Source organism: Schistocerca americana, chromosome 2, assembly GCF_021461395.2.
Source record: "Schistocerca americana isolate TAMUIC-IGC-003095 chromosome 2, iqSchAmer2.1, whole genome shotgun sequence".
NCBI classification, from domain to species: domain Eukaryota; kingdom Metazoa; phylum Arthropoda; class Insecta; order Orthoptera; family Acrididae; genus Schistocerca; species Schistocerca americana.
In genome coordinates, this window is record NC_060120.1 from 495,742,422 (window position 1) to 495,814,510 (window position 72,089).

Genomic DNA, 72,089 nt, shown 5'->3' on the forward strand with positions numbered 1-72,089 from the left:
CCACCAACGTCAAATCTGTGTGTCCCTTCGTTAGTAATGACAAAAAAACGAAAACCAGATTTAAAGCTAAAGTCAATACACAGGGGTCATTGATTAAAAGGAATTCCCAATGCGAACTGTCTGCACCTATCCATAATCGCCTTCAAATGAGGAAGCCAACTGACTTCGTGTGATAAAAACATTTTGTCTCCGTAGTTCTCTAACTGTGTCCACCACTCCTGCAAATTCTCCTGTAATGCGTCACACAGAACAGTTCTGTAAGTGTACAGTAACATAAAATGTAGTAGTTACTTGACCCAACATGCCTAAAACAGTGTCAACTGCAACTTGCTCTTGAAGAATCCATCGCATATTTTGATTTTATTCCGAGACTGTAGTACATGTAGACCACTCACAAGAGACGTCTCTCCACTCGAACAGAAATTTGTGTTTAAACATTTGTACACCGACCTATATCACAATTATAGCCACGACTGCGACGGCGTGTAATTTGTTTCTTTTGATTTAATCACAATAGTACTTAAGGTCACAAAGGACGGGGGGGGGGGGGGGCAGTCAATAGTTAACTTCAGCAAGTCGTTGATTAGTTGACGTTTTAGTGTACGTGTGTGTTGTGATACGTATACAGCAAAAATGAACGAAACCATTAATGTTTGGAACTTTTTAAATATTGTGTTAACCAAGTTAAGATGGCATTATCCAGCGGAAGGACGAGTATGACAGGATGATGGAACTTCCGCAATGTTTTTGGTGTATCTGGTTTTACAGAAACCTGAATATTCATTTGACTGCACAACTGACGTTACTTTGGATCGGATACTGAATAAAGGAAACGATAGCACAGGCGATAACGCGATTAACAGTGTTCAAGATTCTAGTGCTGGTGGCAGTGGCAGAAAAGGAGGAACTAATAGTACTAGTGACTATGATTTTTCACCAGAAAAAAATTCAGTACGTTAGTATTTTGACAAAATTTTCGGAATAACGTGTTCAACATATTTATGATAACTGTCGTACACTTCCCCGTAAAGTAGCAACCTACACCTCGTTACTGAAGAGATATCCATCCATAACAATCACAACCAACATTAAGTTACATTTGATGATTAAAAGGGGAAAAAAGACGTAATGATCATAATGCGAGGTAACAAGGCAGTCAAATAATTGGAGATAAAACAAAACATTTTATCCCAATCTGACATACCAAGCAGCGACGAAAAGTGTGTCCAAATGTGCACCTGAAATTTTGACAACGCAAAAAGCGAGAGAAATTGGGCAGACAAAATTTAAATGTTCTGCAACCTCCGTAGCAGTTCTCCATAAAGAACGCAGAATGTACCGTTGTATTGTATTCTATTTTTACTACTGGCTGATAATGAATTAGAGCTTTTGAATTGGAAATGACTCATAACTGTTAAGTCATCAATGGAAGTTAATGAATTGCTTTTACGGCCGGCTGCCGAACAGAAGCCATCAAACATATCTGAAATAAACTTTCTAGGAATGTTAATATTAAATGTTCTTAATTGTATTTTTCTCTCAGTGGGAAACTTTAACTCTTCTTTCGTCTTGAATAGAGCCGTCGTAGAAATTGCTAACTGCTGAACGTGTCGCTTTATTAAAGAAACTTATATTTCGAGGGACACTCTACCTCTTCTCTTGCCTTGAATAGAGCGGTCGTAGAAGCTGCCAGTTGTTGACCGTGTCCGTTTATGAAAGAAACTCATATTTCGCTGTTTGTCAAATAAATAGACACACAATATCTTACTTGACGTTATTTATCTGAACAGAGAATCCAGTGGTATTGACAAAACTGTTACAATAGGAGGGGCAATGAAATGTTCGCATCCTCTCTTCATTAGGACGAACCACAGCCTCTGCACTTTCTGCCGGCTTAAAACGAAGTTACAGTCACATCTCTCTCACCTAACAGCATTTCTCCTGCTGCTCATCGCTTCCTTTTTTTAACTTATTTGCGTATCTAGCACGTACTATTACATCTTCCCCCTACTGCGGGCTTCGGATTCATTTTCTTTTCTTTTTAATATCCACAAATCTAAACATTTTATGTTTCTTACCAGAGAGGCAAAGACATCTGCTTTCTTGGTCGAAGGGTTAGGAACCTTTATTTTTGCTGTTCAACTATTGGCATATTTGTCTATTATTCTTTAATATACTATACATACATAAGGCCAATATTACAAATTTTGTTTCATATCGTGTAGGCCTCTTTCACATTAAATTAAATATTTATCTTTTTTATTTACATTTATTACAATTGTGTGACTCTAATTCTCCATAAAAATTTTTTTCGTTTGTGTCCTTTGTGTTTCTGTTGTCTTTGAGTCATCGGTGTGAGCTGACTTCAGTGTTTGAAGTTCCTCACGGCCACTGTTTTCCGCACCATGTAGAGCATTACTCGTCCATGTGATGGAATGTGAATAGTTCGCAGTGTCCACTCAGAGTTACTACTTACACTGCCTATAGATTCCATAAGCCATGACGGACTTCATTCTATCATGAGGCTGAAGGACCCTCCTGGACCAGCTATGTCTGGATGGAATCTTCTTCGACATATAGGCGAGTGTTCACCTTTCCATTAGGACACACGTCCCACTGTTCCCCTTATTCAGCTATTCACTGTAGAGTCTTTAAACTTTCTGCATTGCGGATAATGAACCTTAGCGATTGCGAAGTTTAAACGTAGCAGAGCAAAATTATTTTTACCAGTGGGTCACAATTCCACGTATTTGAGGTACGTTGCAGAGCTTTGTAGCACTCTTTCACACGGATTTACACTTTCTAATACTGTGGTGTCGCGTCAGACTGGTTTTCACAGGTTTACAAAATATACCTGAACCTGAGTCTGCCGTACTAGAGGATCTTGTCCGGTATTGATGCTCAGACGGCGCTGGGTGCTCTCTCTGCCGTCCGCACCCTCCTGGCGCTGTCTGTAATGTGTTGTCTCTTCCCCGGTGCTCCCTCGGACTTTCCGCGCCCGACTTGGTCGCCATCTGTGGCAGCTGCCTGAGGCCCATCCTGTGTCATGCGTTTCGTTCGCGGTCCGCGCCCGCCTCGTGCTGCTCCTGAGGTCTTGGCCCTTCGCTGGTGTTCCCACGGACGTCCGCGCCCGCCTCGTTCACCATCTGCGGTTGTGGCTGCTGTCTGAGGCCCGTCTCGCATCGGGTGCTCCGTTCGCGGCCCGTGCCCGCCTGGCGCTGCTCCTGAGGTGTTGGCACTTTCCTGGTGCTCTGACGGTCGTCCGCGCTTGGCTCGTCCATCATCTGCGGTCGTGGCGGCTGTCAGAGGTCCGTCCTGTGTCGGGAGTTGCGTTCGCGGTACGCGCCTGCCTGGCGCTGCTCCTGCTGCGGTGTTACTACTTCTTGAGGAGTTTCTTGGTTCCTTTCGTTGGGCGCTGATAAGCTCCACAGCCGGACTCCACTCCGAGCAGAGCTGGTAACCGCTGTCTCGGTTTATTAGGTTGTCTGTGACCTTGATCTCGATGGCCTCCTTTATAACACTGTCCCAAAATCTTGGAGTCTGTGTCACAATTTTGGTGTTGTTGTGGTCCATTGAGTGACCGAGCTCAAGACAGCGCTCCGCTATGGCAGATTTGGTTGCCTGTCCGAGTCTGGTGTGCCTCTGGTGTTCTTTGTACCTGACGTCCACCGTCCTGGTTGTCTGACCAATGTATGATTTTACACACTGGCATGGGATGTTGTAAATGCCTGGTTTACGTAGACCCAGGTCGTCCTTCACACTCCCTAGCAATGTCCCAATTTTGGATGGTGGACAGAAGATACTCTTTATAATGTATTTTCAGACAATTCTGCTGATATTTGCAGAAATAAGTCCATCATATGGCAGGTATGCCATCTTCTTCGCCTTCTCTGGCTCCTCTTCTGTACCTTGTGGTTGGCTGGTAGCACGAAGTGCCCCTTGGATGTCTGTGGAGCAGTATCCATTTTTGCTGAACATCAGCAGTAGATGTTCTATCTCTGTGGCCATACTTTCCGTATCTGACAGAGCCCGAGCCCTGTGAACTAATGTTTTCAAGACTCCATTCTTCTGTGCCGGATGGTGGCAGCTACTGGCTTGGAGGTATAAGTCAGTGTGGGTGGGCTTACGATACACACTGTGCCCCACAGTGCCATTTGCCTTCCTCTTGACCTGAAGAAGGCAACGAGTTACGTGGCCGAAATATTGTGCCAGAGCGACACAAACATCCGGCAGTAGACCCGATTATTCCACATGTCAAGACCTCCCTGGGAAAGCCTGATGAGCTATACCTAAACCTGTTTACAAAGACATGAAACAAATAAGAGTCATAAAATCACTGGTACTAGAAAATCTTATCTACATTCTGATTCAACCTTCCTCGTAATATATTTTTGCTGAAACATTTATTTTTAGCTTTAAGAAAATTTTCGCATTTCTATTACTTTCAATGAGTGAAGAGTTTACTTCTCAAAATGTTCACATTGCCCGTAACAACCTGAAAACTGATATGGTCATGAGCACAATCAAGAGCAATTCGACCACTACGCGAGGAGAGGGAAAGAACAGGAATTTCTCGAAGCAACTTCTGCTTAAGATGAACATCGTGCATCATTTTATACGAGTGGCATTTCTACAAGCACATTGGAATACTGGTTTTAAATCCAAGTTCTGCTCGCAGCGCAATGTTTCTTATAATCCTATCTACAGTTCGAAATACTTTATTTATATATTTCACTCAGCTAATCACTGTTGACATCGTCTTTGTACGCTACGAATCCATATATATATATATATATATATATATATATATATATATATATATATATATATATATATATATATATATATATGCACAGATTCATGGTAACTCTGTGTTTGAATAGTGTTAAAGTGTTTCTACAAAACTAGTTTTGTATTACTCTTTGTACAACATGAACACAAGTGGTAATATACCCTCTGATGTGGTTTCCATAACCACGTATATTTCATTGGACATAGCACTCAAACGTTTACGTAATGGCTTAACATGCAGGATAGGTTAAGTTAGATCCAATGTACTCGTTGTTACTCTTCATCTGACAGAATTACGCCAGTGTTAACTGTTTCAACGTACTGAATACTTATCCTCCTTTACCTAAATTCGCCCCCAAATTACAGATATCTTATAAACTAATACGATGGGGGAACCTTTTTATTTGGTACCTTCCACCTCCTAGTCCACCCTTTCACCAAGCAGGACACGCTGCTTTGCATCATTCCCTACGAAATTCTCACCACTAAATAACTTTTTAATTCTGAAGAACTGCCCGTAGGTCAGTCAGCGTGTTCATTCACACATATGCACACGTAAAGTATAACTCTGTACGTTTGTAGCTAATAACGTTCCGTCTTCATACCTCTCAGAGTATACGTTCATCAATAATTCATACCCTATTATGCGCTCGTTGATAGTGATTTGCCTTCTGTACTGTGTTTGTGTAAATAACGCTTACTTGCCGTAATAACCCTTAACTTCCCCTGAGGCTTGTAGTTGCTAGCTACGCAAAGTTTTTGCCATTTTAATCGCATCATTTTTAGCTGCAACAGGCGGAAGTGCTTTGTTGGTGCTGCACATTTTAGGGATTTTGACAGAGGTAAACTCACGCTGCTGTGTTCTTCTTCGGCACCGCAGTGTTGAAATGTGTACAGAGTCGGCTAAGTGAAAAACCCGTGCAATGTGCTCGTTTATATACATAGAAAAGCAGACTTTGTAATTTTCCTTCGTGTGGGACAGCGTGTACAAGATTCGAAATCATAGATTCACATATCTTTCTGTTAGCGTCGCTGCTGCATAATCTTTCATTGATTGTATCAATACCCGTTTGTATTGTGATATATTGTGAAATTTTGAACATTCGCGAATACTGTTATTGTCAATTAATTACAGGCTTAAACTGACTTGGGTACTTTTAAAATTATTGAGAACATTATGCCTATGCTCGTTCAAAACACTCATTCCCTAATTTCATTGTGTAGAGAAAAAATCACTTTTTTTTTTTATTCTCACACGCTTATAACACCATATTTTCTTAAGCTACCGATATGAGTGTTTTAGATATTAATTTATTTCGTAGCATATCAGCACCTGTGGTTCACAGTTATGTCAAAGAATACAGCATCCCTAAATTTCATTGTATATCTATGCAAATGACTGTGTATTTCCTAGAATTTTCGGAAACTACCGTTGTCCTTTTAATAATCTGCGAGCAATTTGTAGTAAATCGGCGTTTGTGATTTGGTCACTGTACCAGATGTTCTAACTAGGGAACCCCCCCCCCCCCCCCATCGCACCCCCATCAGATTTAGTTATAAGTTGGCACAGTGGATAGGCCTTGAAATACTGAGCACACATCAATGGAGAAAACTATGTAACTATGAAAAAAAATAAGCAAAATGTACAAACTGAGTAGTCCATGTTGAACATAAGCAACATCAAGGATTATATGTGCTCAGGAGTGCCGTGGTGCTGCGGTTAGCGTGAGCAGCTGTGGAAGGAGAGGTCATTGGTTCAAGTCTTCACTCGAGGGTAAATTATACTTTCTTTATTTTCGCAAATGTATGATCTGTCGTTCGTTCATTGACGTCTCTGTTAACTGTAATTAGTATAGTGTCCGTATTTTGCGACCGCACCGCAAAACCGTGCGATTAGTAAACGAAAAGACGTGCCTCTCCACTGGGAACCAAAAACATTTGATCGCAAGGTCATAGGTCAACCGATTCCTCCACAGGAAAACACGTCTGATATATTCTATACGACACTGGTGACAGCATGTGCGTCACATGACAGGAATATGTTGTCGACCCACCTAACTTGTACACTTGGCGAATGGGTAAAAAGATTCTTCTACCTTGCCCAATTTAGGTTTTCTCGTGGATGTGATAATCACTCCCAAAAAGTGATGAAAACATAAGCGTTTGTCACATAAACTGCAACAAATGAATGCAACAGTTTCACAGTCGCACAGTTTTCTCTGTGCTCTGTCAAAACACGTTCTTAACGTTTGCAAATTTTTCCGTGCGTAGACCGTCAAATCCTGCATATGTCCAAGCAAATCTGAGCATGTCCTGGAATTCTGGAGAGCAAAGTTGATTATGTGTGAGTGCTTGAACTTTGATAATTGTCTGAAAATAAAAAAAAAATTAACTTTTCACTCGAGAGAAGACTTGAACCAAGGACTTCTCGTTCCGCAGTTGCTCACCCTAACCAGGGGACCACGGCGCTCCTCAGCTCATGTTAACTTTGATGTTGCCTACCTTGCCCTTGGACAACTCAGTTTGTATATTTTGCTTATTTTTTCATAGTTCCACACAACTTCTTCCTGTTTTCTCAATTGATGTGTGTTCAGTTTTTCAAGGCCTATCAACTGTGCCAACTTATAACTAAATCTGAGGGGGATGCGATATGGAGGTTCCCTTGTAAGTAACCTATTGTGTTAAATTTAGTTTTCTCTCAAAGAGGAGTTGCACCATATATTATCTGCATTTATCGTTAGTTAACTTTGTTTTCGAGTTTGCTAACAACTATAGTTAACCTCAAAACGTTTTAGAAAATTGAGAATTTTTACCACAGGTTTGTGTGCTACCTTATTTCTTACAGGGAAATAGAAACATTTTAGTTTAACAGATTAAAAGATAATAAGTAGGCATAACTGAAAGTTATTTCATCAGTGCGTTGCTCCAGCCAAAATGCAGCCCCACCGTGTATGCTGGTCTTGAACACGGAATGAGTTGGTTGACGTTCGTAAGCAGTAGGAAATCGTCCGGACTACTGTGAAACGATTGGCAGCTGCTGCCAGTCGGTGTGGTGGAAGAGCCCCCTAGAGTGATGTTCCTGTGTTACTGCTACCAGACTTACTTCAAACACTACCCTCCACTGTGCATTTTGTCTCCTCTGCAGATAGTACGGGGACTGTCACTACTCATTCACTTGACTGTGAGTACCATGTCAGCGGCAGATCTAGGTGTCCTGTACGTGGTGAACACGGACCTGGGTGGACTCACTGTGTTGTACTGATCCTCTGAACCACCACTGAAACTGAGCCACACTTGACCTGTTTAGGTGAAATCTATTTTATCTAGTGTCAAGAGGAAGCAAACGCAAAAGGGTAGGGCGCCCTGCGTATGTATTTCTGGGGGGCCTCATTCAACATGTTGAAGAGCCTATTCCAGCAGCCATTGGAGGAAGAAGGTGCAACCAACTGCAACCTGTGGTGCACGTCGGAAAAAATGGACGCCTGTAGTCTGAGCTCCGAGGTCACAACTGGGTCATTCCAGCAACTGGCAGAGAAGGCTGGGAAAAGCAACTTGCACATGGTGTTTCAGCGAAGCTCACAGTTTGCTGCATTGTTCCCAAAACTGATCGTGGCCCTTTGATTCCGAGTCCACTGGCAGGATTAAACCAGAGATTTCCAACATTCTGTGACAAGCTAGGCTGCAACTTTCTGGATTCGGGCCAAAGGATTGAGAACTGAATGGTCTCACTAAATAGACCAGGTGTGCACTACACATTAGAGGCTACTACTTAGATACCTGGCCGTGTGTCGAGTGCACACAAGCGACATTAAGATTAGGCGACTCTCCATCCAATTCTGGTAAAGATAGCTGTAGAAAACCCACAAGTATAGGCGGAAGATCGAAAGAAATGCGTCCCATAGGTGATAGCAGTGGTAAACTGCCGATTCATTCGCAAAAAGGTGCCAGAGTTTGAAACGTTCATGAAAAACTATTCATCTCGTACAGCTAGTTACAGAAAACTTGTGGAAACCTGAAACTAACGGCAGTGAGATTTTTGGGAAAAAAGGAAAGGATAGGTAAATGGGAAATGGAGGTGGTGCATATGTCACAGTAGACAAGCAAATCAAATTCACTGAGAGAGAAATTGTAACTGCAAGTGCCGGCCGTTGTGGTCGAGCGGCTCTAGGCGCTTCAGTCAAGAAACGAGCTGCTGCTACGCTGGCAGGTTCGAATCCTACCTCGGTCATGGATGTGTATCCTGTCGTTAGCTTAGTTACGTTTAAGTGGTTCTAGGTCTAGGGGACTGATGACCTCAGATGTTAAATCCCATAGTGCTCAGAGCCATTTGAACCATTTGAACGTGCATGTGAAATTGTTCGGACAAGACTAAGGATCAGGCGTGGCCATAAATGATAACTGGATCCTTCTGTCACCCACCTCCTTCCGTAATCGAAAACATTAGAGAAAACCTCATTTTACCAGGCACTGGAGAGATACGCACCCAGTAGAAAGGTTCACAAGGGAACGAAACCTGCATGGTATACAGTCACTATAAAAACTCCTAAAGAAACAGCGATTACTGTAAAATAGGTGTAGATCAAAACGTAGGTAGATAGATAGAGAGACGCTGAATGAAACACTTTTGGCCTTCAATGACTACTATCGAAAAATATTGTCACATGATCTTTCACAGGACTCAAAGAATTTCTGGTCTTGTGTAAAGGCTGTTAGTGGCACCCAAGTTAGTGTCCATTCCTTAGCGAATGCGACAGGAATGGAAACTGAGGGTAGCAAAGCAAAAGTTGAAATCCTGGACTCCGTTTTCTAGTGCTCCTCTACCAAGGAAAACACAGGAGAATAGTCCCTATTTAATCCTCGTACCACTGAAAAGATGAGTGAAGAAATTGTTAGTGTCAGTGGTGTGGTGAAACAGTTGAAATCGTTAAAACTGAATTTGTGGTTCAGTTAGTTCCTCTACTAACTATAATCTGTCGTAGATCCCTCGAACAAAAAGCCGTGTCCAGTTTTTGTATAAAAGCACAGATCACACCCGTCTATAAGATAGGTCATAGAAGTTATTCTCAAAACTTCCGTCCAGTGTTCTTGACATTGATTTGTTGTAGAATCTTAGAACATATTCGGAGGTCAGACATAATGAGGAATCTTGAACAGAATGACCTTAATGCCAACGAGCGTGGATTCTGGAAACATGGATCATGTGATACCCAACTCGCACTTTTCTCACATGACGTACTGAAAGCTTTGGATGTGGGCAGTCAGGTAGTCGTAGTATTCCTTCAATTCCAAACAGCATTTGACTCAGTACCACACCTACCCTTATAGTGAAAAGTATCATCATACTGGATGTCAAGTGAAATTTGTGACAAGTTTGAGGACTTTTTGGTAGGGAGGAGGCAGCAAGTTATCTTGGATGGAAAGTCATCGTGAGATGTAGAAGTAACTTCGGGTGTGCCCCATGGAAGTGTGTTGGGACCCTTGCTGTTCATATTGTATATTCATGACCTTGCAGGCAATATTAATAGTAACATCACGCTTTCAGAAAACGATGCAGTTATCTGTAATATAGTGTAACCTCCCCACAAAAAATAATATGAATAATATTCACATTTAGTGTAACCTCTCGACAGCAAAAGTTCCGTAACCTCCCAACAGTAAAAAATATAATTATTTATAGCATTCAGCGTAACCTACCACAGATAAATTCCGTAACCTACCAATAATACAATGTGACTAAACTCTCAATTAAATTGCGACACGCTTAAATAACCTTTCAATAACTGACTGTGAATTTTAACTGGTAAATTTTGGACGTTAGCAGCGCTACGTCGTGGCCCTCAAAGATCATTCTGAATAAAAAAAATGAAAATTCTTACCTCAATAAGGTCGCCGGATAACGCATATATATCTGCTCCTATAAGAAATTTTTCTGGCACAGCCGAGTGCAATGCTGGCCGATAGATGCGTCAAGTATAAGAGGAAACAACTGATTTTTCTTTTCAATCATCGGGATGACCAAGGATTGGAAAAATTAGTAAATTCCTTAAATTGAAATGAATGATTATCAAAAGTTACTTTTTATGAGAAAGATTATTACTAAGAGATTTTTTTTTAACATTTACATGGGACTTGATATAAGAATACTACATATGCCCGAGGCTGCTTTTACCTTATACTACAGCTCTGAGGCTCCGCCATCGCTCCACCACGACCGGCCAGGCAACACGATACACCAGACTGCTCGCTAGCAACCACTTACTCCTACTGCTACACAGTTCCTACTGCAGTCAACACTGCTCTTTGGTCTGAGATTACCTTATAGCTTGCATATCGCAGGCAGCGCGTGAGCAATCCATCAAATTACATCAGCTCGAGTGCACTAGTAACAAATTCCTTAATAATGGACCCCTTACATAACCCTCCTCTGGGGGGGGGGGGGGGGGGGCGCGGGCAAAAATTTGGCAGCGATGGTGAGTCAATTGGACTTGCCATGAGCAACAAATTTTTTTATAATCTATTTAGTTACTAATTCTACAGTCACAGAAGTATATACATTATTGATAAGTGCAGAACATATTAAGAAAAGACAGAATGTATACGCAATGAGTACAAAATATTAACAAATATCATGAATTAGACATATGAAGGAGTGAAATAAAGCGCACACCCACTTTAGAAGTCTTTAGCATATTTACATGAACTGAATACATTAATAAATGAAGTAAAGTGCACACACACTGTAAATATCTTTAGCATATTTAGGACAACTGATCATATTAACATATGAAATTAAGCCCACGCGCACTGTCTAAGTGTTTAGCCTTCTTTTACAAGAACTGAAAGCATTAACAAATGAAATAAAGTGCATATGCACTGTAAAAGTCTTTAGCATTTTACAAGAACTGGATACATTAAGAAAAGAAATAAAGTCCACACGCACTGTATATGTCTTTATCATTTTACAAGAATTTAAACGCACTGTATAAGTCTTTACCATTTTACAAGAATTAGGAAAGGAATGGGAAGGATTGCATCATGGTTGTAGCACAGTAGGTTGCACGTAGCTGCACTGAAAGGCCATATCTTTCTACAGAAGCATAACACCAAGTGAGACAATCAGAATTTCTCTTCCCTGAAGTATTTATCAATGTAGCCAAGACATTGAAATGTTGTATTAATATTCAATGTTATCATTTTGGTAGTACATTAGGTACACCAAACAGTAGGACCATAATAACATCTCCATCGTTCAAGGTGGTGGACAGCTTGATATGTAAACACCACAATCTCTTACAGCAACGTAGAATTAGTGCAAGAACCAAATATAGTGCTCCATGATCATGAGGATGGACAGGACAAACGGATATTGCAGTAGTTGCTGGTAACTAGGTCAGAAGGTGAAGGACACATTAAGTCTTATGCTAGTCGTCATTCAGAATTACACTAGTGTATCAACTGATCTGAATAATTATTGGCATTCATTGGCTATTTACACAGCATTTAAGTAGTATATATATGGAGTATTACAGAACATTATTCATAAGTCATCTCATTACAGTAACCATTGGCATTCATTGGCTAGTTACTAAACATGTAGCAAGTATTAGGTATTACTAAACACTATTCATAACTCATCTCATTGCAGTAATTATTGGCATTCATTTATGGAGTATAACAAAATATTATTAAAAAGTCATATCATAGCAGTAATTATTGGCACTCAATGGCCAGTTACAAAGTATTCATACAGTTTTACAAAACATTATTCAGTATTATTCACAAGTTATCATTTAAAACAAGAGTTATTGCTTGTAGCAACAAGCTGCTAGTGACTATATATGATATCATGTAAGTGACATAAGACATACTTAAAATGTAAGACAGTGTAACTATTAATCAAGGTCTGTAGTCCAATAATACGTAGATATAATGGATCCAATACAACAAACAAATATGTATTATATTTAGGACTAGAAATATATCTTAAACTGGTAGCATTATTCAGTTGTGTACTCGTAATAGTTGGGACTGGTCATTTTGTTTTTTTGTGCTAGCGTGCATTGCGTTGGGATCGATAGTTAATTGCTGGGGCATGAAAATATTTGCTTTTGACTTATTGCTGTAAATAAGGATTAATAACGTCATTCGTCATGATTCAGCTGTACCAAGGTTATCAAAGAAGTAGAGTAGATGTGATCACATTCATGAATGATACACAACTGGATAAAGAAGATGAAACTACTAGAACAGGTTTAATAACTAAACGCTGATAGCATATTAATATCATGAGAAGCTTCTCCTGGAAAAAATACAAAATGTATTATTGACCTGAAAGAAAAAAATTTATATTATGCTGAAAAGTAGTAAACTTCGAATTAACAGGTAATGAAACGTGTACTTAATATGTATGTACTCTAGCTGTCTTTCCCAAAAGATTCAATCATTATACTATGTGACATAAGACATACTGTCAAAAGGAACTGCAACAAATACTTAAATAACTACATAGCATCTCATAACTAATACAAAATATATAAACCTCATCATTATCATCATCTGCAAAGAAAAACTTCATTATTCATATTACCATATACTTCATATAACTATTCATCATCATTTATTATCATCTGCAAAAAATAGACACTTCATTATTCATATTCATATTACCATTTACTTCATACAACTATTCATAGTGTAGGGTTTCTCACTTAAAGCATATTTCATCACTAAAATTAACATGTGTAGTTCTGTCTGACAGCCTGCATCAATCGCCTCGTATTCTGAGCGAAAAATAATTAGTTAAGACTGCTATTATACAGTATGTATAGTATATTCATGTTAATGCTTGTTAATTCTGATCCATTTACTCTTCATGACACGGTATTGCATTTTCTTTCTTTCATTCTGATGGTACAATTTCCAGTTCATAGTAGACCACTGTGGTTGTATAATTTATTTCTATTGCACGGTATTGTTTTATGAAAATGATGAATAAGGATTAATATCTTGCATTTAAATCATATACTCATTAAAAAAAATTGTTTATGGTGATATACCTAGGCATACAGCATAGCATGACAGAAGACTTGTTAGGTCAAAAAGATAGACAGTTTTCAAGTGCAAAAAATGTACACACAGTATCATATTGTAGTTGCAAAAAATCTTGGATAGTCAAGATATTGAGATGTCATAAGGCAAAATGTCAAAATCAACAATCATACATACAAAAAAATGGAAAATGTGCACAGTCTGATGCCTAACGACAAGAAAAGCGACCTGCTAACCTTGCCTTGCCGGGCACTTGCCAAGAAATATTATAATTATCATCAGTAAGTGGTCATATAAATATCTGGAAATGGCATTACAGTGTGATAAATCATAAAGTATGTTCATTCAATAAAGGGTTTAATATTGGAGACATGGTGATTGCCCTTGCTTTCTCTGGTTCTCTAAGTTTCGACGTGCACTACATTAGGGTGAGGAATGCTTCGTATTCTACATGGACCTGCGTATAGAAGCTCAAATTTACAGCATCTACTCTTTCCTCTGTTGGATAAATAGTGTGTGCGTACTCATATCTTCTGTCCTATGTGAAAGTCACGGCGTGTACAAACCAGTTTTTGCTGTCTTCTCCGGCGCTCTGCGGCACGTTCGATGTTGTTGAGTGCAATGTCAATTATTTCATGGTGGCGTAATCGACGAGATGTAGGAAAGGATACTTATTCTTTAATTTTGTTAGGTGGTTCATCATTTTTGAATATAACAGTTGGAGATAGCGTAGTAGATTCATTTGGTATGGAGTTAATTACATCCTGGAATGAGAGTATGTGTATATCCCAATCAATATGTCTTTTATGGCAGTATATTCTACATAGTTTACCAATTTCTTTCATTAGTCGTTCAGAAGGATTCGAAGAAGCGTGTTACCTGGATATATAGATCGGAGAAATGTTTCTTGCTTGTAACATACGTGTCCCTATAGCAGATCGAAATTGTGGTCCATTGTCGGAAATTACTTTCAATACATGCCCTACATGAAATAAAAAATCTTTTACAAATGCATTAGAAATAGGTTTTGCAGTAGCTTTGCGTAACGAAGTGAAGGTAACAAATTTCAAAGTGAGTGCAACAGCGACAAAGACGTAACAAAAACCTCTACTATATCTGGAAATCGGACCAAAAATGTCTACAGCGGCCATATGTCTCAATTTAATCGGTACAATAGGAAGTAACGGAGGAATATGTGAAGTCGTGTCTGATTTAGCTTTCTGGCAGATTTTACATGCCACTTGTTTTTGTGTTTTACGTGTGGTTTTGTTCAATTTCTTAACGTCTGCTTTGATGGCATCAGGATCCTGTATTAATTCTAATTGTTCAAGTCTGTTGGTCACTGTCTGAAAGGCTACTGTGCGTGTGCCTGTTTTTGTTCTAAGATCGGAGATTTCATCATGCAATTCTGTGTTCAGCTATTTGATTTCGTCTGATACTGTAGCAATATAGTTGTCTACGTATGTTTTTGCCTTCGTAAACATTTTACGCTTATCTTCCTGTCTCTGTGCAGTAATTGTTTCCATGACTTGTTTCTTTACTTTGTTCTGTTCCTGTATGAATTTACGGTAACGCGTTTCACTGTTTTGTAGGTGGTGATTAAAACGTTCGTCAATTAGGCAATTTTGTTGTTCAAATATCTTGTCAACTTTCGCGTCCAGCGTGTGTAAAAGTTCTGCTGAAATTAATTTAAACTCGTCGCGTAACTGTGTTGCGTTTTCAGAACATTGTTTAGCGACTGCACTAATTTCATTTCTAAGTAATTTCATTGTGGCTACATGTGTATTGCGTATCTCTTCACTATTACTCCTGGCACAGGCCTTAATTTCCTCACGTAATCGTTTTTCAGTTTCACTACATTGGTCCGCAACGGCTGTAATCTGTTCAGTAAGCTGTTCAATAGAGGTGTCAAGTTTTTCAATAATTTGTTTGAACGACCTGTCGTGTTTTTCATTCGACTGTTTGAAACTTTCATTAAGTTGCTTGAAATTGTTGTCTTGTTTTTCATTCGACTGTTTGAGAATTTCATTAAGTTGTTGTTTGAGATTTTCACTAAGTTGTAGCAATAATGCCATAACTCGATCCATGCCAAAATTAGCTGCTGTATTCTCTGTGCTGTGTGATGGTGTATCTGCATGTGTCTCGTTTTGTGTACCGGTAACCATTTGGTCATTGTCTGATTCACAAAAGGTTTGAATCGGATGTGCACTGTTGGTCACCACATCGGAATCAAATAAATTTGACGTGTTTTGTGTATATTGTTCTCCTTCGTTAGAAATATTTATCTGTTCACTGTGTAAATTTTGCAAATCAGGTGTGTTAAACTGGGCAGCGTTCATTGTAACGGAAAGTGCCTCGTCATCAATTGTCGTTAAATTTACAGTGGACGCAATTGAATTTGTTTGCTCATCATTTAGATTAGAATCATTACTAGTGATCGGCACGCACTGATTATCTGTAATTAGAGGATTATCACTATTACACTGAGTGTCGCTAATATTATCGGTCAAATTATTCGAGTCGGCTTATTCAGTCATTCCACATCGCGATGTACTGTTAGCAGTTTTTCGCGGTATTTTCACGAATCAAAGTTAAGCACAAAATCTAACAAAGACAAAGCAAAATTGGAACAAATACAATTACAACAAAGAGCAATAAATTGCCGATGATCTGTGAAAGAAAGAGTGACAAGTTAGTAAATGCGTTGCGCCGGATGCAAACTACCTTTAACAATAGTGTAAATAAGAGCACATATATGACTACTTCTCAGAAATTCACGAAGAAAATACGATCCTGGCCGGTTGTCGACAAGTGTAACCTCCCAACAGAAAAGTTCCGTAACCTCCCAACAGTAAAAAATATAATTATTTATAGCATTCAGCGTAACCTACCACAGATAAATTCCGTAACCTACCAATAATACAATGTGACTAAACTCTCAATTAAATTGCGACACGCTTAAATAACCTTTCAATAACTGACTGTGAATTTTAACTGGTAAATTTTGGACGTCAGCAGTGCTACGTCGTGGCCCTCAAAGATCATTCTGAATAAAAAAAATGAAAATTCTTACCTCAATAAGGTCGCCGGATAACGCATATATATCTGCTCCTATAAGAAATTTTTCTGGCACAGCCGAGTGCAATACTGGCCGATAGATGCGTCAAGTACAAAAGGAAACAACTGATTTTTCTTTTCAGTAATCGGGATGACCAAGGATTGGAGAAGTTAGTAAATTCCTTAAATTGAAATGAATGATTGTCAGAAGTTGCTTTTTGTGAGAAAGATTATTATTAAGAGATTTTTTTTAACATTTACATGGGACTTGATATAAGAATACTGCATATGCGCAAGGCTGCTTTTATCTTATACTACAGCGCTCAGGCTCCGCCATCGCTCCACCATGACCGACCCAGCCAACACGATACACCAGACTGCTCGCTAGCAACCACTTACTCCTACTGCTACTTAGTTCCTACTGCAGTCAACACTGCTCTTTGGTCTGAGATCCCCTTATAGCTTACACATCGCAGGCAGCGCGTGAGCAATCAACCGAAATTACATCTGCTCGAGTGCTCTAGCAACAAATTCCTTAATCATGGACCTCTTACAATAGTACTAACGGAAATAAGGTGCAGAAATATTCAGTCAGATCTTGATAAGATTTCAAAGAGGTTCAGAGATTGGCAACTTGGTTTTAATGTCCAGAAACGTAAAACTGTGTGCTTTAATATACGAGAAAACTTGTATCCGATGACTATAATATCAGTGAGTCGCTGTTGGAATTGACCAACTCATGGAAATACTTGGGTGTAACACTTTTTAGGGATATGAATGATGATATATGCTCAGTCATGTGTAAGGCAGGAGGAGGGCTTCGGCTTATTGGTAGAATACTGGGGAAGTGCAATGAGTCCACAAAGGAGATTGCTCAGGAAACACTCATGCGACGAGTTCTAGGTTAACGCTCAAGTGTGTGTTACCCGTACCAAACAGGACTAATAGGGGATTCTTAACATATACAAAGAAGGACAGGACAAATGGTCACAGGTCTGTTTCATCCGTGGGAGAGTATCACGGAAATACTCAAGGAACTGAACTGGAAGAAACTTGAAGACGTAAATTATCCTGAGAGAGTCTGTTAACAAAGTTTCAAAAATCGGCTTTAAATGATGACTCTATGAATATACTACAATCCCCTATGTATGGCCCACATAAGGACTGTGAGGATAAGATTGGAATAATTGCTGGGCACACTGATACATTCAGACTGTCATACTTCCTGCGTTCCATAAGTGAATGGAATGGGAAGAAAAGCCGGCCGTGGTGGCCGAGCGGTTCTAGGCGCTACAGTCTGGAACCGCGCGACCGCTACGGTCGCAGGTTCGAATCTTGCCTCGGGCATGGATGTATGTGATGTCCTTAGGTTAGTTAGGTTTTTAGTAGTTCTAAGTTCTAGGGAACTGATGACCTCAGATGTTAAGTCCCATAGTGCTCAGAGCCATTTCTTTTTTGGGAAGAAACCACAATAACTGGTACAATGGGACATACCATCTGCCATGCGTCTCACGGTGGTTTACCGAGCGTAGATGTAGACATATATCTAATTTCAATTGCCTTTTTACTATTTTCTGTATTCCACCCAATACAATACATTAGTTTTCGTATTCACAGCAGTATAGAGGTAGTTTACAGTAGGTTAGTGTAAGGTATTCTACAATCGTCATAGCTTAAACGGTTCCAGTTCTATACAAATAGCTTAGCTCTTTGATTTTGTTAGTAGCTGCAGATAGTATATTATAAATAATACATCATTTTAATACTGACACTATATTCATTAGCCTGTTCCTCTTCGTAGCTTAGTCGTTAACATTTGTTTCTTTTAGTATAATAGTTATTTTCTGTAAATAGCACTTTCCTCCCTCACGACCATAGCTCACTCCATGTAAATAATTTCTTTGCATATAGCGTCTTACTCTGATCTACCTTTCTTCTTGTACATGGTCGTACGTCTATGTACTGTCGCATGTATAGCTTTGGTTCTGAACGAGGTCACATAATGACATAACAAAATGGAGGTGTCGTTCGATACAATATTTCATAGTAGCAAAGTATGTGTGGAAAATGCAAACTATGCGGTACTAATACTCGCTATATATGTTTAATGTTATGTTGAAGGCTAGTGATGCAAGTTGTCAAATGTAATCTTTGTTCCTGTAACTAGTTGTACACGTTTCATGGAGAAATTGCTGCTGCACTTGTTCGAGCTTCCTGTAATTTGGTCTTACGCACGCGTCATCGTTTACTTAATTCATTTTATTTGTAGTATTTCCTTTGGGCGGTCAAGTCATTTTCACCAGCCAGTATTAGAATAATGCGCTGTGTCTCTTACATTAAGTTATTTGTTTGTTAAGTGGGGCACTAGCGCGTTGGGTATAGCGTGCATGCTTGTATATAGTCACTGCAGACTACATCGAAATTGGGAAGAGGACACGGGGGAAATGTGTACCACTCTCAACTCAGCTGACTCTTCAGTTAATGCTCCGCCAAGTGAAGGTTGCCAGATTATGTTGTTGTCGTTCATATTCACTGTTTCCAAAAGTGTATGTAACATGCGGTTTGTACATTGTCATTTCGCTGTGAACAGAATAACAAAATTTTGGTAATAAGTTTCAAAGAATTTTCGTTCTTATCTTGGAATATGCTTAGTCTAAAATTCATTATGAGGCTCTCCAGTTTGTTTCAAAAGTAATATGTATATTTTGCTTGTAGTTAGGCGAAAACAGTATATTGTGCCACATTATAGAAATGTTTTCATTTTTACTATCATATATACTCTGCAAATTTGTATAAGAATTACAGATTGTATTTTTTATGAGGGCAGTAGGTGCTGAGGTGGCTGAGGTGCTTTAACCTCTTTTGTCTGGTGTATAAATTCTTTGATATCTTTATGTGAATATAATCGACGCATTTTCGCCGTTTTTGGGTTGCACAAGAAATAGCATCCTCAGTGTGGCATTCTGTGTACAATGTACAGTCGTATGTACAGTTTGTTCCTATGCAATAGCACCTCCTGTCCAATGTGAAAAGTAGTTGTGGACCTTCTGTTTCATCATACTGTTATTTTCCTAGCTTGTGCCTTTGCTCCCATCATTAACTCATTGGTGTGAAACCTGTTGATAGAGTGTGGCAAATTATTTACTATTTGATGAAAAGGCTTCCCGTATACAATCCACACGTGGTGTATACCTTCTGATAAACCTGTTAAACTCACAAAATGCCCGTGCTACTAGGCTGGCCTTGGGATGAAATTTGGGTACATAAATATGTTTTATGTTAAGTGACTTGACAAATTATTTCCACTTTACACTTCTGTAGTTAGTTGCATTATCAGTCAGAATAGCTGTTGGTTTATCCACTCTCATAAAGTATTCTCTCATGATTTACTTGATCACAGGGCCTGCCGTTAGAGGTTTGGAGACATGCATATGCACATATTGAGAAAACAGATCGTAAAAGGCTATTATGTGTTTCACTCATCCACTTGCTATCAGAAAAGGTACCGCGGCATCGACTAATTCGAGGTGAAGGGATTTTACTGATGTAATAGGATGTAATTCATTGAATCGTGATCTATTTAAGGGTTTGGTCTTTGATAGATTTAACATTTCTTGATTACCTGTTTTACCCTAAATCAGATGTTAGGAAATAGCACTATAACAATAATTTCTGAGCACTCTTTGCTACACTGCAGTGACCCCATGAGTTATGTGTATACCAGATAAAACTGACTGCACAAGTTTCAGGGAAACAAACACACCAGTTACCAGCTTGAGGCGTCGGATGATACAACAAAACTGCGTTATGTAACTCGTAATGTGCTCTGAAGTCTGCATCGTCAGTATTTGGTAGTTGTTGCCTTAACTTGTTCCATCGAATATCTTCCCCTTAAGGCTGACTCCTATTTTCAGAAAAAAATCGCGTAATAGGGCGTATACACTATGTGATCAAAAGTATTCGGACACCCCCAAAATCATACATTTTACATATTAAGCGCATTGTGCTGCCAGCTACTCCGTATCAGCGATCTCAGTAGTCACTAGACACCCTGAGAGAGCAGAATGGGGCGCCCTGCGGAACTCACGCACTTAGAGCGTGGTCAAGTTATCGGATGTCACTTGTGTCATACGTCTGTAAGCGATATTTCTGCATTTCTAAGCACCCCTAGGTTCACTGTTTCCGGTGTGATAGTGAAGTGGAAGCGTGAAGCGACACGTACAGCACAAAAGCGCACAGGCCGACCTCGTCTGTTGAGTGACAGAGACCGCCGACAGTTGGTAGGTTGGTTGGTTTGTGGGATTAAAAGGACCAGACTGCTATGGTCATCGGTCCCTACGACAGTTGAAGAGGGTCGTAATGTGTAATAGGCAGACATCTATCCAGACGAACACACAGAAATTCCAAACTCCATCAGCATCAAATGCAAGTACTATGACAGTAAGGCGGAAGGTGAAAAAACTTGGATGTCATGGTGAAGCGGCTGCTCATAAGCCACGCATCACGACGGTAAATTTCAAACGACGCCTCGCTTCGTGTAGAGAGCGTAAACATAATACGATTGAACAGTGGAAAAACGTTGTATGGAGTGGCGAATCACGGTACGCAATGTGGCGATCCGACGGCAGGGTGTGGGTATGGCGAATGCCCTATGAACGTCATCTACCAGTGTGTGTAGTGGCAACAGTAAAGTTTGAAGACGGTGGTGTTATGGTGTGGTCGTGTTTTTCATGGAGGAGGCTTGCACACCTTGTTGTTTTGCGTGTCACAATAACAGCACAGACCTACTCTGGCGTTTTAAGAGCCTTCTTGCTTCCCACTGTTGAGGAGCAATTCGGCGATGGCGATTGCATCTTTCAACACGATCGAGTACCTGTTCATAATGCACGAACTGTGGCTGAGTGGTTACACGACAATAACATACCAGTAATGGACTGGGCTGCACAGAGTCCTGACCTATATCCTATAAACCATCTTTGGGATGTTTTGGAACGCCGACATCGTACCAGGCCTCACCGAACGAAATCGATACCTCTTCTCAGTGCAGCACTCCGTGAAGAATGTGCTGCCATTCCACAACAAACCTTCTAGCACGTGACTGAATGTATCCTGCGAGAGTGGATGCTGCCATCAAGGCTAAGGGTGGGACCATATTGAATTCCAGGATTACCTATGGAGAGCGCCTAGAACTTTAAGTAATTTTGGGCCAGGTGTCCGGATACTTTTTGATCAGATAGTGTGCTTTCCATCGTACATGCATAGAATCCTTAAGTTCGATGTTTTCTCTGTTAATTTGTATATTCATTTAAACCTTGTGTACGTCTAGACAGGGCGTCTGCCAAAACGTTCTGATCCCCTTTGATACAAATTACCCAAAATCGAGCTCTTGTACAATAACTCATCATCTGGTTAATCTTTCGTGCAATAGTTTACATTTCAGCAAGAATGAGGGTGATCCTTGATCACAGTAGACCTGATTTGGCGTGATATCCCCATCGGAAGTACCGGAATTTGCGGAATGTCCGTACTACTGCAATCACTTCAAGCTCGGTTACGGAAAAATCTCTTTCACATTGCGTCGGAATGCAGCTAGCAAAAGTGATAACCTTTATATTTTGATTTTAGTTATCAATAAAGTAATTTAATAATATAATCTCTTTTCTGTCTAATTCTGATTTCTTTAACTGTGACTTCATAAGTGGAAAATTTGTCTAACACTTCTTCATATGCGCAAAAGCTCATTTCACTCAGCTGTACCAATAAGTAAATCATTCACATAGTCTGTAACCCGACTAAATACTTTGGAGTTCTTATCTACAGCTGCAATAAATACTCGTCCATTGACAGTTAGTCGAAATTGTAAAATGCGAAATTGATGACTTCTGCCATTACAGACAAATGCCGTATACTGTTGGCTATATGGAAGGAACATGATTTTCCCGTGTAATGCCTTAGGCCTATTGCTGTAAGAAATTGTACTCCGTGGATATTTAGTAACTGCTCCTCTAGGTTTTCTGGTTTGGTTCTTTCAGGTACTACGATTTTTTTAAATTTTCCTTGCATCAAAAACAAGTCGTACATTTCCATTTGGTTTGGCTACTGCTAAGATGGGGCTGTAATGTGGCTACTGAGATGAATCAGCAGCATTCGAGTTAATCATACGTTTGACCTGCTTTCTTAGTGATTCTTTCTTGGTCCAAGAAATGTCATATGATGAACGAAAGAAAGTTTCATGACGATACAGTACCATATGATAGACATATCTCTTAATTACTCCTGGTTTCTGCTTAGAAACATACGAATATTTCGACAACGATGTACGTAGTTCTTTTTTCTGTACAGTTGATAAACTAAATAAAGTGTAAAGATGACGTCTACTCTGTGATCAGTTCATTAGATTGCTCATTCACATGAAACACTTCTGTATACATTAGATGGATATTCATTTTATCTGCTAACTGGTTATTCACGCAAGACTTTGTTTTCATGATATCAACTGAAATTGCGTTATCGCTTGAGTAAAGGTAGCGTTTTCCATTGCTTACGACGACTTTCACTTGATATTCCCCGAAAAAATTCAATCCTAGGTGACAGCTATTAGTTTTTCCACCACTAGGAATGAACTAGTAATTGTGATTCGAGAGAAAGTTATTGGAATATAGGTTTGTAGCTTGATACCTTTTATTCCCTATAGCTATTAGAATACGGCAATTCTCGGTATGTAAACTAGGTAGGTTTCGTATACCTTTCGTTTCACTGAACAGGCTGTACAAAACAAGATTCGTATCCACTGCTATGTCTAGTATCGCATGTACATCTGTTGTTCCTATTTGGCATTAACCAACACCTGTACTTCATCGGTTATCCCTTCTATATCATTTGTGTTACATGTGTTCAAGTAATCTCGCATAACGATTTCTTAGTAACACCTTAAGAAATAATTATTTATCAGAGTCATGCCCCCACTCGCGTTTTCGGTCTGTGGCGGGGGTCAAAGCCGACCGAGCGTCGTACCGCCTGGTGTGGCGGGGTGCTGCCGCTCCCATCAGACACTTCTACAATGTTTACAACGTGGTCGGTATTTTGCCGTTCTCTGTTCTGCGGATTATTGGGGGTGGCGTTTCCCTGATTTTGGTCTATGCCGCTCCGATAGCCGTTCTTTTCATAATTATTATTTACGCGTGGGTGTTCATTCCCCTTCCTGACCCTTGTTGTCTGTTATCGTCTGGACTGCACCGATTATTCCAACAATTACCATTAGTTCTTGATGGTGAGCCACGGCATCCTGAATTGTAATTTTTATTATTTCTCCTTTGAAAACCGTTACTTTGACGATTTGCGAATCCTTCATTACCATACATCGCCGCGGCGGCGCATATGGATGCCAAACGCTGTGCTCGGTGCCGTACTGATTTCTGCTTCTATTGTCGTCGTTGTTGTTGTTGTTGTTGTTGCCATTAACACCATTATTAAATCGTTAATTTTTCGCTGGACCCGACTGGTTTCTGTTACACTCATTTGAGTTTTGACTGCTCTCATAGATGAGGTCAGTTGACTACACGACCATGAGAAACTATTCTAGGTCATAAGACGGCGCAGTTAGCAGTTCCTCACCAATGTTATTCGGCAAATGACTCTTAAGTATTCTCAGAACATCGACGAGTTGTGTCGTATCGCTCCAGTATCTTGTCTTTTCCAGTCCGCCTTGTTTTACGTTAAATGGCTGTGGGTCAGAAAGTTCCATTCGTAGTCTTTCCTGAATTCACTGCGACCAGTATTTCTCGAGGAAGACCTGTTCAAATTGCTCATACGTTCGACAGGATCTGCCTGTTCGACTGCCCACTACCGCGCAGCACCTTATATGAAACCAACAGCGAACTGTATTTTGTATTTCGGACAAATACCGAGGTAAAACATATCTAAAGCTTCTCACAAAGACAGCCGGTTGTGTTTCCTTCGATTCTTGTGAGACTACTGGGAATTGTCAATGTTTCATTAGATCCTCGTCCATTATGGCTGACGACAAGCCGGTCATTGCGCATTACGTCATGATATTGCGACGCCATTCTACGCAATGCAGAATTCCTGCGTATGGTGACAGTGAAACACACATCTAATTGTCTAGAACTCTTCTCCTGTGATTTTGTCAGAATCTGACGTTGGCGAAACAAAGTTCGGGTGACTACTGTCTAGTACTGCTTTTCTGTTTTGATTGCCTGCGGAAGGCCGTTCGTTCGAACTATCTCTTTCACTGAAAAGTTCAGAATGAATCTTACCTTCTATTGCTTTCATATCGTTATTCCTTAAGCGAGAATTTTATGTTCTATTTCGTTTAACATAACTTCAACAGCGCCAACAGAAGTTATTTTGTTCTCGGGCGCACATTTCAGCTGGAAGAGAGTCGCTGTCAAAGGCGGACTCAGATCTCTCATTCGATCTCTTTACATCATTATTCATAGGTTCGCATTTGGTTTTCAAAAAATTTTGTCCTTAAATCAGAAACCGCACGCCTTGAGCGAGTTTCTTGTGCATCATCCGGTAAGTTTTCGCTCGCAGACTTCATTTCAGGTGAGTGTGCATGAAGCGTTGTCCCCACTTGACCTAAGCCGTGCGCCGTTGCAAGGTCCTCAGCTTGACGTACAGCTTGACGTTGAGCTTAGTTCATACTAGAAAGTTGTTTATCTAGCTGACTGTACATATTAGCAAATTTTGTATCTAATTTGTTAGCTGCACCTGTCGACTATGTGTTGTAATTAAAATGCAAATTTTCCAAGTCGTTCGAAAGTGGATTGACTGTATGGTCAAAGGTACTAACACTTTGATCTGAACTACCGAGTCCTGTGGACGCATTTGTGATTTTTGTACCCAAGTGTGCACGTAACTCACTATTCATATGTATTAATTTCTGTAAGTAATGTCCTATGGCTGATACCTGCGAATGATGATAGTCCAATGTGCGTTTAGCCTAAGTATGTTTGTCCATTCCATTCACCCAGTACCGAGCTCGGAAAAATTCATGCGTCCGTTGCTTTGTTTCAGTCGAAATTATTTAAAAATTTATTTAATAATAGCCATTAACTTCATCGACTTTTGGTCTGACATTCTGCAATTCATTGCAGGTGCGTTATGTTGTATATTGTTTTCGACGGTGACATTGCCATCCTGTTGCAATGCACTGTCATTTTCAGTATCGAATACATGTTCGCTTTTAGTATTATTAGTATTAATTATCTCTTTGATATCTGATTAAGTTTTTATTGACAATACAAAATACACACTGTAACTGAATTCTTGAGATACAATAGAAACTCAATAGTTATGGAAAATTTCACTCGTGATATGTGCTCATTACAAGATTGCGTCTCGCTATCGTCACTGTTACATATATGAAGATCGTTTACTACTACAATGATAAATCATCTCTACTACAAGAATTGTTGCTTCCAAAAAGGTTTTAAGCGGGTTAAGGATCAGGATATTGTGGCGACATTGCTTTTGCGTACTTGATCAATGGCATAATCTTGATCCTATCTTTTGTTGACCTTCCGTTCAAAAATGGTTCAGATGGCTCTGAGCACTATGGGACTCAACTGCTGAGGTCATTAGTCCCCTAGAACTTAGAACTACTGAAACCTAACTAACCTAAGGACATCACAAACATCCATGCCCGAGGCAGGATTCGAACCTGCGACCGTAGCGGTCTGGCGGTTCCAGACTGCAGCGCCTTTAACCGCACGGCCACTTCGGCCGGCCTTCCGTTCACATTCCGTAAAGTTCAGTTACCTCTAGAGGAAATTTTTTTCAGTTCCAATAAATTTATTCCTTTTTTACTGGTAACATTCTTCTGTCCTCATTGTCATATATGTGGAAAAAAGACAGAATACAGTTAGTATTTCAACAATCACTGTTACAATTACATTTTTTTGTCTTACGTCTTGTCTTTTGGAAACATCTAGCAAGTGCCACTACAACGTAGACACATCACTGGTTTCATAGCACAGAAAGACAAGATGTTCCCCGGTCTGGGGCTCACTCTGTCGAAGACGTTAACCAGAAAACTACAGGTTTTCAGTTACAGCCACACTGCATTTGGCACACTGGTCAAGTAGATTTAATTATGAACTTACTTCTGCTGCGACATTATCTAAAAAAGGTGGAAAAATCAACAATTGTCTATGTCCAGTCTGCGCACAGTACAGCTTATAGTTTACCGTTGATGTTGGACTTCCAATGAGTGGACGTCTACCAAAGAAACTGTATATTTGTCTACAGGAAAAAAAAATTCCAGCTAAAAGGCTGTTGAAGACAATTATCCATCAAACATACATTTGGAGGCTAGCAAAAGTGGGAAATTGTTAGGAAATTCGAGAATGTTGCAACTGAGAATGTCTCAAATAACCGGAAGTTAGTACCACTTTGTGACACTTTGTGTGCTCACAAGGACACAACAGTAGTAAATGATTCGTCTGTGGGTAACGGCACTCAATGTGTGATTAGTCCGCCAAACACAACCATATACATATAGCCTTTTGGTATATATCTCTTCCAGCGATATACAGAGTGAAGCGAAATTCGCGCACTCGGGCTTCGCAGCGCCACTCCTCACATGCCAGCGATAAAAAAATGTCTCCCCCCAAAATTTCGTCTGGCAATTACATCCGCCAGAAAAAGGACGTTAAAGAGTGGCAATCTGGCAACACTGCAGAACATGTAACTATCACTGACAGGACATTTTCGCCTCGCTGCAGAAGTTTAGGCTACGGCGTAGGAGGTCGAGGGTTCTATTCTGGGTTTGGGTGCATCTTTGTTATTTGCTACTTTCATTCTTACGTTTCATACCGTAATATACACCGTTTGGTATGTCACATGTACCCTAAATTTACAACGTTTTGTAACGCTGAACACAACAAATACGTGGTTAGACAAATAAGAGATATACACTTGAAACAATTAATGGGAGCATGATGATAACACATACAAACGGTAACCGAGTTTGGACATTATTCGCAAAGCAGTCCTCCTGGTAACACAAGGCCCTAACGAAATGTAATGGATCTGAACGAGGCAAGAATAATAGGTGGTACTAATCTGTGTTATCGTTAGAGGAGGGTACAAAGAAAACAGGTTTCGCTTCTAGTACAGGAAGGGTGCGAATAAATTCGAGCTCATTCCGTGGAAAGGTCATCTATCACAGCTGACCAATGTTCCATTTCTAGGATTGTCGTTTGTAAGTGCAGATGTGTTCCAGAAGACCCGCTGCAATCGCTGTTGACGATTAAGATTCCAGACAGTACAACTTGGACTACAGTTACCAAATGAAAAACATATGTTTAAACGCAGGATCGAACCCAGGACCTCCTGCATGCCAACCCAAAACTCTATCTACTGCACCAACCGCACTGCACGACTGAAACGTCTAGACAGAGGTAGTTATTATACATGTGGTTACAGTGATGCCAGATTGCCACTCTTTAAAGTGCTTTTTCTGCCGAATGTACTCGCCGGACGAAATTTCGTGACAGACTTTTTTTTTTTATCACTGGTATGTGAGGAGTCGCACTGCGAAGCCCGAGTGCGCGAAATTCGCTTCACCCAGTATATCCAACATAGAGGGTGTCCCAAGTAAATTCTATAAGCTTTAGGGACATATTCCTTACAGCAAAACAAGAAAAAAAAATCTAGCAAACATGGGCTCTACAATGCATACCTTGAGAGCTGTGAACATTCGTTCAGTAGTAGAGAAGTGTTTCCCACTAGCGAAGATGAAGTATTCACAGCTCTTAAGGTATGCATTGTACAGCCCATGTTTACTCTGCAGTGGCTTCGACGCTAAATTAGGAAACACAATTTTCATTATGAAAATGCATTCTATAATTCATAACCAGCTGTCTGTTCCAGTGCATCAGCCTAAGTTTCAATTATGCTGACAAGCGGCTGGGTACAATACTCCAGGTCGTGATGCTGGACTCAAGAATGTGAGTCAAATGAAATTTGATTTTCCAGCTCAAGAAGACAATTTTGAGGATTTTCCAGATACTGCTTTCGCTAAATATGCCCGTTGTGATTCTATTTATTTATTTCAGGCATTTCGTTGGGAAACCTCATGTACTTATTTGAAGTCCGATAATGGACAAACTAAGAGTATCACAATCGAATGCTTTCAGCTTGCTAATAACAGTGGAACGTAAAGCTCCCAAATGCAGTTTGAAAACCGGACTCAAATTCGAGCCTAGGAACTTCCTCTGTCGGCCGCATCTACCCACTATTGACTCCCTCCAGTGACCAAACCAATGTAAGGAGCTTCAATAAATCCCCATTTTATACCGTAAGTAGCTGAAGTGTTACACGCTGTTAACGCGTTGTAGATAAAATTGCTTATTTCAAGTGATTTGTGATTTCTCGCTTCGGATTTCAAAAAAGCCTGATATCTCCTGGGTACCTGTCCAAGTTTTAATCAAGCAGAACATTAGACTTGACTACTAAAAAATCATAATACCGACGTAGAAGCGTTAGATAAAGAACGTAACGGAACGAATAACCACTTGAGCACAGGTAGGAGACGCATACCCACATAGTAACTATGCATAAATGCAGAAATGCAGTCATTCCAAGATGTGCATGAACCTTTTTATTTGTTGACAGACATATGGTAAACGCCTATTGGCAATCTTTGGTTCTTAAGCTCAACGACCCGGGAAGAAAGCAGTAATGTTCCATTTTTTCCTTACTAATTATTACGGTTGTGAAATACCCATTCATTCAACATTTCACCACATTACCGCTAAAGCATTGGCAATGTACTCAGAACTCATTTCCTAGTAACAGATTGTAAGACTAAAGCTAACGACCACTTAATGCAGGTCATTAAGTGCGTAATATGTAGATGAGTAGATCGTGTTTCCTCTTCTCGTAGTTGGGCATATCATAATTATTTCTAATTGCTCCGTAGTTTCCGCTCTTTGAGATATTTTTTTAGTGAACGCGAAATGCAGACCCCACTTTATTGTGATTTAGTCACCTTTGCCAAAATACATTTTGACAACCACACATAGCACTCAGAGGAAGGATTTCAGGAACGAAATTTATGTGTGCGCCAATCTAAGATCGAAATGGTACTAAAAGCTCGTCCAGAGAGTATGAAATAGCTTGCTAAGCATCCCCATGCCCAAAACCAACTTAAAGTTATTGAAAACATCTAAAGTTCCTTCACTGACACTTCCTTCAGTGACACTATCACTTAGTCTTTCTTGAGAGCGGCTTTATGAAAGAGTAGCTAAACCTTCTTGTCACAACAGTGGACTTCAGTACACTTCCCAAACAATTTCATAACCTACTTTCATTGTAAGAAATATGATGCAGAAAAAATATAAGTGGGTGAAATGGGCACACACACACTGACAGAGTTTCTGCTTCAAGTAACCTTAATTATCACAAACAGCTTGCAGCACACTCAGTCTACTGACACAGCTAATTGAAGATTAAAAGTTTTCATCAATGCCACATTCTATCCCAAGATAGATCTCAATTTGTTCCTGATTGACAACTTCAAAAACACATTTCAGTCATATCTCACTCTGACATAAAATTAAAACTTTGGAGCTGCAGAACTACTCTCAGTACCATCTTATATCAGGTGAGTCCAAAACCGAGGGCTCTGGTTACTAAAGAGACCAAGCACAGGTCACTTACGGGAACAGTGAAGCACTTGTATGATGAGTTTGCTTTACGGCTAGCGGAGGAGCAAAGTGAAGATAAAACCCATTGTTGTTGTGGGATGGGCTCGTATTTGGCTATCTGCCAGGTCGTTAACGATAATCCACAGTCAAAGGAGGCTTGTAAGATTTAATATTCAGCGAGACACAAGTACGTCGTTTACATATTTATGAAGGTGAGGGAAGACTGAGCATATTTGTAAAGTATTTGCTACAAGAAAGTTTGGAAATTACGTGCTCGTTTTAGCATGAGAAAAAGAGAACGTTGTGCAGCGAGTGTTTAAGTTGCAAGAACTTACTGAACTGGAAAAACCAAGACTGTGGAGTTAGGATAAAGTTTAAGAAAACATCCTAGCTGAAGTTTGCTGAAGGAATGGGTAGAGAAGTGAATTCACAATATACCTACTGAGGGACACTTTCCTGTTATGATGATGCGAGGCCTTTTAAGTTCAGCTCGAAGATAGCTTAACAGTGAGCGTAGGCAACACGTATGAGTCATTTTTGGTAGTTGCATGGCCGAGATTCCAGTCACCGACATACATGTAACAACCACAAGTTACTAATCCTACCTCTTCTGGGACACGTAGTGGAGGACAGTCAATGGCTGACGACACCATCTGAGAGCACTGTCAGGTAACGAAGAGCACCACAGCACCTGGCGGAAAATCGGACTCCCCACGCTCCAGTGGGCTCAAAATAATATATAGCCCCCAGGGAAATGTCACTGCGACAATTATTAATACTAGTGTAGCATGAGCATCAGGTGATACCTCGCAGCCAGGAAAGTGATTTGTCGGCCAGCCACTGCACTTCTGCAGCTGGGTGCTTAATGGTGCTGTCGCAGCAGTGTTACATCCTGCAATCAGTGGCTGACTGTATTGCTATCTGGTGGAGCAAGAAATGCCGTTTCCACGGCACACTTTGTGACTGGAGCCTACCTCCGCAGGCTCCGCACACAGAGTACAAAAGCTCCCACCTCAGCCAGTAGCAACATTCCTTCGTCGTCGTGCGTGCAGTTGTCACGCCCTGTTTGTGGAAGTAACCGTTTTAAATGATTGTTCTGCAATTGTGTAACCTTACAGTAATGGGTCTTCCTGTCTACGCATACGCAATGCGTTACGCTTTGATTATATTGGAGGTTAATTGCCACTCACAAGCGTAGATCCTCAACTAGTCTTCCTACATTTCGCTACAGTTTCCAAGCGTTGTGACTTCCTTACCTGCAGCAGCATCATCCGCGAAAAGCCTCGTGGAACTTCAGACTTAATCTGCTATGTCATATACAGGGTGGTTCATTGATAGTGACCTTGCCAAAAATCTCACTAAATAAGCATCAAACGAAAAAAACTACAAAGAACGAAACTCGTCTAGCTTGAAGGGGTTGGCCCGCTGCCATAGGTAAAACGAATATCAACTGCGTTTTACTTAAATAGGAACCCCCATTTTTATTACATATTCGTGTAGTATGTAAATAAATATGAGTGTTTTAGTTGGACCACCTTTTTCGATTTGTGACAGATGTCGCTGCAATAGTCACAAACGTGTAAGTACGTGGTATCACGTAACATTCCGCCAGTACGGACGGTATTCGCTTCCTGATACATTACCCGTGTTAAAATGGACCGTTTACGAAATGCGGAAAAGGTCGATATCGTGTTGATATAAGGCTATTGTGATCAAAATGCCCAACGGGCGTGTGCTATGTATGTTGCTCGGTATCCTGGACGACATCTTCAAAGTGTCCGGACCGTTCGCCGGATAGTTACGTTATTTAAGGACTCAGGTAGTGTTCAGCCACATGTGACACGTCAACCACCACCTGCAACAAATGATGATGCCCAAGTAAGAGTTTTAACTGCTGTCGAGGCTAATACGCACATCAGTAGCTGACAACTTGCACGAGAATCGGGAATCCCAAAAACGTCGGTGTTGAGAATGCTACATCAACATCGATTGCGCCCGTATCATATTTCTGTGCACTAGGAATTGCATGGCGACGACTTTGACCGTAGTGTACTGTTCTGCCACTGGGCACAAGAGAAATTACGGGACGATGACAGATTTTTTGCACGCGTTCTATTTAGCGACGCAGCGTCATTCACCAACAGCGGTAACGTAAACCGGCATACTATGCACTATTGGCCATCGGAAAATCCACGATCGTTGCGACAAGTGGAACATCAGCGACATTGTCGGGTTAATGTATGGTGCGGCATTTTGGGAGGAAGTATAATTGGCCCATTTTATCGATGGCAATCTAAATGGTGCAATGTATGCTGATTTCCTACGTAATGTTCTACCGATGTTACTACAAGATGTTTCACTGCATGACAGAATGGCGATGTACTTCCAACATGAAGGATATCCGGCACATAGCTCGCGTGCGGTTGAAGCGGTATTGAATAGCATATTTCATGACATGTAGATTGGTCGTCGAAGCACCATACCATGGCCCGCACGTTCACCGGATCTGACGTCCCCGGATTTCTTTCTGTGGGGAAAGTTGAAGGATATTTGCTATCGTGATCCACCGACAAAGCCTGACAAATAGCGTCAGCGCATTGTCAGTGCATGTCGGAACATTACGGAAAGCGGATTACTCGCTGTTGAGAGGAATGTCGTTACACGTATTGCCAAATGCATTGAGGTTGACGGACATCATTTTGAGCATTTATTGCATTAATGTGGTATTTACAGGTAAACACGCTGTTACAGATGAGGTCTCATAAATGATAAGTTCACGAAGGTTCAGGTATCGCATTGGAACAACCAAAATAAAATGTTCAAACACACCTAAGATCTGTATTTTAATTTTAAAAAACCTACCTGTTACCAACTGTTGGTCTAAAATTGTGAGCCGTATGTTTGTGACTATTACAGCGCCATCTATCGCAAAGCCTAAAATGTGGTCCAACTAAAACATTCATATTTCTTTACGTACCACACGAACTTGTAATAAAAACTGGGGGTTCCTATTTTAAAAAACGTATTTGATTTTCGTTTGACCTATGGCAGCGCCATCTAGCGGGCCAACCATAGCGCCAGTTTGTTTCCCCCTTCAAACTACACAAGTTTCGTTCATTGGAGTTTTTTCGTTTCACGCTTGTTTGGTGAGATATTTGGCCCGGTCAGGATCAATGGACCACCCTGTATATAAACTGCGAAAAGTAATGCGCCCACAACACTGTCTTGGGGTGCGGCCTCCGTTACTTTTACGTCAGAAGACTTGTCTTCGCTGAGAATGACATGCTTTGGCCTAATTGATAGAAATTCCTCAGTCCAGCTACTCTGATGTTCCGTACACTTGTATTTTGTTGATTAGGCGGCAGTGAGGAGCTGTATCGAACGCCTTTTAGAAGTCAAGTAACACCGCATTAACATGGGCGCCGGTATCTTCTGATTTCTGGGGGTCGTAGAGAATAGAGCAAGCTGGGCTTCACCACAGTTGTTGTTTTCTGAATCCATGTTCGTTCTTGCAATCAAGATCTTCTGTCTCAAAAAAATCATAATACCTGAGCATAAAACATGTTTCAAAATTCTGCAAGAGATCAATGTCAGAGGTGTGGGCCTACAGTTTCTTGAAACAGAAATGACGTATGTTGTTTTACAATCACTCGGAACGCTTCACTCCTGTAGAGACCTGCAGTGTACTTCTCCCTGAAGAGAGGAAAGATGTTTCCCACTCTCTGTGTACAATCGATTTGGTATCCCATCAGATCTAGTGCCGTTTCCTCTGTTGAGTGATATCAGTTGCTTTTCCATTCCTTGACCACTTACTTCGAAATCTGTCATTCCATCAGTAATGATACGATTTAATACATGAACCACAACGTCGCCTTCCTCTGCGGAATAGTTTTGGTACAAGAGCTTTAGTAATTAGGCCTTTTCTGAATCATCCTCTGTTTGTAAACTATACTCGCGCGTTTGAACGTCCATGCAAGTTTCTCAGTCCAATGGCGATTCCGCAGGAAGTGGTGTAGGTGACGTAAAGTACACTCATCAAGCCGTACTGCGCTGGTTAAGATGACCCTATCTGGGATTACCTTAGTGAATCAAAGCGTAAGATTTCCTCCTACCTGTACTCTGTGAAGCTCTCGTAGATGACGTCCACGACAGTAGATCTGGTATCGCACTTGATTCTTCAGAAGATGTTAGTAGGTAATCTGTGACTCCAATTAGTAGTGCAGGTAATTACTTTATATGACAAGTCCCGGGATGTCATTATGACGGATTTATTTGCCAACAGCGTAAAATTGTGTTTAGTATCATGAAACGATTTCTTACACTATTTTAGTAAGTTCCGGGAGGACAGTACAGCAGTATAACTGATCAGTATCTGAATATATTGTATCTTCAAATGTCACTTATGAAAGAGCTCAAATTACGTCCTACCGCCGACTGGTGATCTTGGCTGGCAGCCGAAATCACTTTCTTACATTGTAACACTTCGTAGCGATTCGTAAATGTTTGGGAAGCTAACAATATGCATTTTTTTATTCAGTTTACTTGTTTACTGCGCCACGTTTTTGTTATAGAGAAGCCCGTATTACCAATAGGCTCCTCTCATTACCGGTTATGTTAAACGATTACTTTAATCATTAATACTTAATAAAGTACAATCGGCACTTTCCGCAACAACATTGATTGTTTCGCTGCACCTTGTTGTGTAAGATCCTTGGAAAAAATTAAAAACAAGGGCGGTAACGTTAAGAGTGAAATGGGAATTCTACTGCTAAAAGCGGAAAAGAGAGCGGACAGGTTGAAAGAGCAAGTTGAAGGCCTCTACGTGGGGGACGACTTGTCTGATGACATGACAGAAGATCATAATTAGAACCAGAATTTTAGAGAGCTTCAAATGACTTACGAGCAGTAAGGCAGAAGTTATTGGTAACATAAAAATTTCTAACATCATTCTGGGAAGTGAGAACAAACCGATCATTCACGTTGATGTGTAGAATGTATGAGACTGGCAGTATACCGTAAGATTTTCGGAGAAGCATCATCCACACAATTCCGAAGACTGCAAGAGCTGACAAGTGCGAGAATTATCGCACGATCAGCTTATGCATCCAAGATAGTAACAAGAAAAATATGCAAAAACATGGTGCAAAATTGAGGATGACTTAGATGACGATCAGTTTGGCTTTAGAAAAGGTAAAGGCACCAGACCGGTCATTCTCACGTTGCGGTTGATAGTGGAAGTAAGACTAAAGAAAACTCGAGTCGCCTTCATTAGATTTGTCGACCTGCAAAAAGTGTTCGACTGAATGTGTTCGAAATTATGAGGAGAATAGAAGTAAGCTGTAGGGAAAGACGTGTAATACACAATATGTACATGAGCCAAGAAGGATCAATAAAAATTTAAGAACGAAGTGCTCGTATTCAAAAGTTTGTAAGACACGATTATAGTCTTTTACCCCTATTGTTCAATCTACACGTCGAAGAAATATTGATGGAAATAAACGCATGGTTCAAGAGTGGGATTAAAATTCAAGGTGAAACGTTGCCAGTCACTGATGGCATTGTTAAAAAAAATGTTCAAGTGTGTGTGAAATCTTATGGGACTTAACTGCGAAGGTCATCAGCCCCTAAGCTTAGATACTACTTAACCTAAATTATCCTAAGGGTAAACACACACACCCATGCCCGAGGGAGGACCCGAACCTCTGGCGGGATCAGCCGCACAGTCCATGACTGCTGCGCATTTGGCATTGCTATTAACAGTGAAAGCGGAGAATTACAGACTCTGTTGAATGGAATGAGCATTCTAATGAGTACAGAATATGGATTAAGAGTGAAGTGAAGGAAAGCGAAAATAATGAGAAGTAGCAAAAAAATGGTTCAAATGGCTCTGAGCACTATGGGACTCAACTGCTGAGGTCATTAGTCCCCTAGAACTTAGAACTAGTTAAACCTAACTAACCTAAGGACATCACACACATCCATGCCCGAGGCAGGATTCGAACCTGCGACCGTAGCGGTCTCGCGGTTCCAGACTGCAGCGCCAGAACCGCGCGGCCACTTCGGCCGGCTGAGAAGTAGCAGAAACGAGAACAGTGAGACGCTTAACATCACAATCTGGCATCACGAAGAAGACGATGTTAAGAAACTGTAACAAAATAATCCATGACGGACGGAGCAAGGATATAAAAAGCAGCGTAGTACTGGCAAAGAGGGTATTCCTATTCTCGAGAGGCCTACCAGTACCAAATAAAGGCCTTAATCTGAGGAAGAAACTGCTGACTATGTACGTTTGGAGCACAGTGAAACATGACTGTGGTGAAACCGGAACAGTAGAGAATCAAAGCATTTGAGACGTGGTACTGCATGAGAATGTCAAAAAGTAGATGGACTGAAGAGACAGGGAATGAAGAGGAGAGGAATATATGGATAACATTGCCAAGAAGTAACAGAATGATAGGACATCCGTGAAGATCAGGGAAGAAAAAGACGGCACACGAGAACAATTCTTGGCAGGCCGCATCAAACGTCATAAAACTGATGACTAAGAAGAAAGGGAGGGTGTGGGGATCCTTTTCATGGGTCACGTGCCTCTCTCCCTGAGTCATTTTTGTGGTGTCACTGCCAGACACCACACTTGCTAGGTGGTAGCCTTTAAATCGGCCGCGGTCCGTTAGTATACGTCGGACCCGCGTGTCGCCACTATCAGTGATTGCAGACCGAGCGCCGCCACACGGCAGGTCTAGTCTAGACAGACTCCATAGCACTCGCTCAGTTGTACAGCCGACTTTGCTAGCGATGGTTCACTGTCTACATACGCTCTCATTTGCCGAGACGACAGTTTAGCATAGCCTTCAGCTACGTCTTTTGCTACGACCTAGCAAGGCACCATATTCAGTTACTATTCTGAACAGACAATATTGTGACTCATGTACCGTCAAGAGCGACGTTCATCATTAATGGATGTAAGTTAAGTATCAAAGTAATTACGTCCGCTTTCTGAATTCTAATTCCTCGTCATGTTCCAGACCTCACCTCAGTATATTCCTTCCCTCCTCACGCCAGCCTGCGTGAGCTAAAACGTGTGCATTTCGGCCTCCTCACGTAACACGATGTTGGCTCTTCTGCCAACACAACAATTTTTGTGGCAAATGGTATGGTTGGAAGCACTGTCTCCTTGAGAACCGGCATCCTGCTCCATGTCGGCTTATTCTGCAGCACTGCTTTATGCAGAAAACTGACTGCGGCTATCCATGGTCTTTCAATAACCGTGAAATTTGGAAAAGTAAATAACCGTAATAACAAAGGATACCAGATATGTGTCATTGCCCGGCTGGTCCCGGCTGAGGTTCGAGTCCTCCCTCGGGCATGGGTGTGTGTTTGTCCTTAGGATAATTTAGGTTAAGTAGTGTGTAAGTTTAGGGACTGATGACCTTAGCAGTTAAGTCTCTTAAGATTTCACAAACATTTGAATTTTTTTTTTTTTTGGGTCATTGCCATTAAGGTCACAGAGCGTCTGGACACAAGGCTTGCTACGGTTAACTGATTTTAACGTAAGACCAAAATTTCTTAGGTTTTCCGTCAAATCCGTAGACAGAAATTTACTTTCGAACTGATTCGATACACTTCATACATAGCTCTCATTACGCTTGTCTGTGTGTAACTACGTAATACTGGTACATTTCACGTTAACCGGCGTTCCGCACGGAGGCCGGTGGTAATTTCGGCCGGGTGGCTGCAGACAGGTGCTGGTGTGCCGCGCCCCCCCAGCCGCCCTGGGCTCCGTCCTGTCGGCGTTTGGCGTGATGTAGAGGGCCGCATTACCAGCCACACGTGCCGGCCCGGCGCGCCGGCTGAGTTGCGTGCTCGGGGGCCGGCCTATTACGGCCACTGCTCCTGCAGGGCGCGCCGTTAACGCAAAAATATCGACGCCGCAGTGCGCCGCTCCGAGCGTGTCCTAATTAGTACCCACCCTGGCGAATTAATGCCCTGCGAGTTGTATCTCACTCACTGAAAAAAGGGCGCGACACCCCTTTTCAGCGACTTATAACACCGAGTGGCCACAATTCATGGGGAAAAAGTCATTACGCTACACGATATGAGCACTTTAAAATGTTTTGCATCATACTGTGGAATAGCCGTTGTCCACGCCTACACTCGCGTCTCAGTATTTTTGGTGTGGTGAGTGATGGTGACTAAGAGAGCTGCTGTACGTGCAATAATATGAGCTGCCCTCACACTTGTGCCTGTTCAGGTAAGGGTGGCTCGAGATGTGCGCCCCGCTTTTCCCCATCGCAAGGTAACCCAACGCACAGTGTGACGGGATGCACAGTGTCGCTCCTCAGCAGTGGTTACAGAGCAATATCATGAAGCATTAACTTCTGCATTATGCAAAAAATAGTGTGGAAGTATGGATTAAAGCCACTGAAGACTGGATAAGGATTGGATTCATTGTTTTGATTCGTAGCACATGTCAACTGGTAAACTCGTTTTCACAAACATGATAAAACTTGGAAATCAAAGAGTAAATAGCTTTTACAGAAAGCCAATTTTTTGTCCTAGTGCGTATGATGCTCCACAAATCAATAACTGTTTTGTGATGCACACTATGTAGAGGTCACACCAATATCCAACAAAAGTAGTAGGAATAATCCACTAAATTACGTGCTCATATCATTAACTTCGGTGTGCAGTAGAGTTTCGAACATGTATTCGAACATTACGAATTATCTCGAAGAGAAGGGTCTGTTGACACATAGTCACCACAGATTTAGAAAACATTATTCTTGTGAAACACAACTAACTTTTTACTTACACGAAATATCGAGTGCTATCGACAACAAATTGATTCCGTACTTCAGAATTTTCCACACTTTTATATTTCCAGAAGGCCTTCGACACTGTACGACACAAAAGGCTTGTAGTGAAATAGCTTGCTTGTGGAATATATGTGACTCGATCCGTGATTTCCTGTCAGAGACGCCACAGCTAGTAGTAGCTAATGGAAAGACATTCAATAAAGCAGAAGTGACTTCTGGTGTTCCCCAAGGTAGTGTTACAGACACTCTGCTGTTCCTTATCTATACAAACGATTTGGGAGACAATCTGAGCAGCCGTCATAGTTTATTTTCAGATAATGCTGCCGTTTACTGTCTACTAAGGTCATCACAACATCAAAACGACTCACAAAACGATTTAGAAAAGATATCTGTATTGTGTGAAAATTGGCAATTGACCCCAAGTAATAAACGTGTGAGGTCATCCACAAGAGCACTAAAAGGAATCCGTTAAACTGCGGCTACACGATAAGTCAGTCAAATCTAAAGGCAGTGATACCTAGGCACTGCAGTTACGAAGAACTTAAACTGGAAATAACCTAGAGAAAATGTTGTGGGGAAGGCTAACCAAAGACTGAATTTTTTTGGCAGAACACTTAGACAATGTAACAGATGTACTCAAGAGACTGCCTGCACTACGCTTTCCGTTCTCTTTTGGAGTACTACTGTGCGGTCTGGGATGCTTAACAGAGTACTTAGAGAAAGTTGAAGGAAGAGCAGCACGTTTTGTATTATCGTGAAATAGGGGAGAAAGTGTCACTGACATGACACAGGATTTTGCGTGGACATAATTAAAACTGTGGCGTTTCTCGTTGCGGTGGAATCTTTTCACGAAATTTCAATCACCACCTTTCTCCACTGAATGCGAAAATACTTTAATGACGCCGACCTGCATGGGGAGAAACGATCATCATAATAAAGTAAGAGAAATCAGAGCTCACACGGAAAGATACAGACGTTCGTTTTTTCGTGCGCAGTTCGAGATTCGAATATAGAGAATTATTGTGAAGGTGGTTCCATTAACCGTCTGCCAGGCACTTAAGTGTCATTTGCAGAGTATCCAACTAGATGTAGATGTAGATGTAGCCTTTGTTCTTCCTCATACTTCAGATTATCTCTATACCAAATTTCATAGAAATTGATTTTGTTGGTTGGTCGTGAAATCGTAAAAGACAGAGCTACTTTCGCATGTATAATGATTGTGAGGACAAAACGTTTCAGTTTCTTATTTTCTTCATCCATTTATAGCGAAATAAAGCAAATACAAGCCGCAAACTGTACCGAAGGTACCTGTGGAAACCCCATGAAGGACATTAACATGTTCGAACAGATGAACAGGCAGATACGACGGTTTTCTATATGACTTTATAGTAGGCTACGTTATTTTCTGTGGTTGGATTTGGATTAAATACAGCCTATACGGTGCTCCAAGCTATGATCAAGCTAACTGTGAGAACGCGATGAAAGTTCCTCTAGTAGTATTGGAGATTAGCGTGTTCAAACGGAGAAACAGGCAGATACGTCATTTTTACACTTATATTATTAATGCAGATAAAAGGGTGTGCCTGACTTCCAGGTCGCAAATCATTGTTTGAGAACATAGCAGTCACTTACCTTAGGAACCAAGATCTCTGAGTGTGGTTGCATTGTAATCTGAGACTGCCAGTCAGAATACCAGTTAAATGAGTACAATAGTCGGTTTGCAGCAGTGTAGATGGTGTACGAGTGGGACCAAACAGACTGTCAAACACTGACATAAGTCATGGCAGTGGAAGTGTTGCGCATATCACAGTCTGTTGTACAGAATCACCGCAGTAAGTTGGGTGAACCTGGAAACGGAACAGAATGGTGGACAGGAAGTGCTGAGTTTGGACGTACTACTTCTGATATTATTGCAAATGAAATTTCCGATTTGTTGGTGCATAAACCTTGTCTACAATGAATGGTGTACTCCTCGCAGCCAAGTAGCGCAGTGCAAGAGTAATCATCGTACAAAAATTTCGCAGTGACAGTGTTAGAGTATGAGTGTCACCCCTCCTATATGAAATTTGCTATAAACCCAGACAGTAGCTATTGCTGCCAGTGAATAGAGGTAGATAGCAACCAGTTTTTTTGGAGCAAACATTGCTAATGGAAGTGCAAGCAATGTATATCTGAAGTCACATTCGTCACAGACGGCAACTGCTCACAGTTGCACAAAGTGATGCATCTGCATGGAGCCAAACAACTACTTCACCACACAGTAGCTAAATAGAGGGGTATGGTTCGATACGACTAGTCGCCGTATCATCTCATTTCAAATGGTGCAACCCGTCGAGTGTACTGGCGGACGAATGTAGCGTTTGACCCACAGTATGTGCAGACTGAGTCCGGGCCTGAGTTGATTGTACGATATTTAGCGTAGCATGAGTTGGACGAAGGACTTGTGATTATCGTGAATATGAGCCGCGAATTTTCTTTCAGGCATCTCCTTCTCCAAATATTGCACCATTTTCTACAGGAAGGTAACATAAATTATTGGGTACCTTCTAATATCGTTTCGAACTTCTTTTGTCACGCACGCGAAGTGGCATGCAGTCAGCAAGTCGTAGGAAGTCCCTGCTGCCTCTATAGCAGTCCATAACTGCAAAAGTGTTACCGTTGCGCGAATTGATCTCTCGATTATGTCCCATAAATGTTCGATAGGATTCTTTTCGGGCGACCTGGGTGGCCAAATCATTAGCAAGAAGTTCCCAGAATGCTCTTGAAAGCAATTGCGAACAGTTCTGGCTCGGTCACATGGCATATTGTCATTTATAAAAAATTCATCGTTGTTTGCTGAAAATGGACTCCAAGTAGCCGAAAATAAATATTTCCAGAAAAAAAAGCCATTCAACAGCCAACATCGAATGAAATATTTCTTTATTTAAGACAACCGGTTTCAATCAATTTTTCTGTCAGCTTCAGGTCCTGAAATGTTTCTCTTGTAAATCATGTTCATTTTACGCTGAACCTCACGCACCAGATCTCAAATAGATAAAAATCAGCACTTTGTAAGAGGTTTATCATCGCTGAAATATTTAAAAATATAAAGCACCTTGAGAGAAATGCCATGTCGATATTGCCGGCCAGGGTGGCCGAGCAGTTCTAGGCACTACAGTGTGGAACCGCGCGACCGCTACGTTCGCAGGATCGAATCCTGCCTTGGGCATGGATGTGTGCGATGTCTTTAGGTTAGTTAGGTGTAAGTGGTTCTAAGTTCTAGGGGACTGATGACGACAGCAGTTAAGTCCCATAGTTCTCAGAGCCATTTGAACCATTTGAAACATGTCGATATACATATTGCCTGCAGATTCTTGTTATATCAAACAAACATGATACAGAGTAGCACATGTGTTTACATATTCCACACAGTGCGAATACACTTTTCAATTTTCAGTAGATTCGTTCTGTTCAGGATATGTCCCGTATATGTAAAAAGACGTGCTCTTGTGTACAAAGTTTGTATGATGTAACAAACATCTGTGAGCAATGTGTAGAAGAACATTGCCTTTCGCACAAGGTGCTTCATGTTTTTAAATATTTTAGCGATGACAAATCTTTTACAATGTGCTGATTTTTACCCACTTGACATTTTGTGCGTGAGTTGTAAGTAAAATGAACGTAATTTGCAACAAAAAGATTTTAAGACCTGAAGATGACAGCCAACTCTGTTGAAACCCGTTGTCTGAAATAAATAAAGTCGTGTAGGTTGGAGTCATAACTTACATGCTCCAAATAATGAAAATTTAGATGCCAACATATTCTCATATAGCATTATACATAGAACATAATTCACGAAACAGTTATTCACATGTGGCACAAGATCGTTGAGAAAACCGGTGTTAAACTTCATGGTTAGTTTCAAAAGTCTCATGATCCACGCGATCTTGTGAGTTTTGTCCCGTACCTCATCCTGACCAATCAGCGATTAGCTCACTCTTCGCCATTTTCTTGTGTAGTAGTAAATATTGATGCCAGTGGAGTGTCTTTTCTGTTCTGTTCAGTTAGTTTGGGGAATATAATTCAATGTAATGGTTGGAATAAAACTGGTTTGAGACACAATGGAAGAAAACGTTTCACCCGTAGGAGAAAGAAGAAGGCCAAGGAAACGTTCACAGCATCCAGAAATGTGGAGAAGTCAGGAAGCCAAACGAATGAGGTTAGAATATCCTGTTTTCTTCATTGTTTTCAAATTAAATTGAGTCTTGTTATTGGCTTGATTTGTTCCTCCACGTTAGAATGTATAGGACTCTTTCTTTGGACGTTAACAGTGAGGAATCGCAAGTTCAATATTTTAAGTCCATTTTTGAAAAATAAACAGAATCTCACAGTGTAGTTTGTTCTATCATTATAGGCACAAACCTTCAGTGCTGCCCCAGTATCCGACATGTCATCACTGTGGAGGAGCATTTAATTTCTGTTCACTTTCACGCCTGAGCCTCAAGACGTAAGCTACCAGCGCATGTCGGGTGTTTCAAGCGTCAACTTCGCGTCTCAATATCTCGGGATGTAATGGGAATATTGCGATGCAATCAACGCCATTGTGTATATACTTTGTCATGCTATGGATTTCTGAAGAAAAAATATAGGAGGTTCATTTAAAAAAACATAAGTTTGTGTTAAAAAACACATATGCTTTCGTTTTAGAATGTTTCCAAATATGTACATTCGTGGGCCCCAGCCCTACATTGATACCGGTGAAAGTCGTTTTCAAATAGCTGTTATTGTTCCAGACATATTTTGGGTGGACAAGATAGCTGGGACACCCCGTACATACACTGTAGAAGAGAAAAGTGGCTTGTAGTCTGAACCAAAAGGTGTTGTACAGTATATCGAGTCGCAACACAATAGTTCCCGCCAAACCGACATCGTCCAAACAGCTTAGTATCAAAACTCACATGATCCAAAATGGAGATTGTCAAATCTTACATGTTCCATAGCTCATTAACAAAACTCACATGATCCATAACATAACCTTAAATAATAGTAATTTCTCAATAAGCAAACATAATCTGAAATATACATAATGATTTATACGAGGGTCAGTCAAAAAGTAATGCCTCCTATTTTTTTTTCTACGTTTAATTGTCAGGAAATTTAAATGCAATTACATAGGTTGAAAACCACAACATTGAGGATCATTTTGTCATTTTTCAATGTAATCTCCGCCCATCTCTACAGTTTTGGTCCATCTTTGAACAAGGGCATGTATCCCAGCACGGTAAAAATCACAGCTCTGCTTCCTAAGCCATTGACGCACGGATGTTTTGACGGCCTCCTCATCTTCAAAATGAATCCCACGATGAGCTTCTTTTAGTGGCCCGAACAGATGGTAGTCTGATGGTGCCAGGTCAGGGCTGTATGGGGGATGAGGCAAAACTTCCCATCCAATTTTGACAATCTCGTCAGAGGTGTGACGACTGGTGTGTGGTCTTGCATTGTCATGCAAAAGAAGAACATCTGCCATTGATTTTGTTGGGCGAACTCGCTGAAGACGTGCTTTAAGTTTGTTGAGGGTTGTGACGTATTGAACAGAATTTATTGTGCATCCCTGCTCCAAAAAATCAACCAGAATCACACCCTCTGTATCCCAGAAAACTGTTGCCATAACTTTCCCTGCCGATCGCACAGTTTTGAATTTTTTCTTCCTCGGCGAGCTTGTGTGACGCCACTCCATTGACTGCCTCTTTGATTCGGGTTCAAAAAAATGCACCCATGTTTCGTCCCCGGTCACATTTTTTTTCAGAAACTCATCTCCCTCCAAACGGAAGCGCTGCAAGTGTTGGGAGGCTATTGTTTTCCTTGCCTCTTTATTCTGATCGGTTAACATTCTTGGAACCCACCGTGCACAAACTTTTGAGTACCCCAATTGTTTAATAATCGTGATCTGCAGTCACCCGACGGTCACCACGAATGATGTCATCAACTTGCTGAATGTTGTGTGGAGTCACTGCACTCACCGGCCTGCCGCTCCGCTTTTCGTCAGTCAACGGTGTTTGCCCTTCGGCTTCCTTACAACGACGAACCCATCGTCTAACAGTGCTGACGTCCACTGTCACAAAACCATACACCTTCTTCAGTCTTTCATGAATGCGTATGGGCGTTTCACCTTCTGCATTCAAGAATTCAATCACACAACGCTGTCTCAAACGAACATCGATGTCGGCCATCTTACAAACTTCTGCTGTGCTGCCACCTGTTGACACAGAAAGTTACTACTGCAGTGGATTGCAGAAGAAGGTTTGAGGAATGGCGCCAAATTCAAATTTTTCACTTAACTTAATTTCTTTAAGTAGAAAAAAAATGGGAGGCATTACTTTTTGACCGACCCTCGTAGCCATTGTTCTTGCACATACTGATGCCAATATATGGGACATGCGCACCACGCATGTAATACACGTTTTTAGTCATTTGTGAAAATGTATGTTTTTGTAGCATGTGAGTTATGCTTCTATGTTCTGTGTGATCTTGGTTGTTGAACGGATTTTTACAATTAAAACAGATCGCTCTACAATACTTCCAAAACGACAAAATTCAATAATTTTCAGTTGGACCGGGAGGACCCAGCCTATTCCATGTAAACACAGTCAGCGCCATTATGGAGCCACCACCAGCTACCACAGTGCCCTGCTGACAACCGGGGTCCATGGCTTCATGGGCTCTTCGCCACACTCGATCCCTGCCATCAGTCCTTACCAAGTGAAATTGGGACTCCTCTGATCAAGTCACTGTTTTTCTTTCATCTAGAGACCAACCGATACAGTCATGAGCCGAGAAGAGGCGCCGCAGGCGATGTAGTGCTGCTAGCAAAGGCAAAGTATACATCCGTCATACGTCCCACACTGATTTTTGCGGTTATTTCACGTAGTGTTATTTGTCTGTTAGCACTGAAAACTCTGCGGTAACGAGGCTGCTTTCGGTCGTTAAGTGAATGTCTTCTGCCACAACGTTGTCCTTGGGGAGATGCAATGCCTGAAATTTGGTATTCTGGGCACCCTCTTGACACTGTCGATCATGGAAAATTGAATTCCGTAACGATTTCCGAAAGGGAAATTTCCCATGCTTCTAGCTCCAACTACATTCTACGTTCAGAGCCTGTGAATTCCCCTTGTGCGGCTATAATTACATTGGGAACCGTTTTGCATGAGTACAAATGGCAGCTCCACGAATGCACTGTCCTTTTATACCTTGTGTACACGATACTACCGCCATGTGTGCCTGTGCTTATCACTCTCCCCTGACATTTGTTACCTCAGTGTACATCTTTGTGATTATTATTTTTCCACATCCTCGCCTTCCGTGATGAGTAGAACCGTGTTCACGGGGATATTTGCATGCTCCATGGTTTGACGAACACACGGGCACATTATCGCACCTCGGCTGGCCCGCTAAAAATCCCGATAGTAATTCCATAGAATAAGTCGGGGACTGTTTGGTAGCAGTCGGCGTCCCTGAAGTTTGGTATCTGTAGGGGGGCTAATCACCGATGAATGACTTCACATGCATTTGGTTTGCCTGTGAACGCTTACCGTCGAGGAACTGCGGCCATTACCAAAGCTGGCTGCGGTGCTGCACGGCATCAGTGTGTAATGTCTCCTGCGACTGATAAACTTACTGTGCGGTAATCTAACTACACATAAAATGAATCAATCATACAACTGCATTCGCAAACGGTGTCATCTACATTTAAAAAAATGCAATTCTGATAAACGTCACGAGCTAACCCTATCAATGGAGCCTTTTCAGGAATAGATAACTGTGTCGGATGTTGGGAATGCTTGTGATTCGAGGACTTATTAGGATCCTCTAGAATCTGAGGAACTTCAAGAAGTATACAAATGCCAAAGTAAGGGTCTTCAGCAGATAACGTAAATCAGTCAACAATAGCTCACACCCAGAGCTTCATATGTCAGACAGTGCGATCTGTAACAAAGGTTCTATATCGATAGAATATCAACCAAAACTCCGACACAATTTGTGCTATGTGTTGTCGTCCAGGAGAACGTCCTTATTGGTAAACATACGTAAGACATGAGTAACGGAGCACGGGCAAAGTGTAACTGTCTGAGTCTGTCGTGTAGAGCTTCCTTGGGGAAGTTGGTAAGGCGCTAAATGGGACAGCATTTCCAGATATGTGAAAAGGCTGTTCTGAGTTTATAACAATGTTCCAGTACCAGTCTGTTTTCGCTTCGTGTATTTGAAAGTAGCAAACCTATACAGACCATTTGTAGTTTCTAGAATAAACCAAACAATCAGAACAGAACAATGAAAAACAATTGCGTCACACATTCGGAAGTATTAATGGTAATAATAATAATAATAATAATAATAATAATAATAAGAATTAGAATAATTGAGTCCTAGATGGCATCATCGCCGTATATTTACAATCTCAGAATAATTCGTTTACACGTCAGGAACATGGTGTACCATATAACAATTCCACACGTGCTACAGCACGAAAACTGACAGGACCAGGGCTCATATCGGAACCCTTGGTTTACCGAAGCAAAGCTCTACCTCCTATCCCACGGGAACTACACGCGAAAGACGCTTTCATTTTGCTTCTCCTGTGCTCCAAGGGACATTTGGTATTTATTACTTAACGTTTACGCACGTTCTTCTGGACAGCAATGCATAGCGAAAACTATATTTGGGTTTTTTCATTGTTAACCTATCGACATTTACGTTTGGTACCGATCTGACTGTCTCGAATGCGGAGGTTTGGGGGTCAGCCACAAAGTTCCGCAACCAGATTGGTGTGCGCTGGCGGGTGTAGCTTTACAATGTGCGCATTTCAGGCGTGTACAGCTCTTACTGTTAGCGTCGCATGCACAGTAGAAATCATTTCAAAACTGTTTTGTACAATCCAATAGACAGAGTTTGACCTTTATGCTAAACTTCCCTTCCGATCGTGCCGTTCCAATAGACAAAAGTAGTCAACAAACAATGATTCTCGTTTTCCTTTTAAAAGGAATCGGTAGGCTCTGTGTTGTCAGCATAAAATTACGATTTTTCGAGACATTTTAACGATATGATATTTTGAGTACACTGAAGCAAAATAGAAGTATTTTTACAAAGTGTCTGAGAGATAAGTGCGATTTTATAATTACGATATGTAATTTTTGTAAAAAGTTTCAAAATTAATCCAAAAAACTTGAAATGTTTTAAAATTTTTCTGCACTCCAGTTTCAGTAGATGTGCGGAACTCTGCCGAATGACTTTCGGAAACTTGAACATTGTTTTATTCGTGTATTATGAGAGAAATATATAGAAGTTCAAAAATATAGTTCACGTAAAATTCAGTTGTTTATTGTTGTTAAAGTTACATTTTATCTCCTTCCACAATAAAAATCAGCCTCTTCTGTAATGTGATAATCTTTAAGTTCTTCGTACTGACTAAGTAGCTTCCTTGTCCCAGAATAATCTATTTTCCTGCTGATCATTTTGGAAGCATAGCCTATTTCGGTTAGTCTGACCTAAACCTGCAGACCTCTCACAGTACTTGCACCAGTATCTCTACCAAAGGAATTTCAGTATACTAATCCCTACCAGTCCACCACCATTGAATCCAACAGAAGCTTTCCCTCCAATCAATGTCTTCACATCAACGAACACGTTTTTCTTTCATGTTTAATTCAAAATCAGATTGCTGAATGATTTACTAGCCTTCATTATTCCACTACGTGGGTACTTATTGAGGAGCTATATCTTAGGTAATCACGATAAACATGTTTGATTGAACCAATAAAATACAATGGGATTCTTATGTTTTCACCACGTTTATGTTTCTGTTGGACAAAAATTGTGCCATTGGTTGTCAACCGTTGACTGACTGTTAAAGAGTGCTCCCCAGAGAGCCTTTCTCGTATCATGCAGAAGTGCGATATTATTCCTCATTCTTATCGCGATGTATCTTTGATATCCATCTGCAACGGTACAGATCTGAGAGCGGACCTCGACCCATGAAACAAATTGCCGATTTTCATTGTTTCTGGTCATTTCCTGTCCTGAACTTGAACAACACATTCAGTTCAGCATATTTTATGTTCCCCATAAGTATTACAACTGTAACAGACCTCTGAGCTTTACTATAACTACCCGCTAGAAAATCTGTGGATATCACCCCTCCCTCTTTTCAAGATGTATTAAAACGTTTTAGAGCAACGCCAGCCACCATGTTCACACATACTGTAACAAGATGTGTTTCTTTTTTTACATAATCAAGTATGTTAGTGTTATGTAGGTAATAATATACAATGTGTTTACCTAAATGTGTTAGCCTCTGTAAGTTACGAAGTAATAGGCAACGGAAATATATATTGTGGTAGGTCACCATAATAAACGTTACACTGTCTGCGGAGCTATGAACATAGTTTATAGTGTTATTATCCAAAGAGTTACAGCAAAAAGATACAATTTTTTAAATGGAACAATAGTTGTTGTAATCAATAACACCAGCTGTGTATACTTCAATTTAAATTACATTCCTATCAGTTTTAGTTAGGGAGCTATCACCCTTCAATGAATCAGGGGCAGATACCATACGCTGTACATAATACTCGGCTGTGTGGTGGCTGATGGATGTTCTGGCGGTGGGGAGTTGATTTAAATGGGATGTTCAAATGAGTGTCCGTGTTGCTGAATGCACAAGACAATGTAACATCGCCGGTGTCACGGGGCAACATGCGTCCTCGATGCCCCGTTTTAGATCTTCTGGGGATGTGGGCTCAGTGACATAAACACGATCCTTTAGATATCCCCACAAAATGAAATCTAATGGTGATAAGTCGGGTGACCTTGAGGGCCATGAATGAGGACCATTTCGCACCAACCACCTTCCTGCACACCTGTTGTTTAGTTCTTCCACAACAGCACGCGCGCTGGGTGACGATCGTGCTGCATCCACATATAGACTCTCGTGTGTAGACACACATGTTCAAGGAGACCACCCAAACCGATGACTACAAACGCGATATAACGCACCTGTCAGTGTACCTGTGGACCGATGATTTCATCCCCTAGGATTCTACACCAGACATTAATAGACCACCTACGTTGATGGTCGACAGATAGTACCCACCGAGGATTTGTCTGCGGCCCTGTAATGAACGTTATAGCGATTCACTGCACCATAATTTGTGAACGTGGGCTCATCAGAGAACATGACACCTTGTAATGACTCCAGCGTGAAATTACGCATGCCCATTCACAGAATGTAACTCTTGCACGGAAATCGTTCCTTGCAGCTCCTAGGTCAGTGACAGGCGGTTCAAAAATGGTTCAAATGGCTCTGAGCACTATGGGAGTCAACAGTTGAGGACATCAGTCCCCTAGAACTTAGAACTACTTAAACCTAACTAACCTAAGGACATCACACACATCCATGCCCGAGGCAGGATTCGAACCTGCGACCATAGCGGTCACGCGGTTCCAGACTGTAGGGCCTATAACCGCTCGGCCACACCGGCAGGCTGACAGGCGGTACTGGTGAAACCTGTGGCCTTGTACTATACGCCACAAAGATGTGAGACTGACACCAGCGACTGCAGCAACGGCTCGTAAGCTGACATGAGGATCGTGGTGTATTGCAGCTAAAACAAACACGTCCGTCTCCTCGTTTCTTGCAGTTCTTTTTCTGTTACTGTGGCGCTTTAGCATGCTGCCTGTTTCGCGAAGTCGTCGTTCGGCACGTAAGAAGGTAATGGCTGCCGGAGCTCTTCGCATAGGACATCTCACGCCGTACGCCATGGCTGCTTCAGTGGCATCGTGTCGGCACTGGCGGAGCATCAGCAACATGTCAACGCACTCGTTATTCGTGTATGCCATCTTCATCCGATGTCAGTAACAGTGGTATATTGAGCTCCGTTTGTTTGTGTGGTTCGAATTGTCGGGTATACGGCCGTGTGTGGCGACAGTCGGCAATCTAACAGCGCATCGAGGAAGCTTCTCGCTCCATGACACCGCCGACGTTACAACTCGGCCGCACTACATTTAGAAGGCGCATTCCGTTATGCGCAGCGTGTGTGGTATCTGCCCCTGAAACTTTGAAGGGTTGCAGCTCCTAAACTAAAAGAGATAGGAATGTAATTTAAATTGATGTATGAACAGCTGGTGCTACTGATTCCAGTGCATGACAGAAACAACTATTGTTCCATTTAAAAATTGTATATCTTTGCTGTAGCTCTTTGGATAATAACACTATAAACTATGTGCATAGCTCCGCAGACAGTGTAACGTTTCTTATGGTGACTTACCGCAATAAATGTTTCCGTGGTCTATTGCTTCGCAACATACAGAGGCAAACACATTTAGTGAAACACTGTGTATATCAGTTACAGTATCGATGCTTGTGACTGTGCCAACAACAATTTTCCAGGTATGCTCTCTCCTCTTAGTACTGCTATCAAAAGTGCCGGAATAGTGATATCGTTTTCATTTTGTCGTACCTCTTCTTTCGCAGTAGCTTTCATTGAAGATATTGCAAGCTTTTCAACTGATTCAGCTATAATCATCGTTATGGTGTTTCGTAGGATGTGGTAGAATGACTTCTTTCTTAATGGTTTCCATTGCATATAAAAAGTCTGACAAATATCTAGCCCACCTTCATTTCTCATGCAAATACTGGAGGCAAAAACCGATTTGCTATTACAAACTGTACATACGATAATCTTACTAGCTGCATCTCCACTTGACAATACCTTCATTTGCTTTTGATGGACCAAAATGTAAACCACAAGGGATTAATTCTGCAAGAACGACATTAAAAGGGATAAATCATACAGTAAGAAAGTGAACCAAGGCCAACATTTTTTGTTGCTCACGAAACTGTATTTGTAAAGTACGGTTCTAAAGGCATCAGTAGGTGAGCTGTATTCGAGTACTGTAATTGTGACAGTCAATTCAGTCGAAACTGTTTGATTACTTTCAAACATTTGTGATTATTATTTTTTTTTCAAATGGAATTTCATACAGGATCCTACACTGGTACATATTTTCTGCACCTTCAGATGTAAGCTGCCGCGCGTGATTGATACCTCGCGCCCAGTGAGTTGTACACTGTCTTTGCTCGTGAGAGTCTCTTTGGTTGGTGCACTCTGGGCAGCAGAGACAGGTTCCGGAGGGGGAGGCGGCACGGCAAGAAGTAGAAGCTGAATGGTCGTCGTGAGCAGACGTGCAAGAGCCAATGCACTTGTTTCTTCGGAGGTGCGTGGCCAGTATTTTTTGCGCAATCATTGTTCTAATGGAGTGCGGTGAGCGGGCATAGTGAGCCTTGCCGGAGTGGGTGTTGACGCGTCGTGCTTGCCGGTGCTAGAGCTGTCCCAGGCTGCGTCACACCTGCGATTTACCTGGGTTCCCTTCTCGGGAATGCAGCCCCGAGGTTGCCGCTACTTAATCCACGGCAAGCATCATTTGTGACAATTCTCGAAAAATCCGTCTCTGTCGTTGGAGCAACATGGTACCTGCCTCCCCGCGTGGTTTGAAGTTGGTAGTCATTCGGCAGCAGGGTGATGGAGTGGTTCTTGCACTAAACGAACCACCAACACGTGCTCAACTTTCTCCCGTAGAGCAACTGGTGGCCTATTGGAGTTTGTTCCGCTTACGAAAACTGTGGGCCTCCTGTTTTATGTTAAGATTTAATGACTGTCTCCTTTATTTTGATTTTAAACCCTAGCGGGCTGGACTCTGCAGGAAGGGAATCCTACATTACAACTCTGTTGGATTTAAGAAGAACGTCCGCTCTGCCTTGTACCCCCCCCCCCCCCCAAGTTGTACTTAGCAGCATAACATGATTTTTAAAATGCTCAGCCACATTGCAGAACTGTAGCATATTCTGTCTCTTAAGATACCGCAACCACCTTGCTAACAGTCAGTAGTGGATTCTGTTTAATGCTTAACCCTTAACATCTGCTACGTAGCTGGTTGAATTGTTCAAACAGTTATTTTTTGAAGATAACTGAAGTACCGAAAATTTGTCTAGACTACGTGATTAGCCAAGAATGTTCACATAGCGACGGTTAAGTTGCTTGGCGGCTTGTAGACGTTATTTTCTTAAACTAACTTTTACGTTTGTTAACGTGGTTTTTGTATTTTCTATGTTTAGCGCTTTAATAATTTCCGAATTCGACTGTGCCCGTATTTGTATTTGCCTTAAGTGTGGTATGTTTGAGGTGGATCAAAGGTTTATGGTTATGTCCTTACAGCTTGTGGAATTATTTTCTGAGATCTACCTTTACGTTTGTTAAGGGAGTTTTAGTACTTCCCATGTTAAGTGCTTTAATAGTCTTTTAATTTTGAGGTGCCTCATTTGTATTTCCATTGATTGTTGAGGCGCGGCAAACGTTTGTGAATTGTCTTTGCATAGTCTAAGAAAGTTTTGCTACGTGTGTTGTAGTTACAGCAATTGTTTCTCTGTCACGCGGGGGCCGAGGACTCGTGCCAGAGCTCTCAGTCTACCGTGCCGCCTGCGGCCTTGCATCACAATCCGACATCGACCTGACCAATTTTAGTTTATACATGTTTGATTTACTTTCTTATGTGACACGAAAATCTTGAAACTCGGTTATAGATTAAAGTGAGCCTCTAGTAAAATTGTACTTCTTAAAGCTAGACGGATCTAATGAAAATACATCTATACTTCGGGTACTTTATTGTTATTATTATTCTAAAGAAAACGCGTCTATGCTTGGACCTTGTACCATGTTAATAAAAAGGTTTGAAGTTCAGTAAATTGGTTATAATGACTGGTAAGTAACAAGCGATGTTCAACTAATGTCCCAGTCCATCCTCTAGAGCCTGACTATTGGTGTCCTTTATCGTGGTATGTGACCTAGTTTACCGTATGAAGAGGGTTACTAACCGAAAACACACACTCAAACTACGAAATTACAGCAAAATTTAGTATGTCAAGTGGACGCTCTTGATAAGGATGTGTGCAGAACCAATACCATTTCTTGCAGACATCATATACTTGGTAAATAGCGTAGCTTTCTATATGAAACGAGTAGAACAGTATTTACGGAGCATGCCGTGTTTGTTCACCGTATTTTTTCCAGGTAGTCAAAAAAATGTTTATGAGTATTTCTTTTGAGTTTTTCTGTAACAATACCTACGACAACCACACCAATCATGTCGTGCCTTTACCACAAATCGGCATCCTAAAGGTGTTCAAAGAGTGAATCTGTTCATAACACAATAAATGTGTAATAATAAAACGGAGGTGGTATTTAGTACTCATTAGTATCAATGTCAGCTGTGACCTCACATTAATCAAGTGACCTTTTACACACATGTTTCTGCAGAGATGTTGTCACCAGCGCTAGTTACTGTTTCAGTATGTTTGTCTAACAGAATATGGCGAGAGACGGAAACGAATCCTGAAACAAAATATTTCACTGATATAGTAATATTTTGTAACAGCACCGACGCATTAAGTTTCAAAAGATCATCTATGATGACTTACAGAAAGCTGTATTTATTGAGTCTATATCGAAGTACATACATTTATGCGTGGAACTGCATTGAACACACTTTATGCTAGACCAGGCTTTCACTTTTGTGTTACGATTGCAAATGGCAATTCTGTTCCAGTTTAAAAATCTGTCTTATGTTTGCAAGTCTTTATGGATTATAATCGAAACCTACATTAAAGTAATTTTGGAGCATGCATCGTGGTCTAAAGGAATATAATTTGGTTTAGTTTCTGTCAGTAAGCACCAATCGCACTTACTTTTGTACTTATGTACATCAGGGATGTAAGTCACTCTCTTGTATATACTAATAGATTTATAGCACCTGTAGCACGCTCCTGAACATTTTGGTACGTTCCCTCAAAGTGATATCAGAGAATTCCAAAGCATTTCAGCAACTAACGATACTATAGTTTTAGAACGAGCAATATCGCAGATGTGAAACAACTTTCTGCAGCGGAGACTTCCGACCAATCAAGCACTGACCATTTTATGGATTCATTATTTTTACTGTCAATGCACCTCTCGCACGACACCTACAAACATTTTACGAGTATTTCACTGGCACTGTATAGCTACATATAAAAGGCATTTCAATTAACTGCTGCTTCTCTGCATAAGCACATATCTGTTCCCAGATATCTATTTATTATAGTAAGTTAAACGTGAATCTTTAGTACATAATACCAATTTCGCGGTGAACAGCGAGAAGGGAACTGCACATTAAACGTCGTGGATCGTTCGTATACGTGAGCGATCGCTACGCGCTTCCTCCTGGGACTGGAGACAACTCCTGCTGCGGGACGTGCCATTAACGCGAAAATATTGACGCAGCGGGGCGCCGGATACACCACGCCGTAATTACTTCTCCCACGACCCGGATAGCACGCTCTTCCTGGATATGATCGATATGCTCGTAAATTTTTAAGGGTATTTAGCGAGTAGCGGCTATAATGCTGAAGGATAAATAGTCTTAATCCTGCGTAAGTTACAAAATTTATGTGACAGAAGCTCTCCTACTAATCGTAAGATAAGGCGACTGGTCGTGTTACTGATGAATAAATGAAGTCATAAGGGAGCATTATTACTCTACACCCGAAGCTAAGCGAACATTTTAAGTACATTGCACTATATTTGGTACAGCCCACAAGTCATGTTTCTCTAGTTGCGTTCATAGTACTAATTGCTGTAATGTCTATTTTCGTTGAATTCTGACTCTGTATTAATGTAGCTGATTCTTAAAAAAAATGGTTCAAATGGCTCTGATCACTATGGGACTTAACATCTACGGTCATCAGTCCCCTAGAACTTCGAACTACTTAAACCTAACTAACCTAAGGTCATCACACACATCCATGCCCGAGGCAAGATTCGAACCTGCGACCGTAGCGATCGCGCGGTTCCAGACTGTAGCGCCAGGAACCACTCGGCCACCGTGGCAGGCTTTGTTTCTCACATTTGTGGTGGTAGAATGACTATCTTCGGCAAACTACCCCATAAAATTTTATGTAACGTGTCAAATACCTTTGTTAAACTTGTGTCATTCGTATTGTTGCACTATTCCTATATCTCTATATTTTCGCATTAACCAACAAGGACCAATTAACATCAGTTCGTCCCACATTTTCTTCAATGTTGTCTTTTCCTTCCTTTTGCCCATATTGTTGCCGATTTCTTTTATATTTTGCTTTTAAGGCCTTTCTAAATTCAGTATTGTGTTCTTAACAAGGGTTGTTATTGTTATTTCCGATTCTTTGATGTTGTTTCTTTCTAATTCTTTTCATATTTCTATAATCAATGCTATTGTCAAGTCGTTCTTCCAGAAATGCAGAAATGTTTGTTTCATGTTATCTGGTTCTTCCGTGGATTCTTGGTAGAACAACACAATAATACATGAAAAGCACTATATTGCTTATGTTCAACCGGACATCACACAACACCCAGTCATAACGAGGCAGAGAAAATCCCTGACCCCGCCGGGAATCGAACCCGGGAACCCGTGTGCGGGAAGCGAGAACGCTACCGCACGATCACGAGCTGCGGACGAAGCTGACTCAGTCACTATTTTAAAATACTTAGTGTCCGTGGACACTGATGTTTTGGCTTGAATTCCACAACAGAACTTTGTACCTTTTTTAGTTTGTCATAGCAATGGCCCATTATGGGTTGTAGTGGACGTTATTTAGACATGAATTGTTCATCAAAAATCACTATTAATTTTTGAGTACATCTTTACTTTTGAAGCAAGTAAAAAAAAAAGATAAAATTACACCACATTTTCCATAGCACCAGAGCACTCATCCCTAAACTTCGCCGAAATCACGTTGGACTACGTATATGTTTCCCTTCCACCAACGCTACTTCAGTAAACTTCTAGCAATTATCTATCGGTGGGAGAAAGCAGAGCAAAGGCTATTATTGCTTCCCAAAACATCAAAGGGCAAAGAGCTTTTGGATGAGTTCGAGGGACAGACCGACGTGATGCGTCGTTAAGACACTGACGCAGATTTCGGAAAGAGATAATTAATATCACCATTTGCCCATAAACATTTTTGCCTCCATGTCTTCCATAAATCGTTGGAGACATATACCACAATAGTCACTTAAATGAGCTACGATCAGTACCGTCTTATACCACCAGCTGAGCTTTGCTCTAAGGATGTGGCTTTCAAAAACTGTTAAACTCTGTCTTTGCCCATTCTCTTCTTCCTTATGTAGTGATAGGTAAGATAACTTTCAGTTAAGCTGATAGACGAAACTTTAATTAGCAAGATATCTAGTTTGAAAATTGCCAGTTACGACGACAAGCCACTTTCAACTTTTCAATTGTATTTCGCGTATCTCGCGAGCCATTCATTGCAGATACTTTGCAGGGATGTTCCTGTAACCTACTACAGACAACGCAGTCTTTGAGGCTGTGTGAAATCTGGTGGAAGCACTGGTTTTGCATTTTCCAACGTTTTGACCACTCAGTGCTTAGGCGGTATCCGAGCACGCCAGGTAGCAGCTATATGAGAACTCACTGGTCCTGCTACATCGATGTGTGCAGACGGCTGACTGGTGTTACGAGCGGTTGCCGTGAGAATGCAGTTCTGGTGACATTGTTATATTTATGTAATTACTCAAGTTACTGTATAGATAAGCGAGGTCTTTCCATAAAATTATTCGTGAGGTGTATGCATCTCACCCGTAAATTCCTCGCCAATACATGCTGCTAAATTTGTTGGGAATGGTCCATACAGATATCAATTCTGCATGTTGTTGCTAATGGTTTGCCTCTTTGTGAAGTAAATACGAACCTGGATACAGAATAGAACTTTTGTAATGCGAAGCGTTATGCAGTCAGTCCACTTACTGCTTCGTTCAGTTCAGTTTAGTCTATGATTTACCTTGTTGTGTATGGAACTGAGCTAGTGTGGCACTGGTATGTCCGACATATGTTTCACTTGTCTTTGTGATGTCAAGTGGTCGTGGGTTATTTGTTCATTTGATTTTGATCAAGTTACATTATTTAAATTGAACTATTATTTCTTATTAAACTTTTACGGTCTTCTACTCGTTATTTAACTACAACGTATTACAACCTTTCGTCAGCCACCATTTCGTAATTGCATGTCACAATACTTTACCTATATGTGAGCTAATCGATGCATTTGATAAATTTCATGTAGCATTTCGCGTCAGAGGTGGCATCTCCTACTTTTAGAAGTTCCTATTGCTGTGCGACAGCATGAACTTTCGGCAAAAGTGGATAGTCTTGAGTATTAACATTGGTGGGACACTCCGTATGACCCAGTAAAAAAGTACTGTTTCTCTATTACAACCCACGTCGAATATGGTATTATCTAGAGATGTTTATCACATTTGGAAAACCACGGACATACAAATCTTTCAAACGGCAACATAATTCAACCAACCTTACGTCATACTGCTGGCAAATATTTTATGTTTCATATTTGACTGCTATGAGTTCAATATCAGGTCTACATCCCCACTTCAAAATGATCAACTCTTAGTTTTTCAATACAACACTTGATTGACTGAATCTTGTAACTGACGTTCTCGATCACTGCTGTTAAATTGTGTATTCTGTGCGTGATATTATTCCATTGCGTGATTAATGTAGGCGTGTGCGCCTCACGTGAATTCTTTTTCTCATGCAGATGTCACACATCGTTTAACAATTACTTGGGGTGTCACTGGGACTGTTTCAAGTCATAGTTTCTTCTTTCCAGTACACGTCTGGTTTACTTGGCACAAGATATAAGGTTTTCTAAGACAGCGCATCGCTTAGAAATTTGAGATTTGTTTAATGTTTATATTGGCCTATGGTTACTTCATGTAACACCTGCAAAAACAATTACAGAGACAAAAAATGTAGGAGAAATGAAAATAACGATCCTATGTATAGAAGATAACTATTTTATTAGGAGCCAATGATCAGTGATGACATTCTCATTACCATAAAATGTTTCTCCACTATGTACCAAATCAACGTGTCACTGAAAGTCGGTTCTCTCCGCTACAACGTCGCTATTTTTACAGAGTGATGAGCTAGTGTGGTGAACCGATTATATCTGATGTTCCTAACCGTAATATATATATACGTGATATGAAGGAAGCCGTGGCTTGATAAAACTGGTTGTGTTAATGTAATTTTATTTTACAATTATTATCAGGAAATAAATTTTACTAGATTACTCACTACCAGGTTGTCTCAGAGCACTACGCCTATACTTTAGAGAATGATTGAGACCTAGTGTTGTAATGTACCTATTTATCTTTCCTAAGTCTCTTTTATTAATATCATATGAATATGTATGATTAATCTTACAGTATTTCAATGACACAATAATGAGGTTATTAGAATGCGTAGATTCATAAAAGATTGACTCCTAAGGAAATGAATCTTCCAGATCCACTGAGAAATACTAACATTAAACACACTAAGTATATTTCTTTAAATCGAGTTTAAGCTTCGTACTGTATTACTATGATAAACTAGGCAGGTAACCGCTATAAGCTACATTGCATGTGGAAACTAAAATCGACGCTAAGTCGATAGCCGATAATGCTGTAGAGAGCAAATGTTAACATCACAAGGAAATTTATCCTGTACCAGTAACGATTAACTAAAGGTGCAATCGCCTCACAAAGCAAAACGCACTCCAACAGAGTTCTAAGATTGTTTTACAGGACCAGAATTAGAAGTAATTGCTGTAGTTGAGCGTCTGCATAACTATGGATTGAAGAACAAGAATATAAATGTTCGATTTGCCCACTGTGCAGACCATTCTTTTAAAGTGGATGGCTGTCGACCAGTCCCGCGTGACGTGTTTGGCGCCGCCCTTGTATCTGAGACTACCGAACACATAACTTTGAGGTCGTACTAATAATATTACCCAACACTCCCTGAATGCGTCTCTAGACAGCTGTAGTGGCAATAGTTCGTCTGTCTAGAGAGAGCTGTGTTCCTTTTAAAACTAAATTGTATACAGAAGGACCATTCGGAGGGATTTGCTGTCGAGCCAGGACAGCTATAAAAATAAGCCTTTCAGACATAAACGAGTAGACTATTAACTACCCTAAACACCGTTCTTGGTGAAAAGCCGATCATAGCGCACTTGCCTTCATCCTGTACACTTAAACAGTTATTTTAGTAATCTTTAATAATTTGTGCATATGAGTGTTTGAAGCTGTGTATGTATGTGTGTGTGTGTGTGTGTGTGTGTGTGTGTGTGTGTGTGTGTGTGTGTGTTTGTGAGAAACGTTTCACACCTGATCTAATATTTGTGTTAGCACTTGTGTGCAGTGGATTATGCAAAACAGGAGAAATTTTGCTGAAAATATGACACATCCATTAATATTGTTGTTTTAATGACTGGGTTACCAAGGTAAACATCTTTCAAGAAGCGCCAGCGTATCACAAAGCGGCCATCCCTCCATCTCCCCGCTGCCTTCTTTTGCCTTTTCCGTAATTTTCCACGTTTTTGTTAGGTTGGTTCCTTGCCTGTCAGTCTGCTTGGTATATATTTTGCAAACTGATTTTATATGATTTTTTCAGTTAGATAGAGACTTTAAAACTAAACATAGCTCAGAATAGGAGGTCAACGTAATATTAACTCGTTTTCTCGTCTTTGTGTTTGGTAGGGTGTGAGTGGGTGTGAAAAAGTTGGGTATCGCCTGACATTTCGGCAGTCCTGCAAGACCAACAAGTTGTGCAGGTAGTGTCAGGATGCACTACAGGCGGTATTCGAGTTGACAGGCATGGCTTCTAACAACAACGACTCTGTACTATTGTACATACAAGTAATTTTTTTTCCATCTGCTTTTTCGATAAACTAGCGTAATTGATTTTATGATTCCATTTCTTTTTTGTTTCATGTCATTGTGTTAAGAAAACTGTAAACAAGTTTCAATGTGAATATTAATGTTTATCTCAAATGTCAAGCAAGATTGTAATAGAATTGAAATGTAACAAATGTTGATACTGTTGTAAGATGTTTAAAATGGTAACTGTGCGCCTGGTCCATACGTAGGCAATGTGCTAAGATATGTAGAATGCAAAACCTCGGGTGAATACCCTGTCTGTAAGGGAGCGGTAAAAGGTGGATGGCAGGCGAGCGCAGGAAAATGCGCACGGGCTCTGCACGGCACAACGGGCTCAGCAGTTGTAGTTGGAGTTTGGCATTGGTCTGAGCAACACCTTCTGGAGCGAGGAGGCTCTCCTGGAAGACGTAGTTTCACTGAGCCTCGGGTATGCTGTTCCAACGCCCACACAGCATGGCAAAATTCCATAGGCACTAAATGGAAAAGTATTGCGACGCTAAAAAGAATTAAAGTGCCGATACGTCAAGAGCCATAGCTGTGGTTGTATGTGTGCTCTGTGCCTCGCCATCTCGCCGCTCGCCAACCGCCGCATCGATACAAGCTGGTTGAAACTGTTAGTACTGTATTCGTATGGACCATAGAGTGAACTGTTCAATAATAACCTAAATTTTACAAGAACTTTCCCCTCATTTCATTATCCTCACAACTAACCTAGACAGGGTCCTTTCCAAATGTTGTGCAATCCGAGTATCCCGAAATGAAAAATTAAATTATATGTTAATAATAATTACTTGCAAACCTAGTTATGTCATAATGGTGTTTAAAGAACTGTTTTGTTAATGAACCAGTAAATGAATAACGAAGGTCTAACGAAGTTGAGAGATATTGATATAGTAATGAAGTTTAATTATTTTGAGACAGATATGAAGGTATTTAAATGAGCAGTAAATAAGATGAAAAGATTAGTATCTTATATACTGGAAATCTTGAACGCATGATAAATTCAGTAATCAATTTTTTTAATACAGTGATCATTACAGTTTCAGAGTCCCCCCCCCTCCCCCCCTTTTATTCATTTGAATTCCGAAGTGTTCTAAATTGGTTTGACCAGCTAAAGTTAAAGTCAATATAAAAGCCAAAATTTATCACTGATTTATCTCTATCAAAATTGATATTTTGTGTGTGGCTCGAAAGTGGTATTTCTAGGGTAACCTATGACCGATTTTAATCATATTAATAGACCGTATAAAGTGTTGTAGTAAGCATTATAGTGTAGTGTTCCGTATTTATGGTTTTTCCATATCAGTACAGAACGTGAAACTATCAGTTCAATAGATTTTCTGGTTCTAAAATTCTACTATATCATGCAGTGTTACAACTTGTTGTTTTGCATGAATATATACCAACTTGTACAGGGAAGAAACTCAGTTAATGCCTAATTAGGCTGGCGACCGTATTATTAACAAATTGGTAGCATCTGCTGTGTTGCTTTTTGTCCGTCCTGACGTGTAGTTGTACTTCGGACTTATTTGACGTATCATTGTTATTACAGAGTGGGTGTAAGTCTGATTTGGCACCATTCAGGTACACGCGGTCGATATCCGTAAGAAAATCATTTCTCATAAGGTGAACCCCGCTCAATTACCATAGCACAGGCTTTAATGAGTATTGTGTGCCCCACGCGCACGTTACAGGCTGAGTACAGAGAGGGAGGAACAGGCGATGGCTGTCGATTTTCGGTCTGTCTGTTCAGCACAAATTTTACAGTTTACTTTAAACTAACTTCCCAAATAGCTAGATTCATGGAACTATCAACATAGCTTAGTACTGGATGACATGGGAATATAAATTGCTTTCTTGTCTGGTGGGTGTCGGAGGCCACTTTGTGTACCACTGCCATTTCATCGACTTCCTGCTCCAGTTGTGAAATATTCGCAGGAAGGAAAATTGCTACGAGGCCCTCAGAAAACTGAAAGCACGATGTCGAAGAGTTCATCCACACATGAACATCCTCTTTTTAGCATGACAAAGCCAGACCACCAACGAGCGCTGCGACATCTGCAACGGTCCTACGTCTTGGGTTCACTGTCATCGATCACATTCCACAGTTCCGACTTGGCCTCATTGAAGTTTCATCTGTTTGCAAAACTTGAACACTCTGGAGCAGTTCATTTCGATAATGATGAAACGGTCCTAGCAGAGGTGAGGTTTTGGCTCCTTCAGCAATGGCAAATTTTCTACAACGACGAAGAGTTTTCACACAAAAAATTCGGAGTCATTGTATTGCAACACTCCGTCCTATTACGTTCTGCATGTGCCCCACGTTTCCTGTTTTAAATCTTACAGGTAGTATCACTGCTGTTAAAAATTCACAATTAGTTGTTTTCAAGACTATCTATATGGTATTAGGAATCAGATTATGGTTAGGAGAGATGTTCCTACTTCTTAGTCCTACCAACGAGTTTGGTAAATTAAAAATATATTTTTATGTAAATAATTATGCTTATATGAGAGTCCAGCTTTTTTGCGTCCGTCTTATCTTTACTTTAAGCAGTTATTTCTGTTATAATTTTTGATTGTAATTATTAATATCTGACTTTATTCCTATTTTATGATATTTCGAACGAGGTTTGACGCCTCATCTTTGCTAGGTACCGCCGGGAAGACAGTCAGGTGTCTCTGTTCCTTAGGGAAGTACAAATGCACCAATTTTATGGCCCTCTGAGAGGTCACTTCTGAGGATCTGTGGTATCTTTGATCTGCAAAGCTGTTTAGTTCACCCTGCCCTGAATCGAAATCCTTAGCAGCTCTAATTTATTTCTAATAGGGTGGTTATGTCGGTAGATAGTGTAAATTTGGTGAAATTAATAACAAGGTAAACACTTTAGAAATAATAGGGGACCGCAGTCTGTCGTTGTTTTCTTTCTAGATTTATTAAAGCAGATTCAGACTAAGGCTAGTGAGTAACTATTAGCAATGCAGTATTTCATAGATATTTGTACTCACTTGTTCACTAGCCGAAATCTGACTTCACTTCAATGAAGCTAGAAAGGAACGGCGACTGATAGCTGCTGCCCGTCATTTTGAAAGTCATTAGAGTCGTTGCGAGCATTCCTATTTCCTAATGGAAGGTAATTTGAACAAAAATACTTTTTCCACTGCTCGAAAGCAAACAAAAGATACATGAGAGTCGTTTCATTACAACGTATTTGCAGTGGTGTAGTAATACATGACTGGTTTTCAACGTAGAACGGTGTTATTACACTCATATATTGGATCAAAAACCGACCTACAACCTGGAATTTAGTGAGTCTACTCGTTCTTTATTGTCGTGTTCTATGTACGAGGTCTAGATTTACATGTGTGCCACGGAAACTGCCCTACTGTGTTTGTTGAACGTTATACAGGGTTGTCAGGAGGAGAAGTACATGCTTCAGGGGCGATAGTATTAGTGATCCTGAACAGGAAACTTCCAATGGCGGTATGCCCTTTTCTTAACTGTATCCCACATACAGCTCTTCGAAAACCATGGCCGCGCGGAGTGGCCGCTCGATTAGAGGCCCCATTTCACTGACTGTGCTGCTCCTCCCGCCGGAGGTTGGAGTCCTCCCTCGGGCATGCATGTGTGTGTTGTTCGTAGCATAAGTTAAAGTAGTGCGCAAGTCTAGGGGCCGATGACCTAACCAGTTTGTCCAATAGGAATTCACACACATGTGAACATTTGAAATCCATGGGTGTCAGTCGCTTGTTCTTCTTCAACAGCTCTCACATGCGAATACATCCTGATAGACCTTAGGCTACGTAGTGTTTGCTGTCTTTACTGAGCATTTTCATTCAATATTGTTGATGACCAGCTTATCCGTCCAGTTGTTTTAGATAATCATCTTAACGGAGCAGGTTATACCAATTTCCTCCAAAATGTGTTACCAGAATACTTTGAGCATATACCTTTGGCAGCACAACGTCATATTTACTTGCAGCACGACGGAGCTCTCGGACATTCCGTATGGCCAGTGACGCAATACCTCTTCGAAACGTATCTTGTGCTTTGGCTCTGTCGACGTGGAGTCATTTCGTGGCCACGGAGGTCACCCGATATTACCCGATGTTTGTGGGGTTGGCTGAAGAGGAAAGTCTAAACGTGCAGGCAGAACTCAAAGAAGGAACTTCTTGCCCGAATTTTACATGCCTGTGATCAAGGAAAGGATCGTATTAATGAGCCCAGATCAGCAAAGTAGAACGTGTCTACAAGAGCCGCAACATGCATCGCATTTGACGTTGCATTCTGGACATCTACACAATTATGCAAAACATCATATAACAATGTTCCACTTACTATCGTCTGCATTTATCCTGTTCGCCTTTGTTTCCTTCAGCTTCCTCGGAAGCAGTTAACATCTACATCTACATCTACATCCATACTCCGCAAGCCACCTGACGGTGTGTGGCGGAGGGTACCTTGAGTACCTCTATCGGTTCTGCCTTCTATTCCAGTCTCGTATTGTTCGTGGAAAGAAGGATTGTCGGTATGCCTCTGTGTGGGCTCTAATCTCTCTGATTTTATCCTCATGGTCTCTTCGCGAGATATACGTAGGAGGAAGCAATATACTGCTTGACTCTTCGGTGAAGGTACGTTCTCGAAACTTTGACAAAAGCCCGTACCGAGCTACTGAGCGTCTCTCCTGCAGAGTCTTCCACTGGAGTTTATCTATCATCTCCGTAACGCTTTCGCGATTACTAAATGATCCTGTAACGAAGCGCGCTGCTCTCCGTTGGATCTTCTCTATATCTTCTATCAACCCTATCTGGTACGGATCCCACACTGCTGAGCAGTATTCAAGCAGTGGGCGAACAAGCGTACTGTAACTTACTTCCTTTGTTTTCGGATTGCATTTCCATAGGATTCTTCCAATGAATCTCAGTCTGGCATCTGCTTTACCGACGATCAACATTATATGATCATTCCATTTTAAATAACTTCTAATGCGTACTCCCAGATAATTTGTGGTATTAACTGCTTCCAGTTGCTGACCTGCTATTTTGTAGCTAAATGATAAAGGATCTATCTTTCTGTGTATTCGCAGCACATTACACTTGTCTACATTGAGATTCAATTGCCATTCCCTGCACCATGCGTCAATTCGCTGCAGATCCTCCTGCATTTCAGTACAATTTTCTATTGTTACAACCTCTCGATACACCACAGCATCATCTGCAAAAAGCCTCAGCAGGACATATGCTCATGCGACGTTTCTGTGTTCGGAATCATTGATACTACTCCTCCTCAAGGTATGTGCCTTCCCTCCTGACTGAACCTGTCTTTTATACCAGTATCACTTTCCGTCTTTCTATTCATTTTCAAGATAATATGCAAGACGAAGTCTCGCTGTTAGTCTGTATATTTCCCAAATTCCATAATATTCTCACTACGCGAGATTCAAGTGGAAGCAGTGAAATTTGGGCTCTTGAAAATCTTGAAGTGAACCTCTATCCACTACTTGGCGATTTTTTTACCGTCTTACTTTGATGATTGTTCAGGACATTACAGTGATTAAACGAATCAGTGACGAACCACGCAACTCTTCTTCAATTCTCCTCAGTTTGTTTCGTTAATCTCACTTGATAAGTGTTTCATACGGCAGATCGTTTCAAGGCTTGCTTTTGCATCAGCGGTACCTGAACGACTCCTTCGAGGATTACTTACTCTTCGTTAATATTACTTCGATTTGTGTCGTCGTTTATCTTTAAATAGCTCTACGCATACACTTCTGGATACGTGAAGATCGCAAATACAGTGAGCGAATGTCAGAAGCGTTGTTGATTAGTATCAAGTTTTTTCCGTCTTTTTCTTCAAAGCGTTGTCTTCATTTATGCTGAGGATCAGCCAACAATGTTTGTACTAACCGATCATATTCAAATGTTCGTAGAGTTCGCAACAAATCTCTAAAGATCTTAACTCCTAGTAATCATACACACTCCGCAAGCCACCGTACGCTTGGTGGCGGAGGTTACCCTGTACCGCTAATAGTCCTGTTTCACTCGGAAAGTGGCAGAGGGAAAAATGAATATCAATATACCTCCGTATGAGTCCAAGTATTTCGTATTTTATTTCGCGGTCCTTACACGAAATATATGTCTGCGGCTGCAGCATCGCTCTGCAGCCAGCTTCAAATGAAGGTTCTCAAAATTTTCTCAATAGTGTTGTGCGAAAATAACGGCGCCTTCCGTCCAGGCGTTCCCATATGAGTTCCCGAAGCATCTCCGTAGCACTTTGCACTATCCAAAATTTTTCGGCGTTTTTAGTATCCGTTGATAACTTGTACTGTACTTCTGATTCTGAATATCTATGCTCTGTTACAGAAACTACAGTTAAAATGTAATGGATGTAGTACTGTATTTATTTCTGACAGTATATAATTGATTGTAATTAAGAGGTAAATATTGCAAATTGCTGAATGAGAACCAGAACTTTATTTTAATGCACCGATAGCAACGATGAGATGGCAGTATCTGTGTCGTTGTTTACCTTTGCTTATGGAGAGTCTGTCGTTCTGAGAGCAGAGAGGAAGCAGAGCTGTCCCACAATTATCCGTGGCTCTGGAGACTACTCGGGGTTCTCAACCAGCAGCAGCAACAACAGCGGCAACTCAGTAATGTCGTGGGCTACATTCTTCGTCGTCCGCACAGCTACAACATCGTAAGACTACTAAGTGAAAAAATACCTTGTAGATGCATTACCCAATGAGCTTTCCTTCGCAAAGTACGACTAACTTATAATAACCAGCAACAGCTAGAAGGGCACCTGTGTTATCATTGTCCTCAGTCCTTATGACTACGCAGGATCCCTTTCCTTTACAAGCAGCCACTGAATGTCATAAAACTATGAATACTGATTTACTATTTACTGCCAGTTTTGTTTGTCTGCTAATGACCAGCTACAGTCTAAATACTCTGCTTCACTAACTGTTCACTCTTGTGTTGGATTACGGTGGCTTAACTAATTTGGAATTTTGAGTGTCAACTTCGTTCACTTACAACAACGTAAAATTTCACTCGCAAAACTAATAACTAAAGAGGCATATCTAATTAAGAGAGCGCAATTCCATTTATTCTATATTTAGCTTATTGTGTGTACCATTGGCCTGGTATGTTTTTTATTGTTGTTATCTTAAAAGTAAAATCAGTTGCTGATTTACTTAAGTAAATTCATTTCAGTCTTTCAATAATCAAAAGTTCTTGCCTCTTTCTAAATTTTGCGTTTCGTTACCCGGAGGTTACTGAAAGGCATTTTTTGTATAACAAGGTTTTAGTTGCATTTACTTAACTTCATTTCCAAGACTTTGTATTTCAGAATAAGTAACTGAAACTCAGTTCTGTCTGATTAGTCTATTTTCTCGTGAACAGTTGTGTTCTGGAAAATTGTGACAACCTTCTGTTGACACGCAAGTGATTATTTGCTTAAATTTCTTTTCCATTGCCTTTCTTAAGGCTCTGGAGATTCATTGATCCAGTGTACTGCGACCTTTACATTATTTCCTTAGCTAATCAATGTATTTTGTATTATCAGCATTTTTTTTATTAATTATTACGTGGTACCCTTTCTCCTCATGTGCGGTTAGTGAGCGACTATACTCAACCAATTTGAAAATTATCATGAGTGCTTAGATTAGGTTTAGAATACGTTCTTCCTTCAGAAGGGTCTATTGTACACTTTCTTCCTACTAACCTGTGTTGTTTTCCTTTGGCAGCAATAGTCTTAACTCACTGTAAAATTTCATTTGGCATACGCGATCACGGTCAGCTACATGGAAATTCATTAGACAGGTTAGGAAGGAGAAGGTCACAACCTGCGTATTGTTCGAACATACCGATCACAAATGTAACAGCCTACCCCTGAGTTTCTCCGATGTCTTCCTTTAACCCGACCTGGTCCGGATCCCAGAAACTCAAGCAGTACTCAAGAATATGACACACTAGCGCCCTATATGCGGTATTCTTCACAAATGAACCACACTTACTAAAGTTCTCCCAATAAACGGAAGTCGACCATTTGGCTTCCCCACCACAGGCCTCAAATACTCATTCCTCTTCATATCGCTTTGAAACGTTACGCGCAGATCTTTAAACAATATGAGTGAGTTAAGCGGGACACTACTAATGCTGTATCCGAACATTTCTGGTTTCTTTCTCCTACTCATCTGCATTATCTTAAATTTTTCTATGTTTAGACTTAGCTGCCATTCATTACACCAGCTATAATTTCGTGTGAATCATCTTAAATCCTTCTACAGTTATAAACGTCGGCACCTCCCCAAACAAAACAGTATCATCAGCAAACGACCGCAGATTACTGCTCACCCTGTCCGACAGGTCATTTATCAATACAGGGAATAACAGCGGTCCTATCAGACTCCCCTGTGGCAATCTTGACGGTTCCCTTGTCTCCGATGAACTGTCGCCGTCCAGAACAACATACTGGGTTCTATTATTTAAAATGTCTTCGAGCCAATCATATATCGGGAAACATATTCCGTAGTATAATAATAACCTTCGTTAACAGTCTGCAGTGGGGCACCGTTTCAAATGCTTTTCGGAAGTCCTGACACGTGGGATCTGCCGGTTGCCCTTCATCCATATTTCGCAGTACATTTTGTGAGGAATGGGGAAGTTGAATTCAGCACGAATGATGATTTCCTAAACTGTGCTGATTCGTGAAGATAAGCTTTCGGAGCTCAAGGAAATTTATTGCTGTTAAAATCAGAATATGTTTACGAATTCTACAGGAAACCAATCTGAAGGATATTGATCTGTGTTCTTGCCCTTCTTATACGCAAGAGTCAGTTGCGCTTTTTCTGTTGCTTCGGGCTTCGTTCTGTGCGAGATATTCACGATAAATCAAGCTGAGAAAGGGGCCAACGCTGTGTACTACTGTTTGTAAAACCAAGGTGGGAATTATCATGACCTGGTGACCTACTTCTTATGAAATCATTCAGTTGCTTATCTACTCCAGGGATGTTTCTCACTATGTTCTCCGTAAGGGAGTCTGTGGCGTGATCAATCGTCGGTGTGTTTGTACAATTGTTCTGTTTCATAAGCGCAAAATTTAAAACGTCGACATTCCTTTTACTATCTCTACAACCACACAAGAGTGATCAACAAGTGACTGGGTAGAAATGTTAGAAGCGTTTGGCGATTTTGCATAATACCAGAGTTTTTTCGAATTCTCGGAAAGGTCTTTTGTTAAGGTATGACGTTGGCAGTTGTCGTATGCTTCGCGCATCGATCTCTCCACAGACGCACGAATCTCTACTAACCTATGCCTCTCGTCATTTGCGCGTTCTCTTTTGAACCGATAGTTTCCTAATTTCGTTGTTAAATCACGGTGGGACTTCTCCGTAGTTAATCCACTTACTAGGCACATATTGTCCAGAGCATGATTTACAATCAAAAACTGTTTCAAATGGCCCTGAGCACTATGGGACTTGACATATGAGGCCATCAGTCCCCTAGAACTTAGAACTACTTAAGCCTAGCTAACCTAACATCACACACATCCATGCCCGAGGCAGGATACGAACTCGCGACCGTACCGGTCGCGCGGTTAAAGACTGACGCGCCTAGAACCACTCGGACACTGCGGCCGGCGATTTACAATCTGCCTAAACTTTTCCCATAATTTTTCTGTGTACATCTTATTGGAACTAAATGTCAGTTCATTGTCTAAGATGCTAACGACTGCTTATCTGGTATTTCTAGCAGAGACACTCTCCTAGCCTTCTTGACTAACTTATTAACTTTCGTAATCTTAGACGTTATGATGACATCATGATAATACTCTTCGTCTCTTTACTGACGGCGTAGATGAGGTACGGCCTTTTTGTCTACAATATTTCCATTGAGAGTTGAGTACCGAACCAGCTCCTCAACACAGTCCTAGGGAAATGTATTTAAAAGAGCTTCATAAGAGTATATGTATCCCCTGGAATGAACCTGTAGACGTCTCAGTCTATAGTCGGTAGTTTAGAGTCGCCACTAAGTACTACTGCATGACCTGGGCATTTGCTGACTACTGATTGTCTCCTGAATGACACTGGAATCGTCGCAGCGGTGGCCGGTAAAAACATCCAACGGTTAGCTTGGTTTCACCTGGATCTCTACATGCGACCAGATAACATCACTGTCGCACTCAATTTCGACCTCAATGGAGACAATATGTTTGTCAGCTGCAAAGAACATTTCCTCTTCTATGACATTTAATCTTCCTTCCTGATATACGTTTCATGACTCGCTAAATCCTTAACTAGGAGCTTTGTACCTCGGGTTTTAGTCAGTTCTCGGTTCCTAGAATAATTTTAGCACGAGAACTTTGTTACGAATACTTCGATAATTTACTAATGAAAATTTGACACTCTGTGTGCCTTCACCCTGAACGTGGTCTGATTTCGCTACCTACGTATCGACTGGCGAGTGTTCATCAACATACTTCAAACTGCCACCTTGCCTAAGAAATCCAGATTTGCTCTCCACAAATACTCTGCTAACCGAGTAACTCCTTCCTTTGTGAGTGCACTCCTGACGTATCAAGTAGAGTCATACAGTTCCCCACAGGATAACGCAGGTCCTGAAATCTGCAGTCCATCACAGAGTCGAGGAAGTGTTTTGCTGAGACCCTGCACTCGGCTCCAAACCAAACGACCCCGATGAACCCTGGGAACAATGCTACAGATTGCGATTGCTGCTTGCACTCCATGCGCGAGGCCAGCAGCCTTCACCACCTCCGACAGTCGCCTATATGAATTGAGAATGTCCTCCGAACCCATGCGACTGGCTTCGTTGGTGACGACGTGAACCACTACTTGCAG